The sequence below is a fragment of the Oncorhynchus kisutch genome, linkage group LG30, assembly GCF_002021735.2.
Source record: "Oncorhynchus kisutch isolate 150728-3 linkage group LG30, Okis_V2, whole genome shotgun sequence".
NCBI classification, from domain to species: domain Eukaryota; kingdom Metazoa; phylum Chordata; class Actinopteri; order Salmoniformes; family Salmonidae; genus Oncorhynchus; species Oncorhynchus kisutch.
The window spans coordinates 45933242-46005330 of NC_034203.2; the positions used below are offsets into that span (position 1 = coordinate 45933242).

Below are 72089 nucleotides of genomic sequence, written 5' to 3' on the forward strand. Positions count from 1 at the left end.
TAATTTAGACCAGAGACCTATTCCCTATATGGTGCACTACTTTAGACCAGAGTCCTATAGAACCCTATTCCCTATATAGTGCACTACTTTAGACCAGAGTCCTATAGAACCCTATTCCCTATATAGTGCACTACTTTAGACCAGAGCCCTATGGAACCCTATTCCCTACATAGTGCACTACTTTAGACCAGAGTCCTATAGAACCATATTCCCTATATAGTGCACTAATTTAGACCAGAGCCGTATTCCCTATATAGTGCACTACTTTAGACCAGAGTCCTATAGAACCCTATTCCCTACATAGTGCACTACTTTAGACCAGAGTCCTATGGGTTCCCTCTCAGAACCCAGCCAGTGTCCATTGTGTGACTATTTCCTCTCGTCAGTTATGTTGTAATTCTGCTATGCTGAGTTATAGCGTGGTCTAGGTGGAAGCAGATGGCATCTTTAAACACATCCTATTTCGGTAAGTCACGTCATCTGTTGCTAGTTGCTATAGATGGTGATACTTTTCATAAATAGGTCGCTATGGTTCCCAGGCTACTTTCCACCTTTTTTTTTTAACAACAACAACAACCTACTCGTCTTGCACTTTTCTTAACTAAATGACTGTGTCAATAAAGTAGCCGATCGCTATTTAAACCTCAGAAAACAGTTCAGGCCTATTTAGTTCCTGGTCAACTAGTTAACTGGTTATCAACCCACCGTAACAGAAAAGGTTACTACCTCTAGATAAACTGGGTTCTCCCGCAGCGTTCTACACTCACGACAAAATCCACCTGAACTCTTAAAAACTGTTGACATAATTCCCTTTATTGGTATTTACATCAGGAATTTAAATATATTTACATACATTTGCATACAGGAGGAGAAAAAAGAATGAAAACAACAGTTATAAAAGTCCATTATCGTTGTCAGGGCGACGTGTGTCTTTAATACATTAAATGCTGCTTGAAGACATGCACTTCTGGTATCAGTATATATAATAGAGATCAGGACCCGTTACCCACAAAGCCTCTCTGGGTAGGTGCTGATCTAGAATCAGGTTAGTCTTTTAAACAAGATTATTTAAAAATATATATATATATTTAACTAGGCAAGTCAGTTAAGAACAAATTCTTATTTACAATGACGGCCGACACCGGCCAAAACCGGGACGACGCTGGGGCCAATTGTGCGCCGCCTTATGGGTCTCCAAATCACGGCCGGTTGTGATACAGCCTGGAATCTAACCGGGGTGTCTGTAGTGACGCCTCAAGCACTGAGATGCAGTGCCTTAGACCGCTGCGGCACTCGGGAGCCCCTAAAGATGACCTGGACAGAAACAGCCTGATCCTAGATCAGCACTCTTCCTCTGAGTTGCTTTATGGTTACGGGCCACACAGAGGAAGATGGGAGACAGTGAACCTTGTACTTCCTGGTGCGAAGAGAGGAACATCTAGATGACTGACAGTGAACCTTGTACTTCCTGGTGCGAAGAGAGGAACATCTAGATGACTGACAGTGAACCTTGTACTTCCTGGTGCGAAGAGAGGAACATCTTGATGACTGACAGTGAAGTTGTCCTTCATCGGAGTTGAATGGTCCATTTCCGAACGCCAGAACAAGGACATCGACCAGTACTCTCTGTACAAGGTGAGGGTATGAAAACACTGGCTCCGTGCCTCTGGCGTTGTCAGGATAGTGGATCAGGTTGTCTGTTCTCTATCCTGATCCACTGTCCTGACCTCTATCCTGACCCCTGTTCTCTATCTTGACCCCTGTTCTCTATCCTGACCCCTGTTCTCCATCCTGACCCCTGTTCTCCATCCTGACCCCTGTTCTCTATCCTGACCCCTGTTCTCTATCCTGACCCCTGTTCTCCATCCTGACCCCTGTTCTCCATCCTGACCCCTGTTCTCTATCATGACCCCTGTTCTCCATCCTGACCCCTGTTCTCCATCCTGACCCCTGTTCTCCATCCTGACCCCTGTTCTCCATCCTGACCCCTGTTCTCCATCCTGACCCCTGTTCTCTATCATGACCCATGTTCTCCATCCTGACCCCTGTTCTCCATCCTGACCCCTGTTCTCTACCCTGACCCATGTTCTCTATCCTGACCCATGTTCTCCATCCTGACCCTTGTTCTCTATCCTGACCCCTGTTCTCCATCCTGACCCCTGTTCTCCATCCTGACCCCTGTTCTCCATCCTGACCCCTGTTCTCCATCCTGACCCCTGTTCTCTATCCTGACCCCTGTTCTCCATCCTGACCCCTGTTCTCCATCCTGACCCCTGTTCTCTATCCTGACCCATGTTCTCTATCCTGACCCATGTTCTCCATCCTGACCCTTGTTCTCTATCCTGACCCCTGTTCTACATCCTGACCCATGTTCTCTATCCTGACCCCTGTTCTCCATCCTGACCCCTGTTCTCTATCCTGACCCCTGTTCTCCATCCTGACCCCTGTTCTCCATCCTGACCCCTGTTCTCTATCCTGACCCATGTTCTCTATCCTGACCCATGTTCTCCATCCTGACCCTTGTTCTCTATCCTGACCCCTGTTCCCCATCCTGACCCATGTTCTCTATCCTGACCCCTGTTCTCTATCCTGACCCCTGTTCTCCATCCTGACCCATGTTCTCTATCCTGACCCCTGTTCTCTATCCTGAACTCTGTTCTCTATCCTGACCCCTGTTCTCCATCCTGACCCATGTTCTCTATCCTGACCCCTGTTCTCTATCCTGACCCCTGTTCTCTATCCTGAACTCTGTTCTCTATCCTGACCCCTGTTCTCCATCCTGACCCCTGTTCTCTATCCTGACCCCTGTTCTCTATCCTGAACTCTGTTCTCTATCCTGACCCCTGTTCTCCATCCTGACCCCTGTTCTCTATCCTGACCCCTGTTCTCTATCCTGACCCCTGTTCTCTATCCTGACCCCTGTTCTCCATCCTGACCCCTGTTCTCCATCCTGAACTCTGTTCTCTATCCTGACCCCTGTTCTCCATCCTGACCCCTGTTCTCCATCCTGACCCCTGTTCTCCATCCTGACCCCTGTTCTCTATCCTGACCCCTGTTCTCCATCCTGACCCCTGTTCTCCATCCTGACCCCTGTTCTCTATCCTGACCCCTGTTCTCTATCCTGACCCCTGTTCTCTATCCTGACCCCTGTTCTCTATCCTGACCCCTGTTCTCTATCCTGACCCCTGTTCTCTATCCTGACCCCTGTTCTCTATCCTGACCCCTGTTCTCCATCCTGACCCCTGTTCTCTATCCTGAACTCTGTTCTTTGTTCTTTTCGGAATGTGGAATTTCACAGCTTGAAAGAAAGAAAAATACAGAATTTCAAAAAGGTCCAAGTCTCTGTGTGTGGGGGGGGGGAGGGGGTCACACAGGTTCTCTCCAGGTAGAGGCTGTCCTTAACTACAGATCTAGAGTCAGATTACTTTACCTCCCAACAGGATGACCAATTTTCCTTTTGGAAGGCTACTGGGTGTGCAGGCTTTTGTTTCAGCCCTACTCTAACAAACCTGTCAGCAAAACAGCAAGACTTGGTCCTGTGTTCACATGACCTGGTGGAGCACAACCCTGCAAACCCACGGCAGCCTCCCAGGGCAGGAGCACCAGCCACCTCTGCTTTAGGGGGAGGACAGCGTGGCTACGTCCCAAGTTGCGCCCTATTCCCTACATAGTACACTACTTCTTACCAGAGCACCTATGGGCTAACCTGGTTAAAAGTAGTGCACTTAATAGGGAATAGGGTGCCATTTGAGATGGGATGTAGCCCATATCTCACCCTGTATCATTCAGCAGTCAGGGACAACCTCTACCTGAGACCGTCAGAGAAACTTGTGTTTGCTGATTGGACAGAGGATGAGGCACCGGAAAAGGCCTCGCATCCACAGGCAGTGGACCAGAGGGAGGAGGAAGAGGAGGCTGGCTCCTGTAGAGCAGTAGAGGGCTATCACTGTACTCTCCTCTGGAAGGAAACACTTAGACAGGCCATAACCACTGGAGGAGAACGAACCCTTGGAGAGGAGAGAGAGAGAGGGGTGACGGAGGGAGAGAGGGAGAGAGGGGTGTGATGGAGGGAGAGAGGGTTGTGATGGAGAGAGAGAGGTGTGATGGAGGGAGAGAGGGTTGTGATGGAGAGAGAGAGGTGTGATGGAGGGAGAGAGGGTTGTGATGGAGAGAGAGAGGTGTGATGGAGGGAGAGAGGGTTGTGATGGAGAGAGAGAGGTGTGATGGAGGGAGAGAGGGTTGTGATGGAGAGAGAGAGATGTGATGGAGGGAGAGAGGGATGACAGAGGGAGAAGAGAGAGAGAGGGGGGGTGACGGAGGGAAAGAGGGGGGTGACAGAGGGAGAGGAGAGAGAGAGGGGGGGGGTGATGGAGGGAGAGAGAGAGAGGTGGTGACGGAGGGAGAGGAGAGAGAGAGGGGGGTGTGATGGAGGGAGAAGAGAGAGAGGGGTGACGTAGGGAAAGAGGGGGGTGACAGAGGGAGAAGAGAAAGAGGGGGGGGTGACGGAGGGAGAAGAGAGAGAGGGGTGACGGAGGGAGAAGAGAGAGAGGGGTGACAGAAGGAGAAGAGAGAGGGGGTGACAGAGGGAGAAGAGAGAGAGGGGTGACGGAGGGAAAGAGAGGGGGTGACAGAGGGAGAAGAGAAAGAGGGGGGGGTGACGGAGGGAGAAGAGAGAGAGGGGTGACGGAGGGAGAAGAGAGAGAGGGGTGACAGAAGGAGAAGAGAGAGAGGGGGGGTGACGGAGGGAGAGAGGGGGGTGACAGAGGGGGAGGGAGAGAGGGGGGGGACGGAGGGAGAGAGGGGGGTGACAGAGGGAGAGGAGAGAGAGGTGGTGACAGAGGGAGAGGAGAGAGAGGTGGTGATGGAGGGAGAGGAGAGAGAGAGGGGGGTGATGGAGGGAGAGAGAGAGAGGTGGTGACGGAGGGAGAGGAGAGAGAGAGAGGGGGGTGTGATGGAGGGAGAAGAGAGAGAGGGGTGACGTAGGGAAAGAGGGGGGTGACAGAGGGAGAAGAGAAAGAGGGGGGGGTGACGGAGGGAGAAGAGAGAGAGGGGTGACGGAGGGAGAAGAGAGAGAGGGGTGACAGAAGGAGAAGAGAGAGAGGGGTGACGGAGGGAAAGAGAGGGGGTGACAGAGGGAGAAGAGAAAGAGGGGGGGGTGACGGAGGGAGAAGAGAGAGAGGGGTGACGGAGGGAGAAGAGAGAGAGGGGTGACAGAAGGAGAAGAGAGAGAGGGGGGGTGACGGAGGGAGAGAGGGGGGTGACAGAGGGGGAGGGAGAGAGGGGGGGGACGGAGGGAGAGAGGGGGGGTGACAGAGGGAGAGGAGAGAGAGAGAGGGGGTGACAGAGGGAGAGGAGAGAGAGGTGGTGACAGAGGGAGAGGAGAGAGAGGTGGTGATGGAGGGAGAGGAGAGAGAGAGGGGGGTGACGGAGGGAGAGGAGAGAGAGGTGGTGACGGAGGGAGAGAGGGGGTGACAGAGGGAGAGGAGAGAGAGGTGGTGACGGAGGGAGAGGAGAGAGAGAGGGGGGTGACAGAGGGAGAGGAGAGAGAGGAGAGAGAGGTGGTGACGGAGGGAGAGGAGAGAGGTGGGTGACAGAGAGAGAGAGGGGGATGACAGAGGGAGAGGAGAGAGAGGTGGTGACGGAGGGAGAGGAGAGAGAGAGAGGGGGGTGTGATGGAGGGAGAAGAGAGGGAGAGAGGGGGGTGATGGAGGGAGAGAGAGAGGGGGGGTGATGGAGGGAGAGAGGGGGTGACAGAGGGAGAGGAGAGAGAGAGGGGGGGGTGATGGAGGGAGAAGAGAGAGAGAGGGGGGGTGATGGAGGGAGAAGAGAGAGAGAGGGGGGGGTGATGGAGCGAGAGAGAGAGGGGGGCGGTGTAGGATGCAGAGTGACGGATGGAGAGAGAGAGGGGGGGGTGCGGGAGAGAGGTGTGACAGAGGGAGAGGAGAGAGAGGGGTGACAGAGGGAGAGGAGAGAGAGGGGGGGTGACGGAGGATAAGAGAGAGAGAGGGGGGTATAGGATGGAGAGTGATGGATGGAGAGAGAGGGGGGTGCCGGAGAGAGGTGTGACGGAGGGGGAGGAGAGAGAGGGGGTGACGGAGGGAGAAGAGAGAGAGAGAGGGGTGATGGAGGGGAAGGAGAGAGAGAGAGGGGGTGACAGAGGGAGAGGAGAGAGAGAGGGGGGGTGACAGAGGGAGAGGAGAGAGAGAGGTGATGGAGGGAGAGGAGAGGAGAGAGAGGAGGTGATGGAGGGAGAGGAGAGAGAGGTGATGGAGGGAGAGGAGAGAGAGAGAGAGAGGTGATGGAGGGAGAGGAGAGAGAGGGAGGTGATGGAGGGAGAGGAGAGAGAGAGAGAGGGAGGTGGAGGGAGAGGAAAGAGAGAGGGAGGTGATGGAGGGAGAGGAGAGAGAGAGGGAGGTGATGGAGGGAGAGGAGAGAGAGAGGGAGGTGATGGAGGGAGAGGAGAGAGAGAGGGAGGTGATGGAGGGAGAGGAGAGAGAAAGGTAGAGGTAGAGATGTGTGTGTACATCCTGGGATTAAAGGAGATGGCTGAAGCACCAACTGGTGTGGGATCAGGCTAAGAGGTACCAAGGCATTATTAGAGTTGTGGTACAGTAGGTATAATTAGTTAATTTGTTAGTTAGTTAGTTAGTTAGTGACTTACCAGTATGAAACTGGGGTTGTTGCGGTTCCTCCAGTTGAAGGACGGAACACTGATCTCTGGGTACTTGTTGTCATGGAGAACCTGACAACCACTGTGGGTGTGGCCACTGAGAACCAGGCGGGGCTTAAACCACTGCAGCAGCTAGGAGGGAGGGTGAGAACCAATCAAACACTCTTGATAACCAGTTCCTGTATCTAGGTTCACCACTCTAATGAAAACCACTGCAGCAGCTGGGAGGGAGGGTGAGAACCAATCAAACACTCAGTTCCTGTATCTAGGTTTAGATCACTAGATGAAAATCTGACTTTACATTCAGAAAGTATTCAGACCCCTTCCCTTTTTCCACATTTTGTTACGTTCTAAAATAGATCAAATTATCCCCCCCCCTCATCAGTCTACACACAATACCCCATAATGACATCACAATACCCCATAATGACATCACAATACCCCATAATGACATCACAATACCCCATGATGACATCACAATACCCCATGATGACATCACAATACCCCATAATGACATCACAATACCCCATGATGACATCACAATACCCCATAATGACATCACAATACCCCATAATGACATCACAATACCCCATAATGACATCACAATACCCCATGATGACATCACAATTTTAAAAAAGTATTGTGGTGTCATTATGGGGTATTGTGGTGTCATTATGGGGTATTGTGGTGTCATTATGGGGTATTGTGGTGTCATTATGGGGTATTGTGGTGTCATTATGGGGTATTGTGGTGTCATCATGGGGTATTGTGGTGTCATTATGGGGTATTGTGGTGTCATTATGGGTATTGTGGTGTCATTATGGGGTATTGTGGTGTCATTATGGGGTATTGTGGTGTCATTATGGGGTATTGTGGTGTCATCATGGGGTATTGTGGTGTCATCATGGGGTATTGTGGTGTCATTATGGGGTATTGTGGTGTCATTATGGGTTGTGGTCATATGGGGTATTGTGGTGTCATTATGGGGTATTGTGGTGTCATTATGGGGTATTGTGGTGTCATCATTATGGTTGTGTGTCATCATGGGGTATTGTGGTGTCATCATGGGGTATTTGTGGTGTCATTATGGGGTATTGTGGTGTCATCATGGGGTATTGTGGTGTCATTATGGGGTATTGTGGTGTCATTATGGGGTATTGTGGTGTCATTATGGGGTATTGTGGTGTCATTATGGGGTATTGTGGTGTCATTATGGGGTATTGTGGTGTCATCATGGGGTATTGTGGTGTCATCATGGGGTATTGTGGTGTCATTATGGGGTATTGTGGTGTCATTGTGGGGTATTGTGATGTCATTATGGGGTGTTGTGTGTAGATTGATGAGGGAAAAAAATCTATTTAATCCATTTTAGAACAAGGCTGTAACGTAACAACATGTGGAAAAAGTCCAGGGGTCTGAATACTTTTTGAATGCTCTGTATGTCCTCTAGTACCGGGGTGGTCCTCAACTAAATAATAATTTACTGGATAACCAAGACGCCCATAAGTAAGAGAGGTCAGAGAGGTCAGAGAGAGCTGCATGAAGCTAACATGATAGCATGAAGCATGTTAGCATGAAGCTAACATGATGACCACACTATAGACGGTGAAAGCTAACATGATGGCCACACTATAGATGTTGAAAGCTAACATGATGGCCACACTATAGATGGTGAAAGCTAACATGATGACCACACTATAGATGGTGAAAGCTAACATGATGACCACACTATAGACGGTGAAAGCTAACATGATGGCCACACTATAGATGGTGAAAGCTAACATGATGGCCACACTATAGATGGTGAAAGCTAACATGATGACCACACTATAGATGGTGAAAGCTAACATGATGACCACACTATAGATGGTGAAAGCTAACATGATGGCCACACTATAGATAGTGAAAGCTAACATGATGGCCACACTATAGATGTTGAAAGCTAACATGATGGCCACACTATAGATGGTGAAAGCTAACATGATGGCCACACTATAGATGTTGAAAGCTAACATGATGACCACACTATAGATGGTGAAAGCTAACATGATGACCACACTATAGATGGTGAAAGCTAACATGATGGCCACACTATAGATGGTGAAAGCTAACATGATGGCCACACTATAGACGGTGAAAGCTAACATGATGGCCACACTATAGATGTTGAAAGCTAACATGATGGCCACACTATAGATGGTGAAAGCTAACATGATGACCACACTATAGATGGTGAAAGCTAACATGATGACCACACTATAGACGGTGAAAGCTAACATGATGGCCACACTATAGATGGTGAAAGCTAACATGATGGCCACACTATAGATGGTGAAAGCTAACATGATGACCACACTATAGATGGTGAAAGCTAACATGATGACCACACTATAGATGGTGAAAGCTAACATGATGGCCACACTATAGATGGTGAAAGGTAACATGATGGCCACACTATAGATGTTGAAAGCTAACATGATGGCCACACTATAGATGGTGAAAGCTAACATGATGGCCACACTATAGATGTTGAAAGCTAACATGATGACCACACTATAGATGGTGAAAGCTAACATGATGACCACACTATAGATGGTGAAAGCTAACATGATGGCCACACTATAGATGTTGAAAGCTAACATGATGACCACACTATAGATGGTGAAAGCTAACATGATGACCACACTATAGATGGTGAAAGCTAACATGATGGCCACACTATAGATGTTGAAAGCTAACATGATGGCCACACTATAGATGTTGAAAGCTAACATGATGACCACACTATACATGTTGAAAGCTAACATGATGGCCACACTATAGATGAGGAAAGCGGCAGGTAGACTAGTGGGGAGGCAGGTAGACTAGTGGGGAGGCAGGTAGACTAGTGGGGAGGCAGGTAGACTAGTGGGGAGGCAGGTAGACTAGTGGGGAGGCAGGTAGACTAGTGGGGCGGCAGGTAGACTAGTGGGGAGGCAGGTAGACTAGTGGGGCGGCAGGTACCCTAGTGGGGCGGCAGGTAGCCTAGTGGGGCGGCAGGTAGCCTAGTGGTTAGAGGCTGGTAGCCTAGTGGGGCGGCAGGTAGCCTAGTGGTTAGAGTCAGGTAGCCTAGTGGGTCGGCAGGTAGCCTAGTGGTTAGAGGCAGGTAGCCTAGTGGTTAGAGGCAGGTAGCCTAGTGGTTAGAGGCAGGTAGCCTAGTGGTTAGAGGCAGGTGGCCTAGTGGTTAGAGACAGGTAGCCTAGTGGTTAGAGGCAGGTAGCCTAGTGGGGCGCCAGGTAGCCTAGTGGTTAGAGGCAGGTAGCCTAGTGGTTAGAGGCAGGTGGCCTAGTGGTTAGAGACAGGTAGCCTAGTGGTTAGAGGCAGGTAGCCTAGTGGGGCGCCAGGTAGCCTAGTGGTTAGAGGCAGGTAGCCTAGTGGTTAGAGGCAGGTGGCCTAGTGGTTAGAGACAGGTAGCCTAGTGGTTAGAGGCAGGTAGCCTAGTGGGGCGCCAGGTAGCCTAGGGTAGGAGTAGCCTAGTGGTTAGAGGCAGGTAGCCTAGTGGTTAGAGGCAGGTAGCCTAGTGGTTAGAGGCAGGTAGCCTAGTGGTTAGAGGCAGGTAGCCTAGCAGTGAGACAGGTAGACTAGTGGTTAGAGGCAGGAAGACTAGTGGTTAGAGGCAGGTAGCCTAGCAGTGAGACAGGTAGACTAGTGGTTAGAGGCAGGAAGACTAGTGGTTAGAGGCAGGTAGCCTAGCAGTGAGACAGGTAGACTAGTGGTTAGAGGCAGGTAGACTAGTGGTTAGAGACAGGTAGACTAGTGGTTAGAGGCAGGTAGACTAGTGGGGCGGCAGGTACCCTAGTGGTTAGAGGCAGGTAGCCTAGTGGGGCGGCAGGTAGCCTAATGGTTAGAGGCAGGTAGCCTAGTGGTTAGAGGCAGGTAGCCTAGTGGTTAGAGGCAGGTAGCCTAGTGGGGCGGCAGGTACCCTAGTGGGGCGGCAGGTAGACTAGCGGGGCGACAGGTAGCCTAGTGGTTAGAGGCAGGTAGCCTAGCAGTGAGGCAGGTAGACTAGTGGTTAGAGGCAGGTAGCCTAGTGGGGCAGCAGATAGAGTAGTGGTTAGAGGCAGGTAGACTAGTGGTTAGAGGCAGGTAGACTAGTGGTTAGAGGCAGGTAGACTAGTGGTTAGAGGCAGGTAGCCTAGTGGGGCAGCAGGTAGACTAGTGGGGCAGCAGGTAGCCTAGTGGGGCAGCAGGTAGCCTAGTGGGGCAGCAGGTAGCCTGGTGGTTAGAGGCAGGAAGACTAGTGGTTAGAGGCAGGAAGACTAGTGGTTAGAGGCAGGAAGACTAGTGATTAGAGGCAGGTAGCCTAGTGGTTAGAGGCAGGTAGCCTAGTGGTTAGAGGCAGGTAGCCTAGTGGTTAGAGGCAGGTAGCCTAGTGGTTAGAGGCAGGTAGCCTAGCAGTGAGACAGGTAGACTAGTGGTTAGAGGCAGGAAGACTAGTGGTTAGAGGCAGGTAGCCTAGCAGTGAGACAGGTAGACTAGTGGTTAGAGGCAGGAAGACTAGTGGTTAGAGGCAGGTAGCCTAGCAGTGAGACAGGTAGACTAGTGGTTAGAGGCAGGTAGACTAGTGGTTAGAGACAGGTAGACTAGTGGTTAGAGGCAGGTAGACTAGTGGGGCGGCAGGTACCCTAGTGGTTAGAGGCAGGTAGCCTAGTGGGGGCGGCAGGTAGCCTAATGGTTAGAGGCAGGTAGCCTAGTGGTTAGAGGCAGGTAGCCTAGTGGTTAGAGGCAGGTAGCCTAGTGGGGCGGCAGGTACCCTAGTGGGGCGGCAGGTAGACTAGCGGGGCGACAGGTAGCCTAGTGGTTAGAGGCAGGTAGCCTAGCAGTGAGGCAGGTAGACTAGTGGTTAGAGGCAGGTAGCCTAGTGGGGCAGCAGATAGAGTAGTGGTTAGAGGCAGGTAGACTAGTGGTTAGAGGCAGGTAGACTAGTGGTTAGAGGCAGGTAGACTAGTGGTTAGAGGCAGGTAGCCTAGTGGGGCAGCAGGTAGACTAGTGGGGCAGCAGGTAGCCTAGTGGGGCAGCAGGTAGCCTAGTGGGGCAGCAGGTAGCCTGGTGGTTAGAGGCAGGAAGACTAGTGGTTAGAGGCAGGAAGACTAGTGGTTAGAGGCAGGAAGACTAGTGATTAGAGGCAGGTAGCCTAGTGGTTAGAGGCAGGTAGCCTAGTGGTTAGAGGCAGGTAGCCTAGTGGGGCAGCAGGTAGACTAGTGGTTAGAGGCAGGTAGCCTAGTGGTTAGAGCGTTGGGCACGTAACCGAAAGGTTGCTGATTGAATCCCCAAGTTGACAAGGTAAAATCTGTCGTTCTGCCCCCTGAACAAGGCAGTTAACCCACTGTTCCTAGACCAGTTAACCCACTGTTCCTAGGCTGTCATTGCAAATAAGAATTTGTTCTTAATGACTAAAAACTAAAAACATGATGACCATCGTGACTGCCAGTCTGTTCATGTTGTCATGTCATCTCCCTGTCAGTTATTATTCAAAACATATTGCGCTTGAAAATAACAGCAATGGAGGTTGGCAAGAGCTCAAACTGATCTGGGACCAGTCTATCAGTAGTCCACATACCCTGTGAGAGGCCTCCTGAGACAGCACGTCATACTTCTCTCTGAACAGCAGGTGGCGCTCTTCAGGAGGAGCAGCATCCCGACCCGTACAGCCCGCATCACTCACCCGGTACAGAGGGTAATGCTGAGGGAGAAACAGACAGGAAAAGCTGTTGAATACCTGGTACAGAAAAATACAAAAGACGATGTCACAAGTTCCAGATACATTTGAAAATTACAAACAACTGCAGCGTCTTGAAAGCAGGACACTAACGCTCTCCTCACTTTATCTCTTGAAGCATGAAGGGGCATTAACATGTAACATGTAACCACTATGTAATAGGGGTTGTTACTATGTAACAGGGGTTGTTACTATGTAACAGGGTTTATTACTATGTAACAGTGTAGTGGTTGTTACTATGTAACAGGGTTTATTACTATGTAACAGTGTAGTGGTTGTTACGATGTAACAGTGTAGTGGTTGTTACTATGTAACAGTGTAGTGGTTGTTACTATGTAACAGTGTAGTGGTCGTTACTATGTAACAGTGTAGTGGTTGTTACTATGTAACAGTGTAGTGGTTGTTACTACGTAACAGTGTAGTGGTTATTACTATGTAACAGTGTAGTGGTTGTTACTATGTAACAGTGTAGTGGTTGTTACTATGTAACAGTGTAGTGGTTGTTACTATGTAATAAGGGTTATTACTATGTAACAGTGTAGTGGTTGTTACTATGTAACAGGGGTTGTTACTATGTAACAGGGTTTATTACTATGTAACAGTGTAGTGGTTGTTACGATGTAACAGTGTAGTGGTTGTTACTATGTAACAGTGTAGTGGTTGTTACTATGTAACAGTGTAGTGGTTGTTACTACGTAACAGTGTAGTGGTTATTACTATGTAACAGTGTAGTGGTTGTTACTATGTAACAGTGTAGTGGTTGTTACTATGTAACAGTGTAGTGGTTGTTACTATGTAATAAGGGTTATTACTATGTAACAGTGTAGTGGTTGTTACTATGTAACAGGGGTTATTACAATGTAACAGTGTAGTGGTTGTTACTATGTAATAGGGGTTATTACTATGTAACAGTGTAGTGGTTGTTACTATGTAACAGGGGTTATTACAATGTAACAGTGTAGTGGTTGTTACTATGTAACAGGGTTTATTACTATGTAACAGGGGTTATTACTATGTAACAGGGGTTATTACTATGTAACAGGGGTTGTTACTATGTAACAGGGGTTGTTACTATGTAACAGAGGTTGTTACTATGTAACAGGGGTTGTTACTATGTAACAGGGGTTGTTACTATGTAACAGTGTAGTGGTTGTTACTATGTAACAGGGGTTGTTACTATGTAACAGAGGTTGTTACTATGTAACAGGGGTTGTTACTATGTAACAGTGCAGTGGTTGTTACTATGTAACAGGGGTTGTTACTATGTAACAGTGTAGTGGTTGTTACTATGTAACAGGGGTTGTTACTATGTAACAGGGGTTGTTACTATGTAACAGGGGTTGTTACTATGTAACAGTGTAGTGGTTGTTACTATGTAACAGGGGCTATTACTATGTAACAGGGGTTATTACTATGTAACAGGGGTTATTACTATGTAACAGGGGTTGTTACTATGTAACAGTGTAGTGGTTGTTACTATGTAACAGGGGTTGTTACTATGTAACAGTGTAGTGGTTGTTACTATGTAACAGGGGTTGTTACTATGTAACCGTGTAGTGGTTGTTACTATGTAACAGGGGTTGTTACTATGTAACAGTGTAGTGGTTGTTACTATGTAACAGGGGTTATTACTATGTAACAGGGGTTGTTACTATGTAACAGGGGTTGTTACTATTTAACAGGGGTTGTTACTATGTAACAGGGGTTGTTACTATGTAACAGTGTAGTGGTTGTTACTATGTAACAGGGTTTATTACTATGTAACAGGGGTTATTACTATGTAACAGTGTAGTGGTTGTTACTATGTAACAGTGTAGTGGTTGTTACTATGTAACAGGGGTTATTACTATGTAACAGTGTAGTGGTTGTTACTATGTAACCGTGTAGTGGTTGTTACTATATAACAGTGTAGTGGTTGTTACTATGTAACCGTGTAGTGGTTGTTACTATATAACAGTGTAGTGGTTGTTACTATGTAACAGGGTTGTTACTATGTAACCGTGTAGTGGTTATTACTATGTAATAGGGGTTATTACTATGTAACAGTGTAGTGGTTGTTACTATGTAACAGTGTAGTGGTTGTTACTATGTAACGGGTTATTACTATGTAACAGTGTAGTGGTTGTTACTATGTAACAGTTGTAGTGGTTGTTACTATGTAACAGTGTAGTGGTTGTTACTATGTAACAGGGTTTATTGCTATGTAACAGTGTAGTGGTTATTACTATGTAACAGTGTAGTGGTTGTTACTATGTAACAGTGTAGTGGTTGTTACTATGTAACAGTGTAGTGGTTGTTACTATGTAACAGTGTAGTGGTTGTTACTATGTAACAGTGTAGTGGTTGTTACTATGTAACAGTGTAGTGGTTGTTACTATGTAACCAGTGTAGTGGTTGTTACTATGTAACAGTGTAGTGGTTGTTCACTATGTAACAGTGTAGTGGTTGTTACTATGTAACAGGGGTTATTACTATGTAACAGTGTAGTGGTTGTTACTATGCAACAGTGTAGTGGTCGTTACTATGTAACAGTGTAGTGGTTGTTACTATGTAACAGTGTAGTGGTTGTTACTATGTAACAGGGGTTGTTACTATGTAACAGTGTACGTGGTTGTTACTATGTAACAGGGGTTTATTACTATGTAACAGTGTAGTGGTTGTTACTATGTAACAGTGTAGTGGTTGTTACTATGTAACAGTGTAGTGGTTGTTACTATGTAACAGTGTAGTGGTTGTTACTATGTAACAGGTAGTGGTTGTTACTATGTACAGTGTAGTGGTTGTTACTATGTAACAGTGTAGTGGTTGTTACTATGTAACAGTAGTGGTTGTTACTATGTAACGGGTTATTACTATGTAACAGTGTAGTGGTTGTTACTATGTAACAGTGTAGTGGTTGTTACTATGTAACAGTGTAGTGGTTGTTACTATGCAACAGTGTAGTGGTCGTTACTATGTAACAGTGTAGTGGTTGTTACTATGTAACAGTGTAGTGGTTGTTACTATGTAACAGTGTAGTGGTTGTTACTATGTAACAGGGGTTATTACTATGTAACAGTGTAGTGGTTGTTACTATGTAACAGTGTAGTGGTTGTTACTATGTAACAGTGTAGTGGTTGTTACTATGTAACAGTGTAGCGGTTGTTACTATGTAACAGTGTAGTGGTTGTTACTATGTAACAGTGTAGTGGTTGTTACTATGTAACAGGGGTTATTACTATGTAACAGTGTAGTGGTTGTTACTATGTAACAGTGTAGTGGTTGTTACTATGTTACAGTGTAGTGGCTGTTACTATGTAATAAAGATTGTATCTACCTGCAGGATGATAGGTGTTGTAGAAGGATAGGTCCACGCGTCTTGGCAGTATTCTCTTATAATGCTGGACTGAGAATTCTGGCAGATAACAAAACATTAAAGTGAAACAGAGGAGAGGAGCATTGTGGTACATACAGTCGCAATATACATGCTGCTTTATCGCGCGTGCAATATTTTCCAAGGCCCTTCTCCCCCGATTGCTTAGTTTTTCCGGGCAGCCAGCTCTAGTAAGAGTCTTGGTGGTTCCAAACTTCCTCCATTTAAGAATGATGGAGGTCACTGTGGTCTTGGGGACCTTTAATGCTGCAGACATGTTTTGGTACCCTTCCCCATATCTGTGCCTCGACACAATCCTGTCTCGGAGCTCTACGGACAATTCCTTCGACCTCATGGCTTGTTTTTTTGCTCTGACATGCACTGTCAACTGTGGGACCTTATATAGACAGGTGCGTGTCTTTCTAAATCATGTCCAGTCAATTGAATTTACCACAGGTGGACTCTAATCAAGTTGTAGAAACATCTCAAGGATCATCAATGGAAACAGGATGCACCTGAGCTCAATTTCAAGTCTCATAGCAAAGGGTCTGAATACTTATGTACATAAAGTATTTCAGTTTTTAAATTTGAATAAATTAGGAAAAGCTGTTTTCTCTTTGTCATGATGGGGTATTGTATGTAGATTGAAGAAAAACATTTAAAAAATCCATTTTAGAATAAGGCTGTAATGTAATTATGAGTTAAACAGTATGTAAACATTATTAAAGTGACAAGTGATTCCATGTCTATGTATATAGGGCAGCATCCTCTAAGGTGCAGGGTTGAGTAACCGGGTGGTGCAGTCTCTAAGGTGCAGCCCGTCAGGAAGTCCAGTACCCAGTTGCACAGGTTCGGGGTCGAGACCCAGGGTCTTGAGCTTGATGACGAGTTTGGAGGGTTCTATGGTGTTGAATGGGGCGGTAAACAAATTGAAGTGGGTCTAGGGTATCAGGTAAGGTGGAGGTGATATGATCCTTGACTAGTCTCTCGGAGCACTTCATGATGACAGAAGTGAGTGCTATGGGACGAAAGTCATTTAGTTCAGTTATCTTTTCTTTCTTGGTTCTTCAGTTATCTTTGCTTTCTTGGTAATTCAGTTATCTTTGCCCCCCCCCCGCCTTTCTTCTTCCCAGAGAGTTCTTTATTCCTGTCTGTGCGATGTACTGAGATCCCAGCTGGCTGTTTGGATAGGGACAGTATGTCAAGAGAGAGCCACGCTCTCATGAAACAGAGTATGTTACAATCCCTGATGTCTCTCTGGAAGGAGATCCTCGCCCTGAGCTTGTTTACTTTATGATCCAGGGACTGAACATTAGCGAGTAATATACTCGGAAGCGGTGGATGATGTGCACTCCTCCTGAGTCGGACTAGAAGTCCACTCCGAATACCTCTTCTCCTCCAGCGGAGTCTTGGAGCGGACTCTGGAATAAGTTCAATTTCCCTGAGGGGGTACGAACAAAGGATCCACTTCAGGAAAGTCGTAAAGAATCAGACTCCAGCTTTAACTCCTTTAAATGTCTGAGTTGTAGAGGGCACTCACTGGGAATAGTTTAAGTCCCTGGACTCTTGGTGTGGGTGTGTGTGGGTGGTAGAAGACCCACCTGTAGTAGTGAACAGTTGAGGTCCCTGGACAGTGTGTGAAGCTGTTTCTCCACTGATTGGCAGATAGGACAACCGTCACCATGCAACGCCACGCTGTTGACCAACAGAAAGCTAGAGAAAAAAACAACGAGAGACACAAACCTGTTCACCAGTAGAGTGACAACATCTTGGGGTTCATACCGTAGAGAGAGAGACAACACCTTGGGGTTCATACCGTAGAGAGAGAGACAACACCTTGGGGTTTATACAGTAGAGAGACAACACCTTAGGGTTTATACAGTAGAGAGACAACACCTTAGGGTTTATACAGTAGAGAGACAACACCTTAGGGTTTACACAGTAGAGAGACAACACCTTGGGGTTTATACAGTTGAGAGACAACACCTTGGGGTTTATACAGTTGAGAGACAACACCTTAGGGTTTATACAGTAAAGAGACAACACCTTAGGGTTTATACAGTAGAGAGACAACACCTTGGGGTTTATACAGTAGAGAGACAACACCTTGCGTTTTATACAGTAGAGAGACAACACCTTGCGTTTTTATACAGTAGAGAGACAACACCTTAGGGTTTATACAGTAGAGAGACAACACCTTAGGGTTTATACAGTAGAGAGACAGAGACAACACCTTAGGGTTTATACAGTAGAGAGACAACACCTTAGGGTTTATACAGTAGAGAGACAACACCTTAGGGTATTATACAGTAGAGAGACAGAGACAACACCTTAGGGTTTATACAGTAGAGAGACAACACCTTAGGGTTTATACAGTAGAGAGACAACACCTTAGGGTTTACACAGTAGAGAGACAACACCTTAGGGTTTATACAGTAGAGAGACAGAGACAACACCTTAGGGTTTATACAGTAGAGAGACAACACCTTAGGGTTTATACAGTAGAGAGACAACACCTTGGGGTTTATACAGTAGAGAGACAGAGAACACCTTAGGGTTTATACAGTAGAGAGACAACACCTTAGGGTTCATACAGTAGAGAGACAACACCTTGGGGTTTATACAGTAGAGAGACAGAGAACACCTTAGGGGTTATACAGTAGAGAGACAACACCTTAGGGTTTACACAGTAGAGAGACAACACCTTAGGGTTTATACAGTAGAGAGACAGAGACAACACCTTAGGGTATTATACAGTAGAGAGACAGAGACAACACCTTAGGGTTTATACAGTAGAGAGACAACACCTTAGGGTTTATACAGTAGAGACAACACCTTAGGGTTTATACAGTAAAGAGACAACACCTTAGGGTTTATACAGTAGAGAGACAGAGACAACACCTTGGGGTTTATATAGTAGAGACAACACCTTAGGGTTTATACAGTAGAGAGACAGAGACAACACCTTAGGGTTTATACAGTAGAGAGACAACACCTTAGGGTTTATACAGTAGAGAGACAACACCTTAGGGTTTACACAGTAGAGAGACAACACCTTAGGGTTTATACAGTAGAGAGACAGAGACAACACCTTAGGGTTTATACAGTAGAGAGACAACACCTTAGGGTTTACACAGTAGAGAGACAGAGACAACACCTTAGGGTTTATACAGTAGAGAGACAACACCTTAGGGTTTATACAGTAGAGAGACAGAGACAACACCTTGGGGTTTATACAGTAGAGAGACAACACCTTAGGGTTTATACAGTAGAGAGACAACACCTTAGGGTTTACACAGTAGAGAGACAACACCTTAGGGTTTACACAGTAGAGAGACAGAGACAACACCTTAGGGTTTATACAGTAGAGAGACAACACCTTAGGGTTTATACAGTAGAGAGACAACACCTTAGGGTTTATACAGTAGAGAGACAACACCTTAGGGTTTATACAGTAGAGAGACAGAGACAACACCTTAGGGTTTATACAGTAGAGAGACAACACCTTAGGGTTTATACAGTAGAGAGACAGAGACAACACCTTAGGGTTTATACAGTAGAGAGACAACACCTTAGGGTTTATACAGTAGAGAGACAGAGACAACACCTTAGGGTTTATACAGTAGAGAGACAACACCTTAGGGTTTATACAGTAGAGAGACAACACCTTACGGTTTATACAGTAGAGAGACAACACCTTAGGGTTTATACAGTAGAGACACAACACCTTAGGGTTTACACAGTAGAGACAACACCTTAGGGTTTATACAGTAGAGAGACAGAGACAACACCTTAGGGTTTACACAGTAGAGAGACAACACCTTAGGGTTTACACAGTAGAGAGACAACACCTTAGGGTTTACACAGTAGAGAGACAGAGACAACACCTTAGGGTTTATACAGTAGAGAGACAACACCTTAGGGTTTATACAGTAGAGAGACAACACCTTAGGGTTTACACAGTAGAGAGACAACACCTTAGGGTTTACACAGTAGAGAGAGAACACCTTAGGGTTTATACAGTAGAGAGACAACACCTTAGGGTTTATACAGTAGAGAGACAGAGACAACACCTTGGGGTTTATACAGTAGAGAGACAACACCTTAGGGTTTACACAGTAGAGAGACAACACCTTAGGGTTTACACAGTAGAGAGACAGAGACAACACCTGAGGGTTTATACAGTAGAGAGACAACACTTAGGGTTTACACAGTAGAGAGACAGAGACACAACAAACATAAAACAGGATGGATCATCATGAAGGGATTTAAATGCTGATCTCACAGAATACATACAGGCTGGGGGTTGAATAGAGAGAGACAGGGAAAGAGAGGAAGAGAGAGGGGAACAAGCGAGAAAGACACACCGAGAGATGGAGAGCGAGAGAGAAGGGAGCAAGCAAGACAGAGATAAGAGAGATGATAGAGATGATAGAGTGGGGATGGAGAGAGAAAGAGACAGAGGGAAAGAGAGGAAGAGAGAGGGGAACAAGCGAGACAGAGATAAGAGAAACAGGGTAGAGATGATAGAGTGAGAGGAAGAGAGAGGGGAACAAGCGAGACAGAGATAAGAGAGACAGGGTAGAGATGATAGAGTGGGGATGGAGAGAGATTTACATAAGGAGGTCAAACAGCGCAGTGACTTACTTCACTCCTTTCTTGGTGACCATTCTGGTGGAGGTGGTATTGAAGGCCTTCTCAAAGCGCTGTAACTTGAACCAGTCCATTCTTCAGGAGGACAAAGAACCAAGACAGTTAGACTTCAGTCCAAGTCCAAACTGCTGTGTGGATTATTTGTGAGACTTTATGGGCTTCTTTTCATCTCGTTAACAGTTTGACTCAATTCATCATTTATCGCGAATGTTCACGTAACAGAGAGGTTACTGTACCCGGAATGTTCACGTAACAGAGAGGTTACCGTACCGGAATGTTCACGTAACAGAGAGGTTACCGTACCGGAACAGAGAGATTACCGTACGGTACTAGAATGTTCACGTAACAGAGAGGTTACCGTACGGTACTAGAATGTTCACGGAGAGGTTACCGTACGGTACGAGAATGTTCACGTAACAGAGAGGTTACCGTACGGTACTAGAATGTTCATGTAACAGAGAGGTTAGGGTACGGTACTAGAATGTTCACGTAACAGAGAGGCTACCGTACGGTACTAGAATGTTCACGTAACAGAGAGGTTAGGGTACGGTACTAGAATGTTCACGTAACAGAGAGGTTACCATACGGTACTAGAATGTTCACGTAACAGAGAGGCTGCTGTACGGTACTAGAATGTTCACATAACAGAGAGGTTACCGTACGGTACTAGAATGTTCACGTAACAGAGAGGCAGCCGTACGGTACTAGAATGTTCACGTAACAGAGAGGTTACCGTACCGGAATGTTAACGTAACAGAGAGGCTGCCGTACGGTACTAGAATGTTCACGTAACAGAGAGGTTACCGTACGGTACCGGAATGTTCACGTAACAGAGAGGTTACCGTACGGTACCGGAATGTTCACGAAACAGAGAGGTTACCGTACCGGAATGTTCACGTAACAGAGAGGTTACCGTACCGGAATGTTCACGTAACAGAGAGGTTCCCGTACCGGAATGTTCACGTAACAGAGAGATTACCGTACTAGAATGTTCACGTAACAGAGAGGTTACCGTACTAGAATGTTCACGTAACAGAGAGGCTGCCGTACGGTACCGGAATGTTCACGAAACAGAGAGGTTACCGTACCGGAATATTCACGAAACAGAGAGGTTACCGTACCGGAATGTTCACGTAACAGAGAGGTTACCGTACCGGAATGTTCACATAACAGAGAGGTTACCGTACTGGAATGTTCACGTAACAGAGAGGTTACCGTACCGGAATGTTCACGTAACAGAGAGGCTGCCGTACAGTGCTAGAATGTTGACGTAACAGAGAGGTTACCGTACAGATTCTACAGTATAATGTGCCATCAGTCTAGATTCTACAGTATAATGTGCCATCAGTCTATATTCTACAGTATAATGTGCCATCAGTCTAGATTCTACAGTATAATGTGCCATCAGTATAGATTCTACAGTATAATGTGCCATCAGTATAGATTCTACAGTATAATGTGCCATCAGTATAGATTCTACAGTATAATATGCCATCAGTCTAGATTCTACAGTATAATGTGCCATCAGTCTAGATTCTACAGTATAATGTGCCATCAGTCTAGATTCTACAGTATAATGTGCCATCAGTATAGATTCTACAGTATAATGTGCCATCAGTATAGATTCTACAGTATAATGTGCCATCAGTATAGATTATACAGTATAATGTGCCATCAGTCTAAATTCTACAGTATAATGTGCCATCAGTCTAGATTATACAGTATAATGTGCCATCAGTATAGATTCTACAGTATAATGTGCCATCAGTATAGATTCTACAGTATAATGTGCCATCAGTATAGATTCTACAGTATAATGTGCCATCAGTCCAGATTCTACAGTATAATGAGCCATCAGTCTAGATTCTACAGTATAATGTGCCATCAGTATAGATTCTACAGTATAATGTGCCATCTGTCCAGATTCTACAGTATAAAATGTGCCATCAGTATAGATTATACAGTGTAATGTGCCATCAGTATAGTTTCTACAGTATAATGTGCCATCAGTATTGATTCTACAGTATAATGTGCCACCAGTCCAGATTCTACAGTATAAAATGTGCCATCAGTATAGATTCTACAGTATAATGTGCCATCAGTATAGTTTCTACAGTATAATGTGCCATCAGTATTGATTCTACAGTATAATGGGCCATCAGTATCGATTCTACAGTATAATGTGCCAGCAGTATAGATTCTACAGTATAATGTGCCATCAGTATCGATTCTACAGTATAATGTGCCATCAGTCTAGATTCTACAGTATAATGTGCCATCAGTCTAGATTCCACAGTATAATGTGCCATCAGTCTAGATTCTACAGTATAATGTGCCATCAGTATAGATTCTACAGTATAATGTGCCATCAGTCCAGATTCTACAGTATAATGAGCCATCAGTCTAGATTCTACAGTATAATGTGCCATCAGTATAGATTCTACAGTATAATGTGCCATCAGTCCAGATTCTACAGTATAAAATGTGCCATCAGTATAGATTATACAGTGTAATGTGCCATCAGTATAGTTTCTACAGTATAATGTGCCATCAGTCTAGATTCCACAGTATAATGTGCCATCAGTCTAGATTCTACAGTATAATGTGCCATCAGTATAGATTCTACAGTATAATGTGCCATCAGTCCAGATTCTACAGTATAATGAGCCATCAGTCTAGATTCTACAGTATAATGTGCCATCAGTATAGATTCTACAGTATAATGTGCCATCAGTCCAGATTCTACAGTATAAAATGTGCCATCAGTATAGATTATACAGTGTAATGTGCCATCAGTATCGATTCTACAGTAGAATGTGCCATCAGTTCATGGTGGATGTTCACCTACTCGTAGTGGAAGCCGATGTCGTGGTTTCCAACCAGAACTACCAGCTCTGTGTCACTGGGATGTCTAAACATCTTCTGGAAGCGACAGACATCATCCTCCCAGTTCTGTTACGTGGGGAAATAAAACCCATGGTACAGTTGAAGTTGGGAAGTTTACATACACCTTAGCCAAATAAATTTCAACTCAGTTTTTCACAATTCCTGACATTTAAAGTAAAAATTCCCTGTCTTAGGTCAGTTAGGATCACCACTTTATTTTAAGAATGTGAAATGTCAGAATAATAGTAGAGTGATTTATTTCAGCTTTTATTTCTTTCATCACATTCCCAGTGGGTCAGAAGTTTACATACACTCAATTAGTATTTGGTAGCATTGCCTTTAAATTGTTTAACTTGGGTCAAACATTTTGGGTAGCCTTCCACAATCTTCCCACAACAAGTTGGGTGAATCTTTGTCCCCATGTGCAGTTGCAAACTGTAGTCTGGCTTTTTTTATGGTGGTTTTGGAGCAGTGGCTTCTTCCTTGCTGAGCGGCCTTTCAGGTTATGTCGATATAGGACTTGTTTTACTGTGGATATAGATACTTTTGTACCTGTTTCCTCCAGCATCTTCACAAGGTTGATTTGCACCAAAGTACGTTCATCTCTAGGAGACAGAATGCGTCTCCTTCCTGAGCGGTATGACGGCTGCGTGGTCCCATGGTGTTTATACTTGCGTACTATTGTTTGTACAGATGAACGTGGTACCATCAGGCATTTGGAAATTGCTCCCAAGGATGAACCAGACTTGTGGAGGTCTACAATTATTTTTCTGAAGTCTTGGCTGATTTATTTTTATTTTCCCATGATGTCAAGCAAAGAGGCACTGAGTTTGAAGGTAGGCCTTGAAATACATCCACAGGTACACCTCCAATTGACTCAAATTATGTCAATTAGCCTATCAGAAGCTTCTAAAGCCATGACATCATTTTCTGGAATTTTCCAAGCTGTTTAAAGGCACAGTCAACTTAGTGTATGTAAACTTCTGACCCACTGGAAATGTGATACAGTGAATTATAAGTGAAATAATCTGTCTGTAAACAATTGTTGGTAAAATTACTTGTGTCATGCACGAAGTAGATGTCCTAACTGACTTGCCAAATTTATAGTCTGTTAACAAGACATTTGTGGAGTGGTTGAAAAACAAGTTTTAATGACTCCAACCTAAGTATGTAATCTTCCGACTTCAACTGTATATATATATATATTTTATTTTTATTTTTTTATTTTTTTATACATGAAGTAGAATAGAGTAGAACAATAGTTATAAATGTAGCAGTTACACTATTACAGAAACACATTACAGATACATGTAATAGTGTTTCTGACCTAAATATTTTAGGTCTATGACCATTACAGAAAGATGCCTAGCGTTGCAAGAATTAACATCAAAGGGTTTGGTCCTCTTTGCGTAATGGCTAGGACTAAGAGTTGTAGGTTTCGAATCCCTCCCCCCCCTCACACACACACACACACACACCACCAAATTCACTGCAGTAGACCTACAAGGTGCTTGTTATGGCTACATACCTTCGGAGAGCTCCATTTCCCCTCATCGAACACATCCCCCAGTATAAAGACGACCTCAGGTCGGAGCAGGGCCAGGGCGGTCTGGAAAGCTCGTTCCATCTGCCATTCCCTGGGTTGCACAGAGACAGACCATACATCAGTCAATCATCCGTCAGCTCAGCGCACCATGCATTACCCTTGTCTGTTGTTATTGCTGACGACTGAACTGCTCTAATCTGCTTAGAGACAGCGTGGATATAGGCTGACACCGAGCGTCATGCGTTCCCTAGAAACTATGCAAAACATACTTTTTTGTTGTTGTTGTTTCACAATAAAATAAAATGCATAATAACATATAGATTTATGAGGATGAATTACCTTCGCAGTTTGTCGAACCAGTGCCCTCCGACAGCGCCGAGGAGATGCGTGTCTGACAGCACCATAGCGCGGAGAACCTCCGGCTCTGGTTGGCCGTCTGCGCTCCTCTCACTCGCCGGGGCACCATGGTCGATCCCAGGCCAACCACACTGTAATATCGCGGCGTAATAAATCAGATACTCACAGAATATGAAAACGCTGCAAACCGCTCCGAACAGGACAATAACAGCGCTGCATGCGACGCTCAAACACGACATGATATATCTATTGTTGTTTTCAGATGACCTGCAATAGAGGCGCACTGATGGAACCGCGCTTCACCAGGCATCGTCTTTTTTTTAAATTATCTTCAAACCTAAATATCAATGCCTGCGTGACGTTATCATCGCATTGTGCAAAATGTAATATAAATACCGTAAAGGCCTATAATAATATTTTTTTTTTTAATTCAAAGATCCGACCGCGGCGGATAGCCTTATCTCCTCCAATCAAGCGGTCGATTGGTGAGCGGTTGAGTTCTGGGGGGTGCTCTTTAAAGGGTATATTTCCACCACTTCCGGGGACATAATTGATGGGAGACTTTGTGGATTCTGCGGTCTTTTAAATGGCATTATCACCAGGGCTCATTCAGTAATATAGTTTCTTATGTAATTCCCGAGGATGTGTTTCCCCGGAATTTACATCACACTGGTCTAATGGTCATAACGACTCCTTGATAGTAGGATAATAATAATTATAAACTAATAATAATGATAAAATAATCATTATAAACCCAGGGTCGTTACAATAATATAGTTCACACATACTTCAGTTCATTTTTGGTCAATAAGGTCAATACACAAAGGTTTTGAGTTAAACACATCGAGGCCAATGATACGGTCTAGTGTAAACTGCATAGTCAATATGGGCCTAATGTAACACGCTGACTAAACTGGCTCTGCTCAGCGTCTGCGTCGGCCATCGTGCTGCATGTTGATTTGTTCTATCCTCATGACATGCAAGTTAAAATACCAAAACTGTGAATCAACTATATTCATTTTTTTGGGGGGACATGTAGGAACACACGAAACATTCATGGACATTTAGCTAGCTGGCTGTTTCTAGCTCATTTGTTCTGGGAGATAAACATGGTGTTTTTATTTGACCTGAAATTATATGGTCCTTTTTCTTTTTAGCTGGATCTATTATAGAATTTTGACCCATTTTTGAATGATACAAAATCGTGTGTTTCTCTACTCCCAATTACTCCACAGATAAAAGGGGAAACCAAGTTCGTTTCCCTTAATCTCTTATCTTCACGTTTCTTCTTCTGTGGATTTCATATTATATGGCAGTTGGCAACTACCTTTAAGGTGCATCACCGAGTGTGAAACCCCCCCACATGGTCCTCCTAAAAACCAGGAGATGGGTTACCCGACAACGTCCGGAAAACGATGCGTACGCTTCAATGGGGGCAGGAGTCCGTGTGTTGTCGTGAGTCTGGATGGCCAGACAGCTACCAACAATGAACAAGAAACTGCCATGAGGGGAATCACAAGTGGCTCGTTTCATCTTTATCTTGAGGTGTTTGACGGATTTCATGTCATTTAGCTAGCTAGCTAACCAACAACTGTTACGATGTATTTGAGAGATAACAAGTGCTCATTGTGCAACTTTATTTTTTCAATCAACATTGGAGACTAAATATAGTTTACATGTATTCAACAATCTAAGCCAACCCCACTGCCCCATAGCTTGGCACCTTCGGTTTTGTTGCAGCATCTCAAATAGAACCAGGTTCTGGTCAAATAGAACCAGGTTCTGTTCAAATAGAACCACGTTCTGTTCCAATAGAACCACGTTCTGTTCAAATAGAACCACGTTCTGGTCCAATAGAACCACGTTCTGTTCCAATAGAACCACGTTCTGGTTCTGTGATGGTATTGGTGAGCAGTTCAGGCATACTGTACTGCTGTGATGGTATTGGTGAGCGGTTAAGGCATACTGTACTGCTGTGATGGTATTGGTGAGCAGTTAAGGCATACTGTACTGCTGTGATGGTATTGGTGAGCAGTTAAGGCATGCTGTACTGCTGTGATGGTATTGGTGAGCAGTTTAAGGCATACTGTACTGCTGTGATGGTATTGGTGAGCAGTTAAGGCATACTGTACTGCTGTGCTGGTATTGGTGAGCAGTTTAAGGCATACTGTACTGCTGTGATGGTATTGGTGAGCAGTTAAGGCATACTGTACTGCTGTGCTGGTATTGGTGAGCAGTTTAAGGCATACTGTACTGCTGTGATGGTATTGGTGAGCAGTTAAGGCATACTGTACTGCTGTGATGGTATTGGTGAGCAGTTAAGGCATACTGTACTGCTGTGATGGTATTGGTGAGCGGTTAAGGCATACTGTACTGCTGTGATGGTATTGGTGAGCAGTTAAGGCATACTGTACTGCTGTGATGGTATTGGTGAACAGTTAAGGCATACTGTACTGCTGTGATGGTATTGGTGAGCGGTTAAGGCATACTGTACTGCTGTGATGGTATTGGTGAGCAGTTAAGGCATACTGTACTGCTGTGATGGTATTGTGATGACAGACAAACAAATTACAACTCCATCCCACAGAAAACAGGCTGACATTTCAAGCAGCCTTTTCAAAACAGCTCTTACTCTAAAATAACATTGTCATAATTTCCTTCATTCCACAGTATCATTCCAACCTCATAGTGTGGAAGTATATATATTAAAAAATATATATGTTTTTGACTGAACTGGGCCTTTAAACGAGATTAACGTCTTTAGAGCGGCTATCTAATTTACTAAACTAACGACAACAGCCTCGCATGTAGAGATTAGTTTGTATCTGGGATTTGACCATCAGGACTGGACTCTCAGATTGGCAAACTATCCAATCTAAGAAAAGATCAGGAGCGTAATGTAACTAACCAGATTATCCTGATCATCCTAACCTTTCCTGACCCATGAACAGCTTTAAGGTACAATTACCAGCTTAAACCGGGTTAGTTTAGAGCCATGTTTTGCTGTACAAACTACAAACCAAATGGAGGAGAAAAAAGGCACAAAAAAAATCATTGTTTATTCTTTTCAAAGACATTTGTTAATTAATAAACACCAGTTAAATAGCCCTGTACAGAATTAGTGTGTCGTGTGGTTTAGTGTCGTTGTGTTTGACAGTGTTGTCACAAGACTGAAACATTGAGTTGAAAGGAGTCCGTCGCAGGACCTTGAGTGAGCTGAAAGCCATGGCCTGAGAAACAAATGTTCAGATTAAACTCCTAATATCAGTGGAAAATTAGCGATTAGTTACAGAGAACTGCCCATATTTACAAAGCGTCTCACAGTAGGAGTGCTGATCTCAGATCAGATCCTCTCTGTCCATGTAGTTCTTATTCACAACAATCTAAAAGGCTACACTGATCCTAGATCAGCACTCATACTCGGTTGCTTTATGAATACAGACCTATAAATGATAGAAAAGCATCTTAGATGTGTCTATCCATCCGTCTCTCTCCCTGGCCAGGGTAGGAGGGAGAGGAGGAGGAGAGAGGAGGAGGTAGGAGAGGAGGAGGTAGGAGAGGAGGAGAGAGGAGGAGGTAGGAGAGGAGGAGAGAGGAAGAGGTAGGAGAGAGGAGGAGGTAGGAGAGAGGAGAGAGGAGGAGGTAGGAGAGGAAGAGGTAGGAGAGAGGAGGAGGTAGGAGAGAGGAGAGAGGAGGAGGTAGGAGAGGAGGAGAGAGGAAGAGGTAGGAGAGAGGAAGAGGTAGGAGAGAGGAGGAGGTAGGAGAGGTAGGAGAGAGGAAGAGGTAGGAGAGAGGAGGAGGTAGGAGAGAGGAGGAGGTAGGAGAGGAGGAGAGAGGAAGAGGTAGGAGAGAGGAGGAGGTAGGAGAGAGGAGGAGGTAGGAGAGGAGGAGGAGAGAAGGAGGTAGGAGAGGAGAGAGGAGGAGAGAAGGAGGTAGGAGAGGAGGAGAGAGGAAGAGGTAGGAGAGGAGGAGGAGAGAAGGAGGTAGGAGAGGCTACTAATGAAGGACGAGGTAGGAGAGGAGGAGAGAAGGAGGAGAGAGGCTACTAATGAAGGACGAGGTAGGAGAGGAGGAGGTAGGAGAGGAGAGAAGGAGGAGATAAGGAGATGAGGAGTTGGGAGAGGAGGAGGAGAGAGCAGGAGAGAGGAGGTAGGAGAGGAGGAGAGAGGAGGTAGATGAGGAGTAGAGAAGGAAAGGAGAGGAGGAGAGAGGCTACTAATGAAGGACGAGGTAGGCTCCAGGTCCTATATTCACAAAGCTTCTCACAGTAGGAGTGCTGATCTCGGATCAGATCCTCTCTCTCCATGTAGTTCTTATTCACTACAATCTAAAAGGCTAAACTGATCCTAGATCAGCAGCTTGACTCGAAGATTTTTTTTTAATGATGTCCCTATCAACTTGAACGTCCTACTATGGGAACCATTTGACACCACTTCCTGTTGACGGCAGCACCGATCAAGTGTTTTGAGTGACGCACGGTATTCTCCAGTATTAATATTCAGTGATCAGGTCAGTCATTTCCTCTTGTCCTCTATGTAATGATGGGGTCTCCGTAAGCACAGCTCTTCTCTATGGCCAGGTTGTACCAGTTACCTTTCCCTCCTTTATAAGCACTGGTTACGATCCTCGCCCAGCCGTACTCTCCCTGCAGAAACACAAAATAAAACACATCATTTATGTATAGATGAGTAAAAGACACCGTTTGGCCCTAATCTATAAAATCATCCAAAACAGGAACAACAGAAAGGGAAGCTCATACACTACATGACCAACAGTATGTAGACACCTGCTCTTCGAACATCACATTCCAAAATCATGGGCATTAATATGGAGTTGTTCCCCCCTTTGCTGCTATAACAGCCTCCACTCTTCTGGGAAGGCTTTCCACTAGATGTTGGAACATTGCTGCTATAACAGCCTCCACTCTTCTGGGAAGGCTTTCCACTAGATGTTGGAACATTGCTGCTATAACAGCCTCCACTCTTCTGGGAAGGCTTTCCACTAGATGTTGGAATATTGCTGCTATAACAGCCTCCACTCTTCTGGGAAGGCTTTCCACTAGATGTTGGAACATTGCTGCTATAACAGCCTCCACTCTTCTGGGAAGGCTTTCCACTAGATGTTGGAACATTGCTGCTACAACAGCCTCCACTCTTCTGGGAAGGCTTTCCACTAGATGTTGGAACATTGCTGCGGGGACCTGCTTCCATTCAGCCACAAGAGCATTAGTGAGGTCGGGCTCTGATGTTGGGGGTGATTAGGCCTGGCTTGCAGTCGGCGTTCCAATTCATCCCAAAGGTGTTCGATGGGGTTGAGGTCAGGGCTCTGTGCAGGCCATTCAAATCCCTTCACACTGATCTCAACAAACCATTTCTGTAGGAACCTCACTTTGTGCACGGGGGCATTGTTCATGCTGAAACAGGAAAGAGCCTTCCCCAAACTGTTGCCACAAAGTTGGATTCACAGAATCGTGTAGAATGTAATTGTATGCTGTAGCGTTAATATTTCACTTGAACTAAGGGGCCTGAACCACGAAAAACAGCCCCATACCATTATTCCTCCTCCACCAAACTTTACAGGCACTATGCATTGGGGAAGGTAGCGTGCTCCAAACGCAAACCCAGATTCCTCTGTCGGACTGCCAGAGGGTGAAGCGTGATTCATCACTCCAGAGAACGTGTTTCTACTGCTCCAGAGTCCAATGGCGGTGAGTTTTACACCACTCCAGCCGACGCTTGGCATTACACATGGTGATCTTAGGCTTGTGTGCAGCTGCTCGGCCATGGAAACCCATTTCATGAAGCTCCCGACGAATAGTTCTTGTGCTGACGTTGCTTCCAGAGGCAGTTTGGAACTCGGTAGTGAGTGTTGTAACAGAAGACAGACGTCATTGTTAAGTTTCTTTGACATTCCGAGGCTGAACTACAACCTTCTATAGCCGAGGAGACAAAACATTTTTGACTTTACTTGGGGAGTAATATAATTCTGTCTATCAATTGATGAAAACAAAACAAATCAAATTTTATGTTTATGTTTGGAATGAGTTGGACCGCAGAGTGAAGGAAAAGCAGCCAACAAGTGCCCAGCATATGTGGGATCTCCTTCTAGACTGTTGCCTCTGGAGAGTCCTGCGGTTGCAGGCAGTGCAGTTGCTGTAACAGGCGGTAATACAGCCCAACAAGATGCTCTCAATTGTGCATCTGTAAAAGTTTGTGGGGGTTTTAGGGGCCAAGCCAAATTTCTTCAGCCTCCTGAGGTTGTCTGTGTGGACCATTTGATGAGTTGGAGTCTTGCGTGGCCACGCAGTCATGGGTGAACAGGGACTACAGAAGGGGGCTGATCATGCACCCTTGTGGGGCCCCTGTGTTGAGGATCAGCGAAGTGGAGATGTTGTTTCCTACCTTCACCACCTGGGGTGGCCCGACAGGAAGTCCAGGATCCAGTTTCACAGGGCAGGGTTCAGAGCCAGGGCCCTGAGCTGAATGATGAGCTTGGAGGGTACTATGGTGTTAAATGCTGAGCTGTAGTCAATGGACAGCATTCTAACATTGGTATTCCTCTTGTCCAGATGGGGTAGGGCGGTGTGATGGCGATTGCATCATCTGTGGATCTATTGGGGCGGTAAGCAAATTGAAGTGGGTCTAGGGTGTCAGGTAAGGTAGACGGTGATATGATCCTTGACTAGTCTCTCAAAACACTTCATGATGACGGAAGTGAGTGCTACGGGGCGATAATCATTTAGTTCAGTTACCTTTGCTTTCTTGGGTACATGAACAATGGTGGTCATCTTGAAGAAAGTGGGGACAACAGACTGGGATAGGGAGAGATTGAATATGTCCGTAAACACTTCAGCCAGCTAGTCTGTGCATGCTCTGAGGATGCGGCTAGGGATGCCGTCTGGGCCTGAAACCTTGCGATGGTTAACACGTTTAAATGTCTTGATCACGTCGGCCACGGAGAAGGAGAGCGCACAGTCTTTGGTAGCAGGCCGTGTCAGTGGCACTGTGTTATCCTCAAAGCGGGCGAAGAAGGTGTTTAGCTTGTCTGGAAGCAAGACCTCGGTGTCCGCCTTCTTGGCATTTCGAAAAGTTGAGTAGCAGTGGTCCAATGTTATTCCAGAGCGAGTACTACAGTCAATGTGTTGGCAGAACTTCGGTAGTTTTTTCCTCAAATTTGTTAAAATCCCCAGCTACAATAAAATTCAGCCTCGGGATATGTGGTTTCCAGTGTAGTTCTTTGAGGGCTGCCATGGTATCAGCTTGAGGGGGATATACACGGCTGTGACTATAACCGAAAGAGAATTCTCTTGAGAGGTAATACGGTCGACATTTGATTGAGGTATTCTTGGTCGGTGAACAAAAGGACTTGAGTTTCTGTATGTTGTTACAATCACACCATAAGTAGTTAATTATTCTCAGAGAGTTCTTTATTCCTGTCTGTGTGATGTACTAAGAACCCAGCTGGCTGTATGGAAGGGGACAGAATAACAGAGTATGTTACAGTCCCTGATATCTCTCTGGAATGAGATCCTCAATCTGAGCTCATCTACTTTATTGTCCAGGGACTGAAAATTAGCGAGTAATATACTCGGAAGCGGTGGATGGTGTGCGCGCCTCCTGAGTCGGACTAGAAGTCCACTCCGAATACCTCTTTTCTCCTCCAGCGGAGTCTTGGAGCTTCTGAAATAAGTTCCATTTCCCTGAGGGGGTACGAACAAAGGATCCACTCCGCCGGTGGTGTTATGGAGCACAAAAAAAACGAATTACTGCAAAGTTGCAGAGCTGCCATGACTGTCGGCGCCATCTTGCTTAAGCTATTCACTTTCTGTACAATAGAACACGTTTAAACCCAGACATCTTTTCTGGAACGTTGAAAGTCACTGAGCTCTTCAGTAAGACCATTCTACTGCCAGGATTTGTCTATGGAGATTGCATGGCTGTGTGCTCAAAATTATATACCTGTCAGCAACAGGTGAGGCTGAAATAGCTGAATCCACTCATTTGAAGGGGTGTCCACATACTTTTGTACATATTGTGTATGTTGTCCAGTCTTTCAATGAGTAAATATTCCATACAAGTCAAATAATGAATGTATTGTACAAGACAGACTAACCCAAGGCTCTCCCCAGGAGTTGCGGACCACCCAGTACTCTGTCCCGTCCTCCGCCACCCCCCAGCCTGCTACAGAGATGATATGGTTCATTAGAGACAAGGGGTGGAACTCGGCAAACACACCACCACGATACGCCTCCAGGCCCTTCGTAGCCATCACACCGCAGCTGGAGGAGAGGACGGAACAACAGCCACAATGTGAGAATGAGGTTTATCAAAAGCAAGAACACAAGTTACAAAGGACATTTTACTACATGTATTACACGTACGTATTGCTAACGTTATACATTTCAACACAAGGCTAAAAAAGGGCATTTTGTTGATATCAAAAAATATTGTATTATTTTGAGATTCAAAATGGGAAAATCCAATTTTCTACTTCTTGATTTTTTTATTAATTAAATTTAAAAAAAAAACTTTTACTTGTGATTTTGTTCTTCAGACTGAGAGAAATGTTAACATGACTAACCAAACAACACAGATCTCACCTGATTGGCCCGTTGGTGTATATCTCAGCCTTCATCTGGTTTCGTCCTGACACCTCCCCGTAGTCTCCTACCTTCCACAGGGTGTAGTTCTGCACCACAGCACACGCATCAGAGGAACAGGTCCCACACTGGTTGAACAGCTCACACTCTGTTGAACATAGAGCTCACTGGTTGAACATAGAGCTCACTGGTTGAACAGCTCACACTCTGTTGAACAGCTCACACTCTGTAGAACATGAGGCTCACTGGTTGAACAGCTCACGCTCTGTAGAACATAGAGCTCACTGGTTGAACAGCTCACACTCTGTAGAACATAGAGCTCACTGGTTGAACAGCTCACACTCTGTAGAACATAGAGCTCACTGGTTTAACAGCTCACACTCTGTAGAACATAGAGCTCACTGGTTGAACAGCTCACACTCTGTAGAACATAGAGCTCACTGGTTGAACAGCTCACACTCTGTAGAACATGAGGCTCACTGGTTGAACAGCTCACACTCTGTAGAACATAGAGCTCACTGGTTGAACAGCTCACACTCTGTAGAACATAGAGCTCACTGGTTGAACAGCTCACACTCTGTTGAACATAGAGACCACAAGGGTGAGTGATGGAACATGTAATGTAAACCGCCAAAGTGTATTTGTGAATGGAAATTATGCACAAGGATGAGTGATGGAAACTGCCAAAGTGTATTTGTGAATGGAAATTATGCACAAGGATGAGTGATGGAAACTGCCAAAGTGTATTTGTGAATGGAAATTATACACAAGGATGAGTGATGATGTTATGAGACAAAATTCAAATGTGACAATCCATGCCCCCTATCCCCCATAGTGCACTGCTTTAAACTAGCGTGTACAGAAAAATATCACCCACTCTTATCACCCAAATCAGGTGTTATGAGGAACTAGCACAAATCAAAACAAGATGCAGGATAAAAAACCAAGATGTTAAAAGACATGTTATAGGCCCTACTTTGGTTCTTAGCCTGATAGTTGTTGCATGTCTCGTCGGGGATACCCTTCTGGTGAGCGTATTGGTACACCCCTGTGTGGTCTCCTCCGTAGCAGGACCCAGCATGGCCACAGTCTATCACGTTCTGGACAGACAGATAGGCTGACGGCCACGTACCACCACGCTTGATGTTGATACGATCTGGGGGGGGGAAACAACAAACGTCAACAAATGTATTGATATGATAGGCATGACTGTAAATACGTTTATTAGATCACTTTTATCACAAGGTTAGCCTGTAAAAATATAATACGGAGTGACATTTGTAACAATAATGACAGCTTGTGATTTGTTACATTGTAACATGTTAATTGTTCACGTTAAGATCATTGTAACATGTTAATTGTTCACGTTAAGATCATTGTTACAATGTTAATTGTTCACGTTAAGATCATTGTTACAATGTTGTTACATTGTAACTAGTTAATAGTTCATGTTAAGTTCATTGTTACATTGTAACAAGTTAGTGAGTTATATCAGTCCAGAAATGGTCAAATGTGTATTATTGGCAACATTGTATAACATTGTGGAGGAGAAATTACCGGCAATTGCACTGCTAGATCCCATGGCCCAGCACGAGCCGCAGTACTGTGGAATGTGTTGGTTCCTCGTGATGCTGGCATAGTTTTTCCCCTCAATGTTTCTCCAGTCCCAAACTGCTGGCAGCTCAGACACATTAAGGTATTCATGTGGTCGGGGATATGTCCTGGGAAATGACAAGAACAACAGCTCAGATACATTAAGGTATTCATGTGGTCGGGGATATGTCCTGGGAAATGACAAGAACAAACAGCTCAGACACATTAAGGGGTTCATGTGGTCGGGGATATGTCCTGAACAAACAGCTCAGATACATTAAGGTATTCATGTGGTCGGGGATATGTCCTGGGATATGTCCTGAACAAACAGCTCAGACACATTAAGGGGTTCATGTGGTCGGGGATATGTCCTGAACAAACAGCTCAGACACATTAAGGTATTCATGTGGTCGGGGATATGTTCTGGGATATGTCCTGAACAACAGCATGTCAAAATAATGAGGGTTTGTTAATAAAACACTGTTTAGGGATGGATCATATTTGACAGAATGGTTACCTGGAGGAAAATGGGGGAGGGACCATGCTTTGTGTTTAGTATTTGTTTTAACACAGGGGAGGGTCATGTCATTTGTAATGATGGCTAGATATTGACGTCAGATAATATCAAATGAGCTTACAGGCTATTCAGTGTGGTCTCAATCAAATGATCCATAGCCTGTGGGCTATACAGCAGGTTATACAGCAGGTTATACAGGAGGTTATAGTTATACAGCAGGCTATAGTTATACAGCAGGTTATACAGGAGGTTATAGTTATACAGCAGGCTATAGTTATACAGCAGGTTATAGTTATACAGCAGGTTATAGTTATACAGCAGGTTATACAGCAGGTTATAGTTATACAGCAAGGTTATAGTTATACAGCAGGTTATACAGCAGGTTATAGTTATACAGCAAGGTTATAGTTATACAGCAGGCTATACAGCAGGTTATAGTTATACAGCAGGTTATACAGCAGGTTATACAGCAGGTTATAGTTATACAGCAGGTTATACAGCAGGTTATAGTTATACAGCAAGGTTATAGTTATACAGCAGGCTATACAGCAGGTTATAGTTATACAGCAGGTTATACAGCAGGCTATACAGCAGGTTATAGTTATACAGCAGGTTATACAGCAGGTTATACAGCAGGCTATACAGCAGGTTATAGTTATACAGCAGGTTATACAGCAGGTTATAGTTATACAGCAGGTTATAGTTATACAGCAGGTTATACAGCAGGTTATACAGCAGGTTATACAGCAGGTTATAGTTATACAGAAGGTTATACAGCAGGTTATACAGCAGGTTATAGTTATACAGCAGGTTATACAGCAGGTTATAGTTATACAGAAGGTTATACCGCAGGTATAGTTATACAGCAGGTTTATACAGCAGGCTATAGTTATACAGAAGGTTATACAGCAGGTTATACAGCAGGTTAAAGGTTATACAGCAGTTATACAGCAGGTTATACAGCAGGTTATACAGCAGGTTATACAGCAGGCTATTACAGCAGGTTATACAGCAGGTTATAGTTATACAGCAGGTTATACAGCAGGTTATACAGCAGGTATATAGTTATACAGCAGGTTATACAGCAGGTTATAGTTATACAGCAGGTTATACAGCAGGTTATAGTTATACAGCAGGTTATACAGCAGGTTATACAGCAGGTTATACAGCAGGTTATACAGCAGGTTATAGTTATACAGCAGGTTATACAGCAGGTTATACAGCAGGTTATACAGCAGGTTATACAGCAGGTTATACAGCAGGTTATACAGCAGGTTATAGTTATACAGGCAGGTTATAGTTATACAGCAGGTTATACAGCAGGTTATACAGCAGGTTATACAGCAGGTTATAGTTATACAGCAGGTTATAGTTATACAGCAGGTTATAGTTATACAGCAGGTTATACAGCAGGTTATACAGCAGGTTATACAGCAGGTTATACAGCAGGTTATACAGCAGGTTATACAGCAGGTTATAGTTATTACAGCAGGTATACAGCAGGTTATAGTTATACAGCAGGGTTATACAGCAGGTTATAGTTTATACAGCAGGTTATAGTTATACAGCAGGTTATACAGCAGGTTATAGTTATACAGCAGGTTATACAGCAGGTTATACAGCAGGTTATAGTTATACAGCAGGTTATACAGCAGGTTATACAGCAGGTTATAGTTATACAGCAGGTTATACAGCAGGTTATACAGCAGGTTATACAGCAGGTTATACAGCAGGTTATAGTTATACAGCAGGTTATAGTTATACAGCAGGTTATTATAGTATACAGCAGGTTATAGGTTATACAGCAGGTTATACAGCAGGTTATACAGCAGGTTATACAGCAGGTTATACAGCAGGTATAGTTATACAGCAGGTTATAGTTATACAGCAGGTTATAGTTATACAGCAGGTTATAAGTTATACAGCAGGTTATACAGCAGGTTATACAGCAGGTTATACAGCAGGTTATACAGCAGGTTATACAGCAGGTTATACAGCAGGTTATACAGCAGGTTATAGTTATACAGCAGGTTATACAGGTTATACAGCAGGTTATACAGCAGGTTATACAGCAGGTTATACAGCAGGTTATAGTTATACAGCAGGTTATACAGCAGGTTATACAGCAGGTTATACCGCAGGTTATACAGCAGGTTATACAGCAGGTTATTACAGCAGGTTATACAAGCAGGTTATACAGCAGGTTATACAGCAGGTTATACAGGACATGTTATACAGCAGGTTATACAGCAGGGTTATACAGCAGGTTTACAGCAGGTCTATTACAGCAGGTTATACAGCAGGTTTATACAGCAGGTTATACAGCAGGTTATACAGCAGGTTATACAGCAGTTAGTTATACAGCAGGTTAGGTAACAGCAGGTTATACAGCAGGTTATACAGTCAGGTTATACAGCAGGTTATACAGCAGGTTTATACAGCAGGTTATAAGCGGTATACAGCAGGTTATAGTTATACAGCAGGTTATTACAGCGAGGTTATACAGCAGGTTATACAGCAGGTTATAGTTTTATACAAGCAGGTTATACAGGCAGGTTATACAAGACAGGTTATACAGCAGGTTATACAGGCAGGTTATACAGAGGTTATAGTTATTACAGCAAGGGTTATACAGCAGGTTATACAGCAGGTTATTACAAGGCAGGTTATACAGCAGGTTATACAGCAGGGTATTAGTTATACAGCAGGTTATACAGCAGGTTTATAGTTATACAGCAGGTTATACAGCAGGTTATACAGGCAGGTTATACAGCAGGTTATACAGCAGGTTAAAGTACATTCTCGTAGAAGCACATAGCAAAGTTATATATCTATGAAAATGTACTTCCTTCCTGAGTGTTTTTGTGCTGCTGGGATGGTGTGAATAAAACTAGGCTGCATTACACACTGCAATGGATATTCCAACCCTGATCCCCAGCCTGCTCTGCTCTTCTTTTTTTTTTGTGTGCTCCTTATTAACCAATGACTGTGCTGTATAGGTCTACAGTGGTAGTTCAAGAGGAGAGTCAAAGGTTTCTTCTGAAAATAATGTTTGATTAGGCCTAGTCCCAAAACATGCACTTGGGTTATTGAGTTATTGACCTCACATTAAGACAGATTCTAGTAACTGACATTGTGGTTCTGAAACTTGAAGCAGCAGCTGCCACAATCAATCAGAAATGGACAGCTCACGGTGCTGAAAGTAGGCAAATTCCAGTAGGTACAATTAATTTAAACCATCTTCATTTTAATTAGACTCTACTAACAACAAGAGGGCTTTGTGTTGGAGCCTATGTCTTCCTATTTAAGAAAGAAGAGTTGGTCCTACCTGATAGACAGACATTAGGCTATAAACTGCTATATCCATAGATTTGTAGGTAATTTCCTCCACCCACCATACACTCTTTAAATAGCCTTCCTCTGTGTCAGTGAAGGGCTATTAAGTTAAAACCAGGACTGTATGTGGACACCTGTTCGTAGAACATCTTATTCCAAAATCATGGGCATTAATATGGAGTTGGTCCCCTCTTTGCTGCTATAACAGCCTCCACTCTTCTGAGAAGGCTTTCCACTAGATGTTGGAACATTGCTGCAGGGACTTGCTTCCATTCAGCCATAAGAGCATTAGTGAGGTCGGGCACCGATGTTAGGTGATTAGGTCTGGCTCACAGTCAGCGTTCCAATTCATCCCAAAAGTGTCCGATGGGGTTGAGGTCAGGGCTCTGTGCAGGCCATTCAATGGTCTTCCACACTGATCTCGACAAACCATTTCAGTATGGACCTCGCTTTGTGCACGGGGGCATTGTCATGCTGAAACAGGACAGGGCCTGTCAGCAACAGGTGTGGCTGAAATAGCCGAATCCACTCATTTGAAGGGGTGTCCACATACTGCTGTATATATAGTGAAGCTGGGAAAGATGTGACTCCGATGCATAAGGGAATATCATTGTTTAGTTTATTTGACATTGAGGCTGAACTACAACCTTCGATAGCTGAGGAGACAAAAAAAATTGACTTTGCTTGGGAAGTAATCGAATTCTGTCACTATCAATTGATTAAGCCATTAACTTTCTGTCCAATAGAAGATGTTTAAACCCAGACAGCTTTTAGGGAAACACTTGTGACCTTCTCTCATTGGGTTAAACCACAGAAGAAGAGTAGCCAGCAGTTCATTAAAGCTTACATTTTTCTGCATCGGTGGGCCCTACTCTGTCTGGGGATGAAAGGTAGGCCCTACTCTGTCTGGGGTGGAAAGGTAGGCCTACTCTATCTGGGGTGGAAAGGTAGGCCCTACTCTGTCTGGGGTGGAAGGGTAGGCCCTACTCTGTCTGGGGTGGAAGGGTAGGCCCTACTCTGTCTGGGGTGGAAGGGTAGGCCCTACTCTGTCTGGGGTGGAAGGGTAGGCCCTACTCTGTCTGGGGTGGAAGGGTAGGCCCTACTCTGTCTGGGGTGGAAGGGTAGGCCCTACTCTGTCTGGGGTGGAAGGGTAGGCCCTACTCTGTCTGGGGTGGAAGGGTAGGCCCTACTCTGTCTGGGGTGGAAGGGTAGGCCCTACTCCGTCTGGAATTTAGGTAATTTGTATGTTATTAAAAATATATATTCTGCTAATATGTTAAATTATGTAGACTTGCATGAAATGTTCATAAAAGGCCATTTTTTTCATGGAACTATGAAGAAAAAATATAATATATGAATAGTTTATATATATAGTATATATAATATAAAATATAATATATGAATAGTTTATATATATAGTATATATAATATAAAATATAATATATGAATAGTTTATATATATAGTATATATAATATAAAATATAATATATGAATAGTTTATATATATAGTATATATAATATAAAATATAATATATGAATAGTTTATATATATAGTATATATAATATAAAATATAATATATGAATAGTTTATATATATAGTATATATAATATAAAATATAATATATGAATAGTTTATATATATAGTATATATAATATAAAATATAATATATGAATAGTTTATATATATAGTATATATAATATAAAATATAATATATGAATAGTTTATATATATAGTATATAATATAAAATATAATATATGAATAGTTTATATATATAGTATATATAATATAAAATATAATATATGAATAGTTTATATATATAGTATATATAATATAAAATATAATATATGAATAGTTTATATATATAGTATATATAATATAAAATATAATATATGAATAGTTTATATATATAGTATATATAATATAAAATATAATATATGAATAGTTTATATATATAGTATATATAATATAAAATATAATATATGAATAGTTTATATATATAGTATATATAATATAAAATATAATATATGAATAGTTTATATATATAGTATATATAATATAAAATATAATATATGAATAGTTTATATATATAGTATATATAATATAAAATATAATATATGAATAGTTTATATATATAGTATATATAATATAAAATATAATATATGAATAGTTTATATATATAGTATATATAATATAAAATATAATATATGAATAGTTTATATATATATATAGTTTATTCATGTATTTATTTTGTTTATTTTAAAACTACTAATAGTTTTCTATCGAATTCTATAAACATGAAACCATTTAAGCCTAATTGAATAATAGTGAATTAGAAAGCAAAGTGGTATGTAAGGTTGGAGGAAATTGAGATAAACCTGTTAAATGATAGAAAAAGCATTGTGATTTGGAGGACCTGACCCAGCTGCATTATGAGGCATTGTGACTTGGTGGAGGACCTGACCCAGCTGCATCATGAGGCATTGTGACTTGGTGGAGGACCTGACCCAGCTGCATCATGAGGCATTGTGACTTGGTGGAGGATCTGACCCAGCTGCATCATGAGGCATTGTGACTTGGTGGAGGACCTGACCCAGCTGCATCATGAGGCATTGTGACTTGGTGGAGGACCTGACCCAGCTGCGTTATGAGGCATTGTGACTTGGTGGAGGATCTGACCCTGCTGCATCATGAGGCATTGTGACTTGGTGGAGGATCTGACCCAGCTGCATTATGAGGCATTGTGACTTGGTGGAGGACCTGACCCAGCTGCATTATGAGGCATTGTGACTTGGTGGAGGACCTGACCCAGCTGCATCATGAAGCATTGTGACTTGGTGGAGGATCTGACCCAGCTGCGTTATGAGGCATTGTGACTTGGTGGAGGATCTGACCCTGCTGCATCATGAGGCATTGTGACTTGGTGGAGGATCTGACCCTGCTGCATCATGAGGCATTGTGACTTGGTGGAGGACCTGACCCAGCTGCATCATGAGGCATTGTGACTTGGTGGAGGATCTGACCCAGCTGCATTATGAGGCATTGTGACTTGGTGGAGGATCTGACCCAGCTGCATCATGAGGCATTGTGACTTGGTGGAGGATCTGACCCAGCTGCATTATGAGGCATTGTGACTTGGTGGAGGACCTGACCCAGCTGCATTATGAGGCATTGTGACTTGGTGGAGGACCTGACCCAGCTGCATCATGAGGCATTGTGACTTGGTGGAGGATCTGACCCAGCTGCATTATGAGGCATTGTGACTTGGTGGAGGACCTGACCCAGCTGCATTATGAGGCATTGTGACTTGGTGGAGGACCTGACCCAGCTGCATCATGAGGCATTGTGACTTGGTGGAGGATCTGACCCAGCTGCATCATGAGGCATTGTGACTTGGTGGAGGATCTGACCCAGCTGCATCATGAGGCATTGTGACTTGGTGGAGGATCTGACCCAGCTGCATCATGAGGCATTGTGACTTGGTGGAGGACCTGACCCAGCTGCATTATGAGGCATTGTGACTTGGTGGAGGACCTGACCCAGCTGCATCATGAGGCATTGTGACTTGGTGGAGGATCTGACCCAGCTGCATCATGAGGCATTGTGACTTGGTGGAGGACCTGACCCAGCTGCATCATGAGGCATTGTGACTTGGTGGAGGATCTGACCCAGCTGCATCATGAGGCATTGTGACTTGGTGGAGGACCTGACCCAGCTGCATTATGAGGCATTGTGACTTGGTGGAGGACCTGACCCAGCTGCATCATGAGGCATTGTGACTTGGTGGAGGATCTGACCCAGCTGCATCATGAGGCATTGTGACTTGGTGGAGGACCTGACCCAGCTGCATCATGAGGCATTGTGACTTGGTGGAGGATCTGACCCAGCTGCATCATGAGGCATTGTGACTTGGTGGAGGATCTGACCCAGCTGCATCATGAGGCATTGTGACTTGATGGAGGATCTGACCCAGCTGCATCATGAGGCATTGTGACTTGGTGGAGGATCTGACCCAGCTGCATCATGAGGCATTGTGACTTGGTGGAGGATCTGACCCAGCTGCATCATGAGGCATTGTGACTTGGTGGAGGACCTGACCCAGCTACATCATGAGGCATTGTGACTTGGTGGAGGATCTGACCCAGCTGCATTATGAGGCATTGTGACTTGGTGGAGGACCTGACCCAGCTACATCATGAGGCATTGTGACTTGGTGGAGGATCTGACCCAGCAGCATCATGAGGCATTGTGACTTGGTGGAGGACCTGACCCAGCTGCATCATGAGGCATTGTGACTTGGTGGAGGATCTGACCCAGCTGCATCATGAGGCATTGTGACTTGGTGGAGGATCTGACCCAGCTGCATCATGAGGCATTGTGACTTGGTGGAGGACCTGACCCAGCTACATCATGAGGCATTGTGACTTGGTGGAGGATCTGACCCAGCTGCATCATGAGGCATTGTGACTTGGTGGAGGATCTGACCCAGCTGCATCATGAGGCATTGTGACTTGGTGGAGGACCTCACCCAGCTGCATCATGAGGCATTGTGACTTGGTGGAGGACCTGACCCAGCTGCATCATGAGGCATTGTGACTTGGTGGAGGATCTGACCCAGCTGCATCATGAGGCATTGTGACTTGGTGGAGGATCTGACCCAGCTGCATCATGAGGCATTGTGACTTGGTGGAGGATCTGACCCAGCTGCATCATGAGGCATTGTGACTTGGTGGAGGATCTGACCCAGCTGCATTATGAGGCATTGTGACTTGGTGGAGGACCTGACCCAGCTACATCATGAGGCATTGTGACTTGGTGGAGGATCTGACCCAGCAGCATCATGAGGCATTGTGACTTGGTGGAGGACCTGACCCAGCTGCATCATGAGGCATTGTGACTTGGTGGAGGATCTGACCCAGCTGCATCATGAGGCATTGTGACTTGGTGGAGGATCTGACCCAGCTGCATCATGAGGCATTGTGACTTGGTGGAGGACCTGACCCAGCTACATCATGAGGCATTGTGACTTGGTGGAGGATCTGACCCAGCTGCATCATGAGGCATTGTGACTTGGTGGAGGATCTGACCCAGCTGCATCATGACGCATTGTGACTTGGTGGAGGATCTGACCCAGCTGCATCATGAGGCATTGTGACTTGGTGGAGGATCTGACCCAGCAGCATCATGAGGCATTGTGACTTGGTGGAGGACCTGACCCAGCTGCATCATGAGGCATTGTGACTTGGTGGAGGATCTGACCCAGCTGCATCATGAGGCATTGTGACTTGGTGGAGGATCTGACCCAGCTGCATCATGAGGCATTGTGACTTGGTGGAGGACCTGACCCAGCTACATCATGAGGCATTGTGACTTGGTGGAGGATCTGACCCAGCTGCATCATGAGGCATTGTGACTTGGTGGAGGATCTGACCCAGCTGCATCATGACGCATTGTGACTTGGTGGAGGATCTGACCCAGCTGCATCATGAGGCATTGTGACTTGGTGGAGGATCTGGCCCAGCTGCATCATGAGGCATTGTGACTTGGTGGAGGATCTGACCCAAGCTGCATTGTGACTTAGTGGAGGATCTGGCACAAGCTGCATCGTGCAGAGAGCGTGATTTCAATTAGCGTGCAGATGTATTTTTGCTGAGAGCGGCGCTTGGCTTATTAGTAGACTTAGTTTTCCAAGGCATATTTTATTGTATCTCTGCAACCAAACTCTCTCCAGTCTTAGAAAAGGGAGATGAAACGTACCATCCCAGTGCATACCAAAGTCCTCTCCACCTTGGGATTTTTGGCCACTGGAACATTCCAACGGGAGATTGCGGATCGGTCTGGCATTTCACAACCAACCAGGAGCCGAATATTGCCTGCCTAAAATGCACATTAATTACTTAAATCATACAATGTGATTTTCTGGATTTTTGTTTTAGATTCCGTCTCTCACAGTTGAAGTGTACCTATGATAAAAATTACAGACCTCTACATGCTTTGGAAGTAGGAAAACCTGCAAAATCGGGCAGTGTATCAAATACTTGTTCTCCCACTGTGTGTGTGTGTGTGTGTGTGTGTGTGTGTGTGTGTGTGTGTGTGTGTGTGTGTGTGCTGGTCCATAGCAGACAGTGTGCTGGTCCATAGCAGACAGTGTGCTGGTCCATAGCAGACAGTGTGCTGGTCCATAGCAGACAGTGTGCTGGTCCATAGCAGACAGTGTGCTGGTCCATAGCAGACAGTGTGCTGGTCCATAGCAGACAGTGTGCTGGTCCATAGCAGACAGTGTGCTGGTCCATAGCAGACAGTGTGCTGGTCCATAGCAGACAGTGTGCTGGTCCATAGCAGACATTGAAGAGTCTCTCTGCTCTTCTTCTGTTGTACTTATATCATAATTTTGTTTTACGTTTTCAAATCAAACCATTTCTTTTTAATTTCATTAACTGTTCTGCACTCAGATGAGGCAGAATTTCCCACAGCTCTTAACCTGCTCCCAAGCTGAGGGCTCCAAAAAGTACGGCCTGTTTTGCTTCTACTTTGGTGATCAAAGGTTCTATTTCCGCGTCCGAAAAGTTGTTTTTCTTTGTCTTCTTTGATTTCTTCTTGGTTGGAGGACAGAAATTAGTGACATTTCTTGCAGATTTAAAGGGACGGTTTGTGACCATAAATGGTCATTTAGGGCGGTTCTTTATGTAAATGAGACGTCACGTGTACTAGCACGGTGTTTTAGAACGCGTCTGATTTATCAAGGTAAAAATACTTACAGGTATGTGTAAATCCAAGTGTACGAGCATCTTTTTTTGTACTTGCGAACATTCTAAATGTTCTTTGTACAAGTTAATTTAGAAGCTTTTCTACGCAACGTTGGTAAATGAGGGCCCTTGGCTGGCGTGGTTACACGTGGTCTCCGGTTGGAGGCGGAATATGGTAGAGTAATGAACATTCAATTCTCTGGCAACCGCTCTGGTGGACATTCCTGCAGTCAACATGCCAATTGCGAACTCCCTCAAACATTTTGACATCTGTGGCATTGTGTTGTGTGACAAAACTGCAGATTTTAGAGTGGCCTTTTACTGCCCCCAGCACAAGGTGCACCTGTGTAATGATCATGCTGTTTAATCAGCTTCTTGATATGCCACACTTGTCAAGTGGATGAATTATCTTGGCAAAGGAGAAATGCTCACTAACTGGGATGTAAAAACAAATTTGTGCACATTGATAATTTCTGTGATCTATAACTTATAGCTCATGAAACATGGGACCAACACTTTACATTTTGCATTTATATTTTTGTTCAGTGTATATTTTGCTAAAGGGATGGCCATTCATTTTAATTGAATGGGTCAGATTTTCTCAATGTAACTCTTACTATAAATAACATTCCCTCCCTTATGTAACTTCACAGTAGTCGACTGGGAAAATCTTTTCGGTGATTTTCTTCTAAAAATATCTCTGATCAACGACCACTTACTTGACAGATGTAGGTCTACCGTCCCGGATAGGTTTGTAGCATGCCCCTAACGTACTCAGGAAATCGCTGTCCGCTGCTTCCAAAATAAACAATACGTTGGACAAAAATGACAACAAAAACACTGTGACAGCTGGCGCCATGTTGCTGTACTTCTTCTTCGTTGATATGTTTAATGCGCGTCTATGCTGTAAAAGCGAACGGGTGCCACCTAGCGTCACGGCATGTAAATAATCTTATTCCGGTGTTATTTCTGTGCTATTACCGTTCAGTAGACGTTCACACTGTTCATTGTACAGTGGTGTAAAGTTAATGACTGCTTTTACTTCACTACTTTCCTAATTAAAATAATGTACTTTTTACTCCGTACATTTTCCCTGACACCCAAAAGTACTCTTTTTTTTCAAAAGTTTTGAATGCTTAGCAGGACAGGAAAATGGTCCAATTCACTGGAGGACTCACTTATCAAGAGAACTGGTCGTCCCTACTGCCTCTGATCTGCCTCTGATCTGGAGGACTCACTAAACAGAGAACATCCCTGGTCATCCCTACTGCCTCTGATCTGGAGGACTCACTAAACAGAGAACATCCCTGGTCATCCCTACTGCCTCTGATCTGGAGGACTCACTAAACAGAGAACATCCCTGGTCATCCCTACTGCCTCTGATCTGGAGGACTCACTAAACAGAGAACATCCCTGGTCATCCCTACTGCCTCTGATCTGGTGGACTCACTAAACAGAGAACATCCCTACTGCCTCTGATCTGGAGGACTCACTAAACAGAGAACATCCCTGGTCATCCCTACTGCCTCTGATCTAGAGGTCTCACTAAACAGAGAACATCCCTGGTCATCCCTACTGCCTCTGATCTGGAGGACTCACTAAACAGAGAACATCCCTGGTCATCCCTACTGCCTCTGATCTGGAGGACTCACTAAACAGAGAACCTCCCTGGTCATCCCTACTGCCTCTGATCTGGAGGACTCACTAAACAGAGAACCTCCCTGGTCATCCCTACTGCCTCTGATCTGGAGGACCAACTAAACAGAGAACATCCCTGGTCATTCCTACTGCCTCTGATCTGGCAGACTCACTAAACAGAGAACATCCCTGGTCATCCCTACTGCCTCTGATCTGGAGGACTCACTAAACAGAGAACATCCCTGGTCATCCCTACTGCCTCTGATCTGGAGGACTCACTAAACAGAGAACATCCCTGGTCATCCCTACTGCCTCTGGTCTGGTGGACTAACTAAACAGAGAACATCCCTGGTCATCCCTACTGCCTCTGATCTGGTGGACTCACTAAACAGAGAACATCCCTGGTCATCCCGACTGCCTCTGATCTGGAGGACTCACTAAACAGAGAACATCCCTGGTCATCCCTACTGCCTCTGATCTGGAGGACTCACTAAACAGAGAACATCCCTGGTCATCCCTACTGCCTCTGGTCTGGTGGACTCACTAAACAGAGAACATCCCTGGTCATCCCTACTGCCTCTGATCTGGTGGACTCACTAAACAGAGAACATCCCTGGTCATCCCTACTGCCTCTGATCTGGAGGACTCACTAAACAGAGAACATCCCTGGTCATCCCTACTAGCCTCTGATCTGGAGGACTCACTAAACAGAGAACATCCCTGGTCATCCCTACTAGCCTCTGATCTGGAGGACTCACTAAACAGAGAACATCCCTGGTCATCCCTGCTGCCTCTGATCTGGAGGACTCACTAAACAGAGAACATCCCTGGTCATCCCTGCTGCCTCTGATCTGGAGGACTCACTAAACAGAGAACATCCCTGGTCATCCCTGCCTCTGATCTGGAGGACTCACTAAACAGAGAACATCCCTGGTCATCCCTACTGCCTCTGATCTGGAGGACTCACTAAACAGAGAACATCCCTGGTCATCCCTACTGCCTCTGATCTGGAGGACTCACTAAACAGAGAACATCCCTGGTCATCCCTACTGCCTCTGATCTGGAGGACTCACTAAACAGAGAACATCCCTGGTCATCCCTACTGCCTCTGATCTAGAGGACTCACTAAACAGAGAACATCCCTGGTCATCCCTACTAGCCTCTGATCTGGAGGACTCACTAAACAGAGAACATCCCTGGTCATCCCTGCTGCCTCTGATCTGGAGGACTCACTAAACAGAGAACATCCATGGTCATCCCTGCTGCCTCTGATCTGGAGGACTCACTAAACAGAGAACATCCCTGGTCATCCCTGCTGCCTCTGATCTGGAGGACTCACTAAACAGAGAACATCCCTGGTCATCCCTGCTGCCTCTGATCTGGAGGACTCACTAAACAGAGAACATCCCTGGTCATCCCTGCCTCTGATCTGGAGGACTCACTAAACAGAGAACATCCCTGGTCATCCCTACTGCCTCTGATCTGGAGGACTCACTAAACAGAGAACATCCCTGGTCATCCCTACTGCCTCTGATCTGGAGGACTCACTAAACAGAGAACATCCCTGGTCATCCCTACTGCCTCTGATCTGGAGGACTCACTAAACAGAGAACATCCCTGGTCATCCCTACTGCCTCTGATCTAGAGGACTCACTAAACAGAGAACATCCCTGGTCATCCCTACTAGCCTCTGATCTGGAGGACTCACTAAACAGAGAACATCCCTGGTCATCCCTGCTGCCTCTGATCTGGAGGACTCACTAAACAGAGAACATCCCTGGTCATCCCTGCTGCCTCTGATCTGGAGGACTCACTAAACAGAGAACATCCCTGGTCATCCCTACTGCCTCTGATCTGGAGGACTCACTAAACAGAGAACATCCCTGGTCATCCCTACTGCCTCTGATCTGGAGGACTCACTAAACAGAGAACATCCCTGGTCATCCCTACTGCCTCTGATCTGGAGGACTCACTAAACAGAGAACATCCCTGGTCATCCCTACTGCCTCTGATCTGGAGGACTCACTAAACAGAGAACATCCCTGGTCATCCCTACTAGCCTCTGATCTGGAGGACTCACTAAACAGAGAACATCCCTGGTCATCCCTACTGCCTCTGATCTGGAGGACTCACTAAACAGAGAACATCCCTGGTCATCCCTACTGCCTCTGATCTGGAGGACTCACTAAACAGAGAACATCCCTGGTCATCCCTACTTCCTCTGATCTGGAGGACTCACTAAACAGAGAACATCCCTGGTCATCCCTACTGCCTCTGATCTGGAGGACTCACTAAACAGAGAACATCCCTGGTCAGCCCTACTGCCTCTGATCTGGAGGACTCACTAAACAGAGAACATCCCTGGTCATCACTACTGCCTCTGATCTGGAGGACTCTCTAAACAGAGAACATCCCTGGTCATCACTACTGCCTCTGATCTGGAGGACTCTCTAAACAGAGAACATCCCTGGTCATCCCTACTGCCTCTGATCTGGAGGACTCACTAAACAGAGAACATCCCTACTGCCTCTGATCTGGAGGACTCACTAAACAGAGAACATCCCTGGTCCCTTTTAGCCTCTGATCTGGAGGACTCACTAAACAGAGAACATCCCTGGTCATCACTACTGCCTCTGATCTGGAGGACTCTCTAAACAGAGAACATCCCTGGTCATCACTACTGCCTCTGATCTGGAGGACTCTCTAAACAGAGAACATCCCTGGTCATCCCTACTGCCTCTGATCTGGAGGACTCACTAAACAGAGAACATCCCTACTGCCTCTGATCTGGAGGACTCTCTAAACAGAGAACATCCCTGGTCATCACTACTGCCTCTGATCTGGAGGACTCACTAAACAGAAAACATCCCTGGTCATCCCTACTGCCTCTGATCTGGAGGACTCACTAAACAGAGAACATCCCTGGTCCCTTTTAGCCTCTGATCTGGAGGACTCACTAAACAGAGAACATCCCTGGTCATCCCTACTGCCTCTGATCTGGAGGACTCACTAAACAGAGAACATCCCTGGTCATCCCTGCTGCCTCTGATCTGGAGGACTCACTAAACAGAGAACATCCATGGTCATCCCTGCTGCCTCTGATCTGGAGGACTCACTAAACAGAGAACATCCCTGGTCATCCCTGCTGCCTCTGATCTGGAGGACTCACTAAACAGAGAACATCCCTGGTCAGCCCTACTGCCTCTGATCTGGAGGACTCACTAAACAGAGAACATCCCTGGTCATCCCTACTGCCTCTGATCTGGAGGACTCACTAAACAGAGAACATCCCTGGTCATCCCTACTGCCTCTGATCTGGAGGACTCACTAAACAGAGAACATCCCTGGTCAGCCCTACTGCCTCTGATCTGGAGGACTCACTAAACAGAGAACATCCCTGGTCATCACTACTGCCTCTGATCTGGAGGACTCTCTAAACAGAGAACATCCCTGGTCATCACTACTGCCTCTGATCTGGAGGACTCTCTAAACAGAGAACATCCCTGGTCATCCCTACTGCCTCTGATCTGGAGGACTCACTAAACAGAGAACATCCCTACTGCCTCTGATCTGGAGGACTCTCTAAACAGAGAACATCCCTGGTCATCACTACTGCCTCTGATCTGGAGGACTCACTAAACAGAGAACATCCCTGGTCAGCCCTACTGCCTCTGATCTGGAGGACTCACTAAACAGAGAACATCCCTGGTCATCCCTACTGCCTCTGATCTGGAGGACTCACTAAACAGAGAACATCCCTGGTCATCCCTACTGCCTCTGATCTGGAGGACTCACTAAACAGAGAACATCCCTACTGCCTCTGATCTGGAGGACTCTCTAAACAGAGAACATCCCTGGTCATCACTACTGCCTCTGATCTGGAGGACTCACTAAACAGAGAACATCCCTGGTCAGCCCTACTGCCTCTGATCTGGAGGACTCACTAAACAGAGAACATCCCTGGTCATCCCTACTGCCTCTGATCTGGAGGACTCACTAAACAGAGAACATCCCTGGTCATCCCTACTGCCTCTGATCTGGAGGACTCACTAAACAGAGAACATCCCTGGTCCTACTGCCTCTGATCTGGAGGACTCACTAAACAGAGAACATCCCTGGTCATCCCTACTGCCTCTGATCTGGAGGACTCACTAAACAGAGAACATCCCTGGTCATCCCTACTGCCTCTGATCTGGAGGACTCACTAAACAGAGAACATCCCTGGTCATCCCTACTGCCTCTGATCTGGAGGACTCACTAAACAGAAAACATCCCTGGTCATCCCTACTGCCTCTGATCTGGAGGACTCACTAAACAGAGAACATCCCTGGTCCCTTTTAGCCTCTGATCTGGAGGACTCACTAAACAGAGAACATCCCTGGTCATCCCTACTGCCTCTGATCTGGAGGACTCACTAAACAGAGAACATCCCTGGTCATCCCTACTGCCTCTGATCTGGAGGACTCACTAAACAGAGAACATCCCTGGTCAGCCCTACTGCCTCTGATCTGGAGGACTCACTAAACAGAGAACATCCCTGGTCATCCCTACTGCCTCTGATCTGGAGGACTCACTAAACAGAGAACATCCCTGGTCATCCCTACTGCCTCTGATCTGGAGGACTCACTAAACAGAGAACATCCCTGGTCAGCCCTACTGCCTCTGATCTGGAGGACTCACTAAACAGAGAACATCCCTGGTCATCACTACTGCCTCTGATCTGGAGGACTCTCTAAACAGAGAACATCCCTGGTCATCACTACTGCCTCTGATCTGGAGGACTCTCTAAACAGAGAACATCCCTGGTCATCCCTACTGCCTCTGATCTGGAGGACTCACTAAACAGAGAACATCCCTACTGCCTCTGATCTGGAGGACTCTCTAAACAGAGAACATCCCTGGTCATCACTACTGCCTCTGATCTGGAGGACTCACTAAACAGAGAACATCCCTGGTCAGCCCTACTGCCTCTGATCTGGAGGACTCACTAAACAGAGAACATCCCTGGTCATCCCTACTGCCTCTGATCTGGAGGACTCACTAAACAGAGAACATCCCTGGTCCTACTGCCTCTGATCTGGAGGACTCACTAAACAGAGAACATCCCTGGTCATCCCTACTGCCTCTGATCTGGAGGACTCACTAAACAGAGAACATCCCTGGTCATCCCTACTGCCTCTGATCTGGAGGACTCACTAAACAGAGAACATCCCTGGTCATCCCTACTGCCTCTGATCTGGAGGACTCACTAAACAGAGAACATCCCTACTGCCTCTGATCTGGAGGACTCTCTAAACAGAGAACATCCCTGGTCATCACTACTGCCTCTGATCTGGAGGACTCACTAAACAGAGAACATCCCTGGTCAGCCCTACTGCCTCTGATCTGGAGGACTCACTAAACAGAGAACATCCCTGGTCCTACTGCCTCTGATCTGGAGGACTCTCTAAACAGAGAACATCCCTGGTCATCACTACTGCCTCTGATCTGGAGGACTCACTAAACAGAGAACATCCCTGGTCATCCCTACTGCCTCTGATCTGGAGGACTCACTAAACAGAGAACATCCCTGGTCCTACTGCCTCTGATCTGGAGGACTCACTAAACAGAGAACATCCCTGGTCATCCCTACTGCCTCTGATCTGGAGGACTCACTAAACAGAGAACATCCCTGGTCATCCCTACTGCCTCTGATCTGGAGGACTCACTAAACAGAGAACATCCCTGGTCATCCCTACTGCCTCTGATCTGGAGGACTCACTAAACAGAGAACATCCCTGGTCCCTTTTAGCCTCTGATCTGGAGGACTCACTAAACAGAGAACATCCCTGGTCATCCCTACTGCCTCTGATCTGGAGGACTCACTAAACAGAGAACATCCCTGGTCATCCCTACTAGCCTCTGATCTGGAGGACTCACTAAACAGAGAACATCCCTGGTCATCCCTACTGCCTCTGATCTGGAGGACTCACTAAACAGAGAACATCCCTGGTCAGCCCTACTGCCTCTGATCTGGAGGACTCACTAAACAGAGAACATCCCTGGTCATCCCTACTGCCTCTGATCTGGAGGACTCACTAAACAGAGAACATCCCTGGTCATCCCTACTGCCTCTGATCTGGAGGACTCACTAAACAGAGAACATCCCTGGTCAGCCCTACTGCCTCTGATCTGGAGGACTCACTAAACAGAGAACATCCCTGGTCATCACTACTGCCTCTGATCTGGAGGACTCTCTAAACAGAGAACATCCCTGGTCATCACTACTGCCTCTGATCTGGAGGACTCTCTAAACAGAGAACATCCCTGGTCATCCCTACTGCCTCTGATCTGGAGGACTCACTAAACAGAGAACATCCCTACTGCCTCTGATCTGGAGGACTCTCTAAACAGAGAACATCCCTGGTCATCACTACTGCCTCTGATCTGGAGGACTCACTAAACAGAGAACATCCCTGGTCAGCCCTACTGCCTCTGATCTGGAGGACTCACTAAACAGAGAACATCCCTGGTCATCCCTACTGCCTCTGATCTGGAGGACTCACTAAACAGAGAACATCCCTGGTCATCCCTACTGCCTCTGATCTGGAGGACTCACTAAACAGAGAACATCCCTGGTCCTACTGCCTCTGATCTGGAGGACTCACTAAACAGAGAACATCCCTGGTCATCCCTACTGCCTCTGATCTGGAGGACTCACTAAACAGAGAACATCCCTGGTCATCCCTACTGCCTCTGATCTGGAGGACTCACTAAACAGAGAACATCCCTGGTCATCCCTACTGCCTCTGATCTGGAGGACTAACTAAACAGAAAACATCCCTGGTCATCCCCACTGCCTCTGATCTGGAGGACTCACTAAACAGAGAACATCCCTGGTCCCTTTTAGCCTCTGATCTGGAGGACTCACTAAACAGAGAACATCCCTGGTCATCCCTACTGCCTCTGATCTGGAGGACTCACTAAACAGAGAACATCCCTGGTCATCCCTGCTGCCTCTGATCTGGAGGACTCACTAAACAGAGAACATCCATGGTCATCCCTGCTGCCTCTGATCTGGAGGACTCACTAAACAGAGAACATCCCTGGTCATCCCTGCTGCCTCTGATCTGGAGGACTCACTAAACAGAGAACATCCCTGGTCAGCCCTACTGCCTCTGATCTGGAGGACTCACTAAACAGAGAACATCCCTGGTCATCCCTACTGCCTCTGATCTGGAGGACTCACTAAACAGAGAACATCCCTGGTCATCCCTACTGCCTCTGATCTGGAGGACTCACTAAACAGAGAACATCCCTGGTCAGCCCTACTGCCTCTGATCTGGAGGACTCACTAAACAGAGAACATCCCTGGTCATCACTACTGCCTCTGATCTGGAGGACTCTCTAAACAGAGAACATCCCTGGTCATCACTACTGCCTCTGATCTGGAGGACTCTCTAAACAGAGAACATCCCTGGTCATCCCTACTGCCTCTGATCTGGAGGACTCACTAAACAGAGAACATCCCTACTGCCTCTGATCTGGAGGACTCTCTAAACAGAGAACATCCCTGGTCATCACTACTGCCTCTGATCTGGAGGACTCACTAAACAGAGAACATCCCTGGTCAGCCCTACTGCCTCTGATCTGGAGGACTCACTAAACAGAGAACATCCCTGGTCATCCCTACTGCCTCTGATCTGGAGGACTCACTAAACAGAGAACATCCCTGGTCATCCCTACTGCCTCTGATCTGGAGGACTCACTAAACAGAGAACATCCCTGGTCCTACTGCCTCTGATCTGGAGGACTCACTAAACAGAGAACATCCCTGGTCATCCCTACTGCCTCTGATCTGGAGGACTCACTAAACAGAGAACATCCCTGGTCATCCCTACTGCCTCTGATCTGGAGGACTCACTAAACAGAGAACATCCCTGGTCATCCCTACTGCCTCTGATCTGGAGGACTCACTAAACAGAAAACATCCCTGGTCATCCCTACTGCCTCTGATCTGGAGGACTCACTAAACAGAGAACATCCCTGGTCCCTTTTAGCCTCTGATCTGGAGGACTCACTAAACAGAGAACATCCCTGGTCATCCCTACTGCCTCTGATCTGGAGGACTCACTAAACAGAGAACATCCCTGGTCATCCCTACTGCCTCTGATCTGGAGGACTCACTAAACAGAGAACATCCCTGGTCCCTTTTAGCCTCTGATCTGGAGGACTCACTAAACAGAGAACATCCCTACTGCCTCTGATCTGGAGGACTCACTAAACCCAAGTGCTTTATTTATAAATTATGTCTAAGTGTTGGAGTGTGCCCAGTGTGCCCCTGGCTATCCATAAATATATAAATTAACAAGAAAAGGGTGCCGTCTGGTTTGGAAATGATTTATACTTTTACTTTTGATACTTATATTTAAAACCAAATACTTTTAGATAAGTAATATTTTACCAGGTGACTTTGTATCTTATCATTTACTCAAGTATGCCCTTTACTCAAGTATGCCCTTTACTCAAGTATGCCCTTTACTCAAGTATGCCCTTTACTCAAGTATGCCCTTTACTCAAGTATGACCTTTACTCAAGTATGACCTTTACTCAAGTATGACAACTGGGTCCTTTTTCCAAACCTGTTTTTTTTTCTTCTTTGTACTTAAAAAAAAACTAGGCAAGAACAAATTGTTATTTACAATGACGGCCTACCAGAGTGGGTCAACTGCCTTGCTCAGAGGCAGAATGACAGCTTTTCTTTTTTTTTTACATTGTCAGGTCGGGGATTCGATCTAGAAACCTTCTGGTTACTGGCCCAATGCGTTAAGCACCTGCCTGGCCCCTGTTTCTGTAATCATCATCATCATAACATTATAGACTACAGTTTAGTTTCATTGAGATAAGGTCAGAACACCTACAGTCTTTTCTCAGAGGCCAGAAGAGGAAAACAATGACGGTACTCGGCCTTCCAACTGTAATGTATTACTGCACCATTAGGGGGCACTGTTTAGCTGCCATTGATAAGGATGACTCGGAAACAATCATTACATTTGCAATATCCCTCTTTCACCTGCAGTACAACGATCCAGCAGTCCAGTTAAACACACACTCCTTCTCCAAACAAAACTTGCGTGATTATAATCATACAGATTCTTCATAACTCAGCAGAAAAGTTTTAAAAAATGATTTCCATCAAGCTTGATGTTGAGAATGTAATACACCATTAACCGTATTCTGTTCCATTGCCTGGATGATCAAGGTACCAGTTAATCCAATAGAAGTTATCAGTGTGAGGTTTGCATGGATAATACACAGCTAATATGGCTATTACAAAGCTCTTATGGCTGTAGGTAAATGGGAGCCTCAACTCATCTACTCCCATTAAGGCTTTGGGATTTGCGTCCCGAATCGCACCCCTATTCCCTATATAGTGCAATACTTTAGACCAGAGCCCTATGGAACCCTATTCCCTACATAGTGCACTACTTTAGACAGGAGCCCCATGGCACCCTAGTCCCTATATAGTGCAATACTTTAGACCAGAGCCCTATGGAACCCTATTCCCTACATAGTGCACTACTTTAGACAGGAGCCCCATGGCACCCTAGTCCCTAGATAGTGCACTACTTTAGACCAGAGCCCTATGGCACCCTATTCCCTATATAGTGCACTACTTTTGACTAGGGTTTCTATTGGGTTCTGGTCCAAAGTAGTTCACTATATAGGGAATAGGGTGCAATTTGGGATGTATGCTTGTTTTTGTTGCTGAGTCTTGGAAGCACATTGGCTGTCTCTGTTAATGACATTTAAAAAAAACACATGCATTAGGTACATTTGCATCAGGTCGCTAACAAGCACTACAGGAACATTATAGGGCACGGTTCACTCAGTGGTCAATAGTGTTATTACTGTGGGCTGTACTATCATCCATCTTCTGATGTTGGTCCATCTTCTGATGTATAGGAAAAGCCATGTAAAGATGAACTCTTTTCCCCAATAACTTTGCCGATAGCTGCTTTATTTTATTTCACCTTTATTTAACCAGGTAGGCTAGTTGAGAACACCTTTATTTAACCAGGTAGGCTAGTTGAGAACACCTTTATTTAATCAGGTAGGCTAGTTGAGAACAAGTTCTCATTTGCAACTGCGACCTGGCCAAGATAAAGCAAAGCAGTGTGACACAGACAACAACAACAGAGTTACACATGGAGTAAACAATAAACAAGTCAATAACACAATAAACAAGTCAATGACATAGTAGAAAAAGTAAAGTCTATATACATTGTCTGCAAAAGGCATGAGGAGGTAGGCAATAAATAGGCCATAGGAGAGAATAATTACAATTTAGCAGTTAACACTGGAGTGATAAATGAGCAGATGATGATGTGCAAGTAGAGATACTGGTGTGCAAAAGAGCAGAAAAGTAAATGAAATAAAAACAGTATGGGGATGAGGTAGGTAGATTGGGTGGGCTATTTACAGATGGACTATGTTCAGCTTGAGGAAAATATGACTCTTTTTGTTATTTTTACACGGACTGTAAGAGGTGGTTGTCATTCTGAGCTACCTTAAGATGAGCTGCAAGGCGCTCTGGGTAAGAGCGTCTGCTAAACGTCTACAATGTAAAGACGTTTACATTTATTCTGGATTGGTACTGTATGTATGCAATACATATTTATTGAACGTTCTCAGGTATTTTCTAGAATACACATGAATATAGACTACTAAATCAACTGTCATGATAATATAGACTACTAAATCAACTGTCATGATAATATAGACTACTAAATCAACTGTCATGATAATATAGACTACTAAATCAACTGTCATGATAATATAGACTACTAAATCAACTGTCATGATAATGTAGACTACTAAATCAACTGTCATGATAATATAGACTACTAAATCAACTGTCATGATAATATAGACTACTAAATCAACTGTCATGATAATATAGACTACTAAATCAACTGTCATGATAACATAGACTACTAAATCAACTGTCATGAGAATATAGACTACTAAATCAACTGTCATGATAATATAGACTACTAAATCAACTGTCATGATAATATAGACTACTAAATCAACTGTCATGATAACATAGACTACTAAATCAACTGTCATGAGAATATAGACTACTAAATCAACTGTCATGATAATATAGACTACTAAATCAACTGTCATGATAATATAGACTACTGAATCAACTGTCATGATAATATAGACTACTAAATCAACTGTCATGATAATGTAGACTACTAAATCAACTGTCATGATAATATAGACTACTAAATCAACTGTCATGATAATATAGACTACTAAATCAACTGTCATGATAATATAGACAACTAAATCAACTGTCATGAGAACATAGACTACTAAATCAACTGTCATGAGAACATAGACTACTAAATCAACTGTCATGATAATATAGACTACTAAATCAACTGTCATGAGAACATAGACTACTAAATCAACTGTCATGATAATATAGACTACTAAATCAACTGTCATGATAATATAGACTACTAAATCAACTGTCATGATAATATAGACTACTAAATCAACTGTCATGATAATATAGACTACTAAATCAACTGTCATGATAATGTAGACTACTAAATCAACTGTCATGATAATGTAGACTACTAAATCAACTGTCATGATAATGTAGACTACTAAATCAACTGTCATGATAATATAGACTACTAAATCAACTGTCATGAGAATATAGACTACTAAATCAACTGTCATGAGAATATAGACTACTAAATCAACTGTCATGATAATATAGACTACTAAATCAACTGTCATGAGAATAATTTTGACTAAATCAACTGTCATGAGAATGTAGACTACTAAATCAACTGTCATGAGAATATAGACTACTAAATCAACTGTCTTGAGAATATAGACTACTAAATTAACTGTCATGAGAATAATTTTGACTAAATCAACTGTCTTGAGAATATAGACTACTAAATCAACTGTCATGAGAATATAGACTACTAAATCAACTGTCATGAGAATATAGACTACTAAATCAACTGTCATGAGAATAATTTTGACAAAATCAACTGTCTTGAGAATATAGACTACTAAATCAACTGTCATGAGAATAATTTTGACAAAATGAACTGTCATGAGAATATAGACTACTAAATCAACTGTCATTGGCATTTCAAATAGCATTAATAGACAAGAACAACTCAAGGACAGAACTACATCAATAAAAAAATGGCACACACAGCCTACATATCAATGTATACACACAAACTATCTAGGTCAAATAGGGGAGAGGCGTTGTGCCGTGAGGTGTTGCTTTATCTGTTTTTTGAAACCAGGTTTGCTGTTTATTTGAGCAATATGAGATGGAAGGGAGTTCAAAGCAAGAAGGGCTCTATATAATACGGTACACTTTCTTGAATTTGTTCTGGATTTGGGGACTGTGAAAAGACCCCTGGTGGCACGCATGGTAGGGTAAGTGTGTGTGTGCTGTGTGTAAGTTCACAACGCAAACGATTTGGAATTTCCAACACATTAGTGTTTTCTTATCAAAACAGGAAGTGATGCAGTCAGTCTCTCCTCAACTGGTAGCCGAGAGAGACTGACATACGTATTTGTTTCTATAAGTAAGGTTAGCCTCAGGTACGGTATCTCAGATCATTATTAGTGTGTTTTTAAAAGGTTTAACTGTATTACCGTGTGCATTAAAACCTCAGTGAGAATAGAATTTCCTACGACGAGCAAACGGTTTCAATAATGTATGTCTTTCTGGGCTTTCTCATATATTAGCACCTTCCACAGTGTATTAGTCCAAGTCCCGTAGGCACAGCTGGACACTGTAAAGGTAATGCCTGTCTGTATGGGCAAAACCCAGCCTCAACGTGGTACTAAAGATGGACAGACAAGGATAATGTTTTAGGGAAATAGGATGTTGTTTATGTCACTCATCATCCAGGTGGTAATAGGAGAGATGCTTCCTGAAACACTTTGAGATTAGGTAAACAAATAAATGAAACATTTTCCTGGATGGCAGAGTGATAATGAAGGATACGGAAGGTGATTTATAGGTAATTGAATATGCTATGATACTAAAGGACATTACTTAACAAACAAAACCGTGCATCATCAATCCATATCATTTTCTTCAATTTACAATTTAGCAAAGGTCAAAGGTCAAAGGTGAAAGGGCAGTCCATCTAAAACTGAGCTGGAATATACAGTACCAGTCAAAAGTTTGGACACACCTACTCATTCCAGGGTTGTTCTTTATTTGTACTATTTTCTACATTGTAGAATAATAGTGAAGACATCACAACTATGAGATAACACATATGGAATCATGTAGTAACCAACAAAGTGAATGTAGCGGTCTAAGGCACTTCATGTCAGTGCTAGACGCGTCACTACAGACCCTGGTTTGATTCCAGGCTGTATCACAACCGGCCGTGATTGGAAGTCCTATATGGAGGCGCACAATTGGCCCAGCGTCGTCAGGATTTGAGTAGGCCGTCATTGTAAATAAGAATTGTTCTTAACTGGCTTGCCTGGTTAAATAAAAAATATAGATGTTTGAGATTTTTCAAAGTAGCCACCATTTGCCTTGACAGTTTTGCACACTCTTGGCATTCTCTCAACCAGCTTCATGAGCTAGTCAACTGGAATGCATTTTAATTATAAGGCGTGCCTTATTAAAAGTTCATTTGTGGAATTTATTTCCTTCTTAATGTGTTTGAGCCAATCAGTTGTGTTGTGAGAAGGTAGGGGTGGTATACAGAAGATAGCCCTATTTGATAAAAGACCAAGTCCGTATTATGGCAAGAACAGCTCAAATAAGCAAAGAGAAACGACATTCCATCATTACTTTAAGGCATGAAGGTCAGTCAATCTGAAACATTTCAAGAACTTTGAACTTTCTGCAAGTGCTGTTGCGAAAACCATCAAGCTCTATGGTGAAACTGGCTCTCATGAGGACCGCCACACGAAAGGAAGACCCAGAATTACCTCTGCTGCAGAGGATAAGTTCATTAGAGTTACCAGCCTCAGAAATTGAAGCCCAAAGAAAATATTCACAGAGTTCAAGTAACAGACACATCTCAACATCAACTGTTCAGAGGAGACCACGTGAATCAGGCCTTCATGGTCAAAACAGCCATAAGAAGAAGAGACATGCTTGGGCTAAGAAACACGAGCAATGGACATTATACCAGTGGAAATCTGTCCTTTGGTCTGATGAGTCCAAATTTGAGATGTTTGGTTCCAACCGCCGTGTCTTTGTGAGATGCTGAGTAGGTGAACGGATGATCTCGCATGTGTGGTCCCCTTCGTGAAGCATGGAGGAGGAGGTGTGACGGTGAGGGGCTTTGCTGGTGACACTCAGTGATTTATTTAGAATTCAAGGCACACTTAACCAGCATGGCTACCACAGCATTTTGCAGCGATACGCCATCCCATCTGGTTTGGGCTTAGTGGGACTATCATTTGTTTTTCAACAGGACAATTACCCAACACACCTCCAGGCTGTGTAAGGGCTATTTGACCAAGAAGGAGAGTGATGGAGTGCTGTTTCAGATGACCTGAACTCCACAATCACCCGACCTCAACCCAATTGAGATTGTTTGGGAGGAGTTGAACCGCAGAGTGAAGGAAAAGCAGCCAAATATGTCGGAACTCCTTCAAAACTATTGGGATTCCAGGTGAAGCTGGTTGAGAGAATGCCAAGTGTGTTCAAAGCTGTCATCAAGGCAAAGGGTGGCTACCTTGAAGAATCTCTAATATAAAATATATTTGGATTAATTTAACACTTTTTTGGTTACTGACATGATTCCATATTGTGTTTTTCCTAGTTTTGATGTCGTCACTATTATTCAACAACGTAGAAAATTGTTTAAAAAAATAAAGGAAAACCCTTGAATGAGTAGGTGTGTCCAAACATTTGACTGGCACTGTAGGTATCCAGTAAAGTGATTGTACAAACAAAATGTGTTGTGTGATATTGTCTCAAATCAGATGTCGGCCTCCTTATAGTTTATGGATCATAGCACTGTTTTCAATGTTCCAAAACATATACCTGACGCTAAGAGGGTTCTGTTCTGACATCCAAACATGTTTTCAGCCTACAGCCACAGAAGAGAAACACTGTAAAAATCACTTAAACAGGCCGCAGTAGGATACACACACACACACACACACACACACACACACACACACACACACACACACACACACACACACACACACACACACACACAGGGGTAAACACACGGACAGGAGTAGCATACAAAAGCCTCTTAAATAGACTAGTTGCATGAAAAAGTACATCCTTGTGGATATTGAACAACAAAACATGGTGTGGTTTTCACACGGAGTCATTGGTCTGCAGGAATGTGTTGTGGTGATGATTCTGTTTGGACCTGTTTCTGAAATGTTTCTGACATGTTTTCACATAACAAACGTGTGGTAAATTGTGAATATGAATCCTAGCTGACTCCACCTGCTGAAACACCTGTCTTTACAAATCCATTCCCTCTGTATAGAATTTACCTGTGGTGCACAAAAAACGCTTTTTATGTGCATTACCATTTCTTAACAGTAAGGACATAAAGACACTGTACATTTCTCTCCACTTCACTATTAAACAAATCAAAAGTTCTGTATATTATGTTGTTTGAGAGACAACCCGAAATGATTTGTCTTGTTGAACCATAAAAACACGGTGACCAATGTAGATAGCCCTACAGCCATCACATGCAAAAGACTAATCAGGTCAAGAAATCCTGTACAGTTTTACAGGTAGACTAGTTCAGTTTACATTTAAACTCTAACATTAAGTCTCAATAGTACTTCTCTATAATGTCTTACTTTGATGTGTAGTACAGGAGGGCCAGAGAATGTTCCAGATATCCACCGTCTTCCTAGAACGTCCTGTACAGGCTACTTAAAACTGCTCCGTCCATTTGGTTCATGAACTTATCAATACCCTCCTTCCCTCCCTCCCTCCCTCCCTTCCTCTCAAGGAATGGATGAATAATGTATCAAAGACAAGTGGACGATATCTATCCATCTATGTGAGGGACTGAAGTTTCTGAGGTTTGCTCTTTAGACTAGTATGGGAACAAATCGATGGATGACTTCTGTGTAGTATATATCGATTCGTTGGACAGAGGCCCTAAGGCACCGTGTTGCTTGCTGACTCTTTTTGCCGAACAACATCTTTTGGGGCCCTGTCCTAAAATGTTTAGCCTGGTCCCAGACCAGTTTATGTTGTCTTGCCAACTCCAATGGCCTTACACAGCACAAACAGATCTAGGACTAGGCTAAACCTGGTAACCCCTAGTAACGTCCAGGCTAAACCTGGTAACCCCTAGTAACGCCCAGGCTAAACCTGGTAACCCCTAGTAACGCCCAGGCTAAACCTGGTAACCCCTAGTAACGTCCAGGCTAAACCTGGTAACCCCTAGTAACGTCCAGGCTAAACCTGGTAACCCCTAGTAACATCCAGATTCTGCCCTGTCCACTGTGTGTGTTTGTGTGTGCGTCTGTCGTGTCACCTGTGTGCGTGCGTGTGTGTGTGTGTGTATGTATGTGTGTGTATCTGTCCTGTCCACTGTGTGTGTGTATCTGTCCTGTCCACTGTGTGTGTGTGTCTGTCCTGTCTACTGTGTGTGTGTGTGCATGTGCGTGTGTATCTGTCCTGTCCACTGTGTGTGTGTGTCTGTCCTGTCTACTGTGTGTGTGTGTGCATGTGCGTGTGTGTCTGTTCTGTCCACTGTGTGTGTGTGTGCATGTGCGTGTGTGTCTGTTCTGTCCACTGTGTGTGTGTGTCTGTCCTGTCTACTGTGTGTGTGTGTGCATGTGCGTGTGTGTCTGTTCTGTCCACTGTGCGTGTGTGTCTGTTCTGTCCACTGTGCGTGTGTGTCTGTCCTGTCTACTGTGTGTGTGTGTGTTCTAGAAAAGCTCCAGAATCTGTCCTATAAAGAGATGTAAACTCCTGTTGTAATACTCTTGGCTGTGAGGACAGCTTTTCAGTCTCAGAATACGTCAAGATGTTCAGTTAGGATACATCCTAAACGGCACTCTAATGCCTTTTTAGTGTACACGAGGCTCTGGTCAGATAGATCCTGGTCAGATAGGCCCTGGTCAGATAGGTCCTGGTCACATAGGTCCTGGTCAGATAGGCCCTGCTCAGATAGGTCCTGCTCAGATAGGCCCTGGTCAGTTAGGTCCTGGTCAGTTAGGTCTTCAGGACCTATCTGGAGAAAAAGTTGTTGGTAGTTACCTCCGAAACACAACCCAGCCAAGCCGCACTGCTTCTTGACACAATGCCCCCTTAACCCGGAAGCACACCAATGTGTTGGAGGAAACACCTTACACCTGGTGACAGTGTCAGCGTGTCAGTGTGCACTGCGCCCGGTCCGCCACAGGAGTTGCGTGATGGGACAAGAACATCCCTCCCCTAACCCGGACAACGCTGGGTCAATTGTGCACAGCTGGTCGCGGCCAGCTGTGACAGAGCCTTGACTCGAACCAGGATCTCTAGTGGCACATCTAACACTGCGATGTAGTGCCTTAGACCACTGCGCCACTCAGGAGCCCCGGCATAAGTATTACATACCACTGAGTCAATACTTAGACTTGACGAGAATACAGTCTATATACAGTGCCTTGCGAAAGTATTCGGCCCCCTTGAACTTTGCGACCTTTTGCCACATTTCAGGCTTCAAACATAAAGATATAAAACTTTGTGAAGAATCAACAACAAGTGGGACACAATCATGAAGTGGAACGACATTTATTGGATATTTCAAACGTTTTTTAACAAATCAAAAACAGAAAAATTGGGCGTGCAACATTATTCAGCCCCCTTAAGTTAATACTTTGTAGCGCCACCTTTTGCTGCGATTACAGCTGTAAGTCGCTTGGGGTATGTCTCTATCAGTTTTGCACATCGAGAGACTGAAATGTTTTCCCATTCCTCCTTGCAAAACAGCTCGAGCTCAGTGAGGTTGGATGGAGAGCATTTGTGAACAGCAGTTTTCAATTCTTTCCACAGATTCTCGATTGGATTCAGGTCTGGACTTTGACTTGGCCATTCTAACACCTGGATATGTTTATTTTTGAACCATTCCATTGTAGATTTTGCTTTATGTTTTGGATCATTGTCTTGTTGGAAGACAAATCTCCGTCCCAGTCTCAGGTCTTTTGCAGACTCCATCAGGTTTTCTTCCAGAATGGTCCTGTATTTGGCTCCATCCATCTTCCCATCAATTTGAACCATCTTCCCTGTCCCTGCTGAAGAAAAGCAGGCCCAAACCATGATGCTGCCACCACCATGTTTGACAGTGGGGATGGTGTGTTCAGGGTGATGAGCTGTGTTGCTTTTACGCCAAACATAACGTTTTGCATTGTTGCCAAAAAGTTCAATTTTGGTTTCATCTGACCAGAGCACCTTCTTCCACATGTTTGGTGTGTCTCCCAGGTGGCTTGTGGCAAACTTTAACGACACTTTTTATGGATATCTTTAAGAAATGGCTTTCTTCTTGCCACTCTTCCATAAAGGCCAGATTTGTGCAATATACGACTGATTGTTGTCCTATGGACAGAGTCTCCCACCTCAGCTGTAGATCTCTGCAGTTCATCCAGAGTGATCATGGGCCTCTTGGCTGCATCTCTGATCAGTCTTCTCCTTGTATGAGCTGAAAGTTTAGAGGGACGGCCAGGTCTTGGTAGATTTGCAGTGGTCTGATACTCCTTCCATTTCAATATTATCGCTTGCCCAGTGCTCCTTGGGATGTTTAAAGCTTGGGAAATCTTTTTGTATCCAAATCCGGCTTTAAACTTCTTCACAACAGTATCTCGGACCTGCCTGGTGTGTTCCTTGTTCTTCATGATGCTCTCTGCGCTTTTAACGGACCTCTGAGACTATCACAGTGCAGGTGCATTTATACGGAGACTTGATTACACACAGGTGGATTGTATTTATCATCATTAGTCATTTAGGTCAACATTGGATCATTCAGAGATCCTCACTGAACTTCTGGAGAGAGTTTGCTGCACTGAAAGTAAAGGGGCTGAATAATTTTGCACGCCCAATTTTTCCGTTTTTGATTTGTTAAAAAAGTTTGAAATATCCAATAAATGTCGTTCCACTTCATGATTGTGTCCCACTTGTTGTTGATTCTTCACAAAAAAATACAGTTTTATATCTTTATGTTTGAAGCCTGAAATGTGGCAAAAGGTCGCAAAGTTCAAGGGGGCCGAATACTTTCGCAAGGCACTGTATATGGAATGAGTATGTAAACATGATTAAAGTGACTAGTGTTCCATTATTAAAGTGGCCAGTGTTCCATTATTAAAGTGGCCAGTGTTCCATAATTAAAGTGGCCAGTGTTCCATTATTAAAGTGACCAGTGTTCCATTATTAAAGTGACTAGTGTTCCATTATTAAAGTGACCAGTGTTCCATTATTAAAGTGGCCAGTGTTCCATTATTAAAGTGGCCAGTGTTCCATTATTAAAGTGACCAGTGTTCCATTATTAAAGTGACCAGTGTTCCATTATTAAAGTGACTTGTGTTATATTATTAAAGTGACCAGTGTTCCATTATTAAAGTGACTAGTGTTATATTATTAAAGTGACCAGTGTTCCATTATTATAGTGACCAGTGTTCCATTATTATAGTGACCAGTGTTCCATTATTAAAGTGGCCAGTGTTCCATTATTAAAGTGACCAGTGTTCCATTATTATAGTGACTAGTGTTCCATTATTAAAGTGACCAGGGATTCTATGTATATAGGACAGCAGCCTCTAAGGTGCAGTACCCGGGTGGTGGTTGACTAAGTTCAAGGCAGGGTACTGGATGGAGCCCGGCTACTGATGGCTATTTAATAAGTCACTGTACGTGCTTTCTATTTCGTATACGTAGTTGCAGCATCGTGTAGTTCTCATTTTGATATTTTTTTGGGGGTACCTTTTAAAGAGCACAGATGGCCTCCTATCATTCCTAGTTGCTTCATCACCCATTTGGTATTCCAGGGAAAATTCCCTTGTTCTGATGTATTATTTTTTGTTGTTGTCCATTCTAGTGATTGTATTTCAATGGCTTTCAAGGGTGATGATTAGTTTGCTCTTAGCGATGACCTAATGCACTAGCTATACTTTGGAGGAAACATCATGGATCATTTCCTCGTCAATAAAGATTATTAATACATATTGATGAACACAACCAATTCATAATTGATCTGTTTTTTGTTTGTTTTTGTATATATATATATATATATATATATTATTTTTTTTAACAACGTTTGCATTAATGTTGCATTAGAGTTATACCTTGGCAGTAGGATGGATTCAAAACGGCAGACGAGTAAATAAAAGATCAGGACTCCATATTAATTCTACGCTCGTAAATTCTCTTGACCTTTTAAAGCCATTTAATGCAGTTTCTCTCTACACTATATTATTTTGAGCCAGGAATCAATGCAGTGTTTTGAAGGCACTGTGTGTCCTTTAGGCAGTATATACACCAAAGTCAGGACGCATACAATGTCGCCACGGAGACCTTCTAGGACCTTCCTTTAATAGATTCAAGGAAAAAAACAAGATGGAGAAAATCTTTATGTTTGAATAATCTGTCATCTTTGGGACCATTATGTGGATGCACAGGTTGAAGTACCAACAGTGGGATTACTTTATTTTTTATTTTTATAAAGGCAAAAAAATATATACAGTAAATGTAGTGGTGGTCTGTAGTTGAGATGATTAAATATCCTCTGGGATTTAAAAGTGTGTTTTTTTTGCCACAACACACAGTTTAACACTAACCACGTTTCTATCCACAGTTTTATGTGAGTAAAGTCCCATTATATAAAAAAACAAAACAAAAACTAAGACAGCTGTGGTGGAAACAGGAAGTTTCAGTACAATTTTATAAATGCCAACAGATAATTCGTTTGTTTGACATGGTGGGATCTTTTTTGTGTCAGTAAAATGTATCATGCGAGAAATTGGCGATGAAAAAGCATTTATGCGCAAATATTTAAATAAATAACCGTCATATTGAAGTAAACTTGTAGTCAAGTGATGATAAGGTGTGTGGTCCTCCCGTTATGACTTGGGAAACCATGCAGTTTATTAGGCTACAGAAGCTTGGTTTCCATCAAATTAGCGACAGATTCTCTCGCGAATATTCTAACATCTGCATAAAAACAATACGCGCATTTTTCCAAACAAGAGATGTGTTTCCATCAAAATGGACTTGTTGCAGATAAAACGGCTGTGCGGGCTGACATATATTGCCCATAATATAACTTTTGCCGTTAAAATCCCATGTACGCTACGGAATAAAAAAACAACAAGTTAAATTGGTTTCCATGGCATTTTCAACTCAACTGGTGGTTCATGGAAAGTACTCCGTTTCTTTTTGTGATAAGGGTAGCCCACCATGGCTTGGCGCTGTTTACAGTCATTACGAGGGGAAGTGTCCCATCCCTTTGCCTAATTAACAAGGGACAAACCACTTACTCAGAGAAGCCTTCTGAGTGGCTGAAACCCCTGTCAATCATATGGTGGTCCTGCGGAGTTCCATTGAGGAACCAGAGTCAACCCAGAAGTCGGAAAGTTACATTTCACCAATGCGTCAAAATCTGGGACCGGTCAACTGAAGAGTGAACTATAGTCATAACTTCATCAACTAGAGTTACGTTATAACGTTACCGTTTTCCACGACGGTTGTGATTTCTATGGTACTTCATTCTCTCCTTAAAAATGATTCATTTTCCCGTAAAAGGTCGGCTTCACAGGACGGGATAACTTGCCCGCGGTTTGGCGTTATTCATCTGTAGCTCACGCAGAACCCGTCTCTCGCACGCACCTGAGTCTGAGGACCGTTATGGAGTATTTTTACAAGCTCAACATGTCTTGAAAATGTAAAATGTAATTTTTCAACAGCTTGAACAATTTCAAATACATGTTTTTATAAACAAAACAAGTGAAATTGCTGATGGTCAAGGTACAATTTCTCATTTTGGAATTATAGTTCGACAGGTTGTCAAGAAGAAAACTGATGCTGATTTTACTGGGATTAGAAAGAGAGCAGGATTTTACTTTACCGGAACGGATGTCAGACACCCACCGTGCGTGAGACCATCCTCTCCCCGTTTACCTGGTGGTAAGACTGGCTACCCTAAAGCGATGGCGTCCGAGGTGGTCTGCGGGCTGATCTTCAGATTGCTTCTTCCAATATGTTTAGCAACAGGTATGTTTTACACATGAAAATATACCGCATCTCTTGTGCACTGAATGTGGCATCCAAATAGACCTGAAAATAGTCGGGGGGAAAGGGGGGGGGGGGAAACTCACAGCCATTGCAGATGACAGACTACAATAATACAATAATAATGTATATTCGCCTAATAAAAATAGTTATTATACTTTTATAAAGGAATTAAAACATCTTAAACATTTACAGAAGGCTGATCAAACGCCTGAGTAGTGTGTTGGGATTCTTGTTTTGCCACTAGTATACAGTTCTCTGTGATTTGTACTAACCATGTCTTTTACTGAAATCAATTTATTTAATGGAAAAAGCCTAAAAGATGTGCCCATATTATTTCATACTGGTTGAGTGCGCTTCTCATGACCTTTCAGTCGTATTCCAAACCCTTTCTGCTCCAAGTTAATATCTGAAATAGCTTGGTTTGTTGATTAGCTGGTCAACAAAATGTGTCTTATTCCATAAAGCGCGTCTCTTCCCATTCACTTCCCATTCACTTCCTGTTTGTTACAGTCGCATTGCCTTTTTAGCTGGTCTAGCTTCTGAAAAAAAGTAATGCCTTTCTCTTAGGTGGTATTTAAAGTAGGCAACCAAAATGGGTTATAGCCGATTTATTACCCATTTGGTATTGGGTTATAGCCAATTTATAACCTATTTGGTATTGGGTTATAGCCGATTTATTACCTATTTGGTATTGGGTTATAGCCGATTTATAACCCATTTGGAATTGGGTTATAGACGATTTATTACCTATTTGGTATTGGGTTATAGCCGATTTATTGCCATGTTTTTGCTTAAAAACATCTTCATGGTGAGAGAAATGCAGATTAGAAGTCACAGCCAATACACAGCCATCATTCAGTTTCAAACACTTGAAGCGGCAACATGGATTATTGTATTAGTTTATCACAAGTATAAATTGTATTCACACGTATGTCAAGTGATATGCAAAGTCATTCTTCAGCATTGCCTAGGGTGCTATGTGGGTAGACAGGTGAACCAGTAACCTGAAAGAGTTGTCTGGTCCAAGTCCCAGAGGCAAAAAGACGATTTTCCATTCCAACCAAATGGACAATAACATATCTAACCTATTCTATATTCCATTTCCTGTAAATACATTTGGCCCGCAGCTGAAGGTTTAACTGGCACCAGTTACACATTCATGTTAACACAACAGCTTTGTCTACTTATTTTTGCATTGTCAAAACAGAGCTGGTCCTATTCACACCTTTTATACAGCTTCCAGTGACTCAGGTTTGCTGTTTGTGTGTTGCATTGTAGGTAGGCCAAGACTGCTGTGTGTGTGTGTGTGTGTGTGTGTATTGTACTGTACAGCAATAGTCTATTCTGTGGTTGGCCACAATGGAAAACGATTAAGACATAACCACTAACAACTGTCCACTAGTACAATGTCTGTCTGTGTCCGTATAGGACCATGACCAACCGCTCTTCTGGCTATAACAGCACTGACACGCCAACCAGACCAGGGGCTTTCTATAGACCAGCTCCATCAGTAGAGAAGAGTGTTCCAAACTGCACCCTATCCCCTATGTAGTGCACTACTCTTGACCAGAACCCTATGGAGATGAGTGTTCCAAACTGCACCCTATCCCCTATGTAGTGCACTATGCTTGACCAGAACCCTATGGAGAAGAGTGTTCCAAACTGCACCCTATCCCCTATGCAAGTGCACTACTCTTGACCAGAGCCCTATGGAGAAGAGTGTTCCAAACTGCACCCTATCCCCTATGCAAGGGCACTACACTTGACCAGAGCCCTATGGATATAGGGCATCATTTTGGGATGCAGTTTTGGGATGCAACCTAAGGACGATAATGCACCTCTTGACAGGCTTGAAGTTGAAACCCCCCTTCTGTCTCTTCCAGAAGCCACGGCGAGGCCACGGCTTGTCTCTGTTAATTGGTGGAAAGTCGTTTTAACAAGGATGAATTAATAATGCGGTTGTAGAGGGATGAGAAGAACTGCCTTTCCTGTTATCGTAAACGTACCTTTAATATTTGATGTGTTTATTCACAAAGTGCCAATGATCAGGAGTCAATCCCAGGAACAGGGACGACTCACAGTAACTGGAAAACTGATAGAGAAGAGACAAAGCAAAGACAAGGGGGTAGCTAATGGAAACATAAACGTGGGGTGTTGGTGTGTGTTGTAATG

The 72089-nt window shown here is 44.2% G+C and overlaps 2 protein-coding genes across 4 annotated transcripts; both read right to left on the reverse strand.

The window, feature by feature from the left end:
- Positions 1 to 791: 791 nt before the first annotated feature.
- Positions 792 to 25717, reverse strand: LOC109884682 (metallophosphoesterase 1-like). 2 transcript variants are annotated; one of them, XR_004206368.1, is made up of 10 exons: positions 25205 to 25717; positions 24848 to 24956; positions 23282 to 23385; positions 20428 to 20508; positions 17382 to 17493; positions 15745 to 15822; positions 12270 to 12392; positions 6662 to 6802; positions 1459 to 4007; positions 792 to 1407 (listed from the first exon to the last, which is right to left on the reverse strand). XR_004206368.1 is itself a non-coding variant. In XM_031810331.1 (9 exons), the coding sequence occupies exons 1-9, from the start codon at positions 25459 to 25461 to the stop codon at positions 3819 to 3821; spliced, it is 1194 nt and encodes a 397-aa protein (XP_031666191.1). In that variant the 5' UTR covers positions 25462 to 25717; the 3' UTR covers positions 792 to 3818. The 2 variants fall into 2 exon arrangements, 1 of the variants encoding a protein (XP_031666191.1); XM_031810331.1 differs by having other exon boundaries at positions 792 to 4007.
- A 2540-nt stretch (positions 25718 to 28257) lies between these two features.
- On the reverse strand, positions 28258 to 46906 carry LOC109884681 (cathepsin Z). Of its 2 annotated transcripts, none has more exons than XM_031810333.1 (6): positions 46732 to 46906; positions 35379 to 35542; positions 34798 to 34977; positions 33822 to 33969; positions 33335 to 33402; positions 28258 to 29867 (listed from the first exon to the last, which is right to left on the reverse strand). In XM_031810333.1, exons 1-6 carry the CDS (start codon positions 46869 to 46871, stop codon positions 29827 to 29829), a joined length of 741 nt encoding a protein of 246 aa, XP_031666193.1. In that variant the 5' UTR covers positions 46872 to 46906; the 3' UTR covers positions 28258 to 29826. The 2 variants fall into 2 exon arrangements, with proteins under 2 accessions (XP_031666193.1, XP_031666192.1); XM_031810332.1 differs by having other exon boundaries at positions 33335 to 33500.
- Positions 46907 to 72089: the final 25183 nt, after the last annotated feature.

What these genes read in the sequence shown, in the direction of transcription:
- LOC109884682 (XM_031810331.1), bottom strand. Translation starts at nt 25,461, where the DNA reads ATGTCGTGTTTGAGCGTCGCATGCAGCGCTGTTATTGTCCTGTTCGGA. An exon ending in TGGTTCGACAAACTGCGAAG is followed by an intron (nt 24,957 to 25,204) that starts GTAATTCATCCT and finishes TGTGCAACCCAG; the next exon opens with GGAATGGCAGATGGAACGAG. An exon ending in CTCAGGAGGCCTCTCACAGG is followed by an intron (nt 6,803 to 12,269) that starts GTATGTGGACTA and finishes CCTCCCTCCTAG; the next exon opens with CTGCTGCAGTGGTTTAAGCC.
- LOC109884681 (XM_031810332.1), bottom strand. Translation starts at nt 46,871, where the DNA reads ATGGCGCCAGCTGTCACAGTGTTTTTGTTGTCATTTTTGTCCAACGTA. An exon ending in ATCTAGCAGTGCAATTGCCG is followed by an intron (nt 34,978 to 35,378) that starts GTAATTTCTCCT and finishes TCCCCCCCCCAG; the next exon opens with ATCGTATCAACATCAAGCGT. An exon ending in TACACCAACGGGCCAATCAG is followed by an intron (nt 33,501 to 33,821) that starts GTGAGATCTGTG and finishes CCTCTCCTCCAG; the next exon opens with CTGCGGTGTGATGGCTACGA.